The sequence below is a fragment of the Diadema setosum genome, chromosome 13, assembly GCF_964275005.1.
Source record: "Diadema setosum chromosome 13, eeDiaSeto1, whole genome shotgun sequence".
NCBI classification, from domain to species: domain Eukaryota; kingdom Metazoa; phylum Echinodermata; class Echinoidea; order Diadematoida; family Diadematidae; genus Diadema; species Diadema setosum.
The window spans coordinates 5396257-5468345 of record NC_092697.1 but is presented as its reverse complement, the minus strand read 5'-3'; the positions used below and the strand labels follow the sequence as shown (position 1 = coordinate 5468345).

Here is a 72089-nt window from a genome sequence, read left to right as displayed (position 1 = left end):
CAGTGAATATGAATATGCAAATGAGTGAGATAACCGTGTCATACCCTCACAATTTTCCATTGATCATGTAAAAAAAAAAACAACTGACGAAAATTCAATTTTCTGTCATTGAAATCTGAAACATGATATTATCCCTCGTTAAATAATTCCAGAATAATGATCAGTTAGATATACAAAGATTTGAGCCTCGGGCATAATTGCGTTTGAATGAAAAAGTGGAAATTTCAAATTTTATGTACAAACTATATGGTAAGTCGTGAGGATGACATGCTCACTTTGCCACTTGCATATTCATATATGGAAATAAAATCATTTGAATTGAATTAAATTGACTGTTCAAGATCTGTTTCCCCCAAAAAGCGAAACTTCAAAATGTCATAACTTCCTTATTTTTCATCGATTTCAGTCAATTTTTTACAGTTGAACTCGTAAGATTTTACTTTTTTTATCAGACTAACTCATATTTTGGATTGGATTTCCCCTTTAATTACTCGCGTGCGAGGCTAATCAACGGTATTCCATGATTGAACCATGATTGCACATCTCGATCAAGGAGGTTCACAATTAAGTTTACCACAAAATGTTGAAATCTGAGAAAAATACTCGACATAATATCTATGTTTTAAGTAAAGTATACCTACACATAATCTAAAAAGGGTTCATACAAAAATTATTTAGACAAATTGTGTCATTTGATTATAGGGCGGATAGAGTCCGGTAAAAGAATTGGCTTTCTACTAAGATTCAGTTAAATCATACCTTAATAGGCCTTCACGCGAGTGTCCTTGTGAGGGTAAGATGGCCTATTTCTAAGTGTCTATAACTGGCCATGGACCTTCTTACCCCACCTAGTACGCAAAGGCGCCGGAAGTGGAGGGGGCGGCTGCCCCCCCCCCCCCCATCCAAAAAAGTGGGGGGGGGGGGGTAAAAAGGCATTTTTGTCCCCCAAAAAAGCCCCCCCCCAAAAAGAAAAATGATAATAATAATGATAAATAAATAAATAAGTAAAATAATAAAACAAAATAAATAAATTTATGAAAAATACAAATAGGGAAATTCATTAGCTAAGACTAGTAATTCTAACTCTCATAAATTCATTTTTCGTTGCGTGTGAGCAGATTATCTCAACCGCATTCAACGGTAACCGTTGAATTGCAGTTTTTAGAAGCCTTTGGCTATGGAAACTCGTGTAAATATCAAAATGTTAGCTTGAAGCACTGGCGGATTTAGAGGCGGGCACAACTGGCCCATGTCAACCCTCCTTTTGAAGCAACTTTTTTTTTTATTATTCTTTGTTTTGTGATTTTTATACGTGTGCCCCCCCCCCCCCCCCCCCCCGCCAGGAAAAAAAAAATCTGCCATACGTCCCTCTTCTACCGTTAGTTGTTACTAACGTGACACCTGACGTAGGTAGCGCTCCCGGAAAATAGTTTCAACCCCCGCCCGCACCGCCCCCCCCCCCTTCTTCATTTCCAAAGCGAAAAAGTAGAGCTACGAACGGCAGTTTTGAGACTGTAAAATGTCAACATTTTCAAGCTCGCTCGCTCCGCTCGCTCGCATTCAATCGCTATGCCATTCTCCTGATGTTGCTGCCAGTAATTGCCAGCAGTTGCGCCCGGTGCGTCCCCCCCCCTTGATTTCCCAAAGAGAGAAAAAAATATATAGGTACAAACGGCAGTTTTTGAACTGTAGAATGTCAAATTTTTCAAGCTCGCTCTCTTCGCTCGCTCGCATTGAATCGTTATGCCATTCTCCTAATGTTGCTGCCAGTAATTGCCAGCAGTTGCGCCCGGTGCGCCCCCTTAATTTCCAAAGCGAAAGGTATAGCTACAAACGGCAGTTTTGGGACTGTAAAATGTCAGCATTTTCAAGCTCGCTCGCATTTTATTGTTATGCAATTCTCCTGATGTTGCTGACAGTAATTTGTCGTTTCACACCGTCATTCCATAATCGATGTAAGGAAAACTTACAATGTTGCTGAATAACTGCGTTGTCGAATACACGTATCACATTCCGTAATGTATTGTAGACTGTATAAAATGGGTTCAAGAATGTAGCCAATAGGAAGCGCTGAAATGAGACACACCTCCTTCCTTTACTTCAGTACAACTGTACTGCCTGTAATCCTATGGTAGATTGCCGATCGTCTGTGCGCGCGGCGGCTCCTTTGATGAATTCTCGCTATCGCCAATGACGTAAAAAGTACCCGGATGTTGATTTAAGCGTCATTTACGGTGCATTATGGGATAGTCCGGTAGCAAAGTCACTTCCGTTCGTACGCGCGTGATACGTGACTAATGCTATTTACACACACAACCGACTGTATTCTACGTGTACTGTCTTCTGGTTTTCTCGACTTGAATTACAGCTTTAATATGATTTGAAATTTCTCCATTCTTAAGAAATTGCTGTTAATACGACTGTTGGTTGTTGCTGCGAAGCTGCCATGTGTTGTTCGCAAAACAATAAATTAAAAAAATCTGCAGAAATAGGACCCTTACTGGCATGCGAGACGTGACGTGGCCGCGTGGGTGAAGTTTGCGGGTGACTCCACAGCGCAGTACGTGCACGCGCGACTTACTAGTAGTGGTATTATAGTAGCACTAGGTAGTAGGCCTACTACTGCCTACGTACATTGTACGTACTTACTTGGAAGAAATTGCTTCGGAGACAGGATAAGTTCGAGATCACTGTTCGTTCCCGATTGTGTTCGGGACATTTCGACAGAGAACAAATAAAAAAAAGACGGGCATTCCATGACGATATCCAGGTGGGTGAATATTTTCCAGCATATTTTCAGCGTATGCAGAAATGACTGATCTGTGTCTTGTGATGTGCACATCGATCGCATGATCACGCAGTACGCTGTACCGGTATGTGTTATGCGCTGCGTGCAGTGGTGTATGCTAATGCAAGGCCGGCCGCCGGGAAGGGACTACAGTGTACGAGCATGACAGGCCTGGCCAGTCGCTGGCTCGGGCGGTACAGCCGCCTACTGTACTATGTTGTAGTACCATCTAGAGATGTAGTGTGGTCGGCGCGGCGCTATCATAGGTAAGGTACACGTACGCGCACGCTAGCGTTGTGCAAATTATGCCCCGCGCCGGAAGTGCCCTTGCTACCAAGTGCACTAAATCTTGACGAAAAAGCCACATCCGGGTACTTTTTACGTCATTGGCGATAGCGAGAATTGACTATATGAATATAAGAACGACCCAAGTCCATGGAAGATCATTTCGAGTAAACTAAAAAAAACTTCATATCTTTTTTATTTGTCCAATAATATTCTATTTAACTGTGATGGGAAGGCAACATTGTCCATACAAATTAGAACATATATTATTATGACAATTAACATTTACATTAATTGTGGAGAGGCCATTTTGTGTGGTGGACTTGGGTCGTTCTTTGATTCATATGGACTTGGGTCGTTCTTTGATTCATATACATGATATTCTGCTATAGAAGGATGAGAAGGATGAGAGAGGGCGCTATTATATGAATGTAAGAATGACCCAAGTCCTTCATTCTTACATTAATATAAGATTTAACTCATTCATTTCAGGCACTTCCGGGGGTAATTAGGATTTATCATTTATACACAAGATGAGTCCATGCATAAGCTACAATTTCCCATGTCAAACTGAATTTGGCCAAAAATTGGACTTGGGTCGTTTTTATATTCATATACTCAATTGCATGCATACGCGTACGCGCTGTCAATCCTGTAGCTGTAAACAACTTCTAGTACGTAGTTCGGGCTGCCGGCCGGCCGGCCTGTCTTCCCTTGTGCATAACATATGTGGCGTACGTACGTATACTGTACTATACGTACACTTTGTACAGTACAGTAGACCAAGCGTTATGGGACCGGACGCGTACATGGAGTCACTTTGAAGAGGAAATCCAACGATTTAGCAGGTTAGTTCTCACGCCGTTTTCAGAGTATGTTGTCTAGTAGGCCTATATGAGGAGTCTATATCAAGTCTTTAAGGTAAAGGGTGCATATTCTATGTAAAATAAGTAAGTTTTCATGCGGGTGTCCGGAAACCCAACCCCCCATTATACTTATACTGTATGTGCGGGACTTCCGCGAGTGCGACGTGCGTAAAAGTTTGGGACGAACATCTTCGGACGTCTTGACCCACAAAGGTACGTGAAAAACGCTGAAAAATGATGTTACTGAGTAGTTTTCGAATTTTCGACCCATTTTATAAAACAAATGATGCACAGGATTATTTCGTGGCGTTAGTGTAGGCGTAGCTCACTCTCGGGTATTTACAATGTAGTGCAACATGCACGAAGCCTCGAGTGCACTACGCCTACACTAGCGCACTCTATCCTGTGCATCATTAGTATATTATAAAATGGGTTCAAGAATGTAGCCAATTGGAAGCGCTGAAATGAGTCACGTGTGCGTGCATTATTTTCTTCAGGTAAGCACTAAGAAGAGTCTCTCTTCCACCTCCCTGGCCTGACGTACGTCACAATGTTTTACACTAGCATTGCGCACTCAATCAGTTGTTACAAGTGCGTCACGCGCTACTATACGCGCTGTCAATCCTGTAAACAACTTCTAGTTCGGGCCGCGGGCTGCCACAACAGCCGGCGGCCTTTCTTGTGCATAACAGTACGTGGCGTACGTATACTCTTATACGTACGTACAGTACTAGGTGAGTGTGCGGGATTTCCGAGTGCGACGTGCGTAAATGTTTGGGACGAACATCTTCGGACATCTTGACTTTTGAGCGAGTGCTACATGTAGCTGACTGGTATTGACCCACAAAGGTACGTGAATAATGCTGTTAGTTTTCGACCCATTTTATAAAACTAATGATGCACAGGATTATTTCGTGGCGTTAGTGAAGGTGCGGCTCACTCTCGAGTATTGACAACGGTTGCAAACATGCACTCGGCTGCGCCTCGTGCATGTCGCACCATTGTCAATACTCTCGAGCGCGCCGCACCTTCACTAACACACTCTATCCTGTGCATCATTAGTATAACAGCGCACGCACACACGTACAAGCATACACACCCTCAAAATTACTTTTCCACAAGGTGCCCCCCCCCCCCCTTGTCTCGACCTTCGGTACGCCACTGTACATGTATATATATATATATATATATATATATATAATATATATATATCTAGCGAAAACTTTCTTGTTTCAATTTATATATATATATATATATATATATATATATATATATATGTGTGTGTGTGTGTGTGTGTGTGTGTGTGTGTGTATGTGTGTGTATGTGTATATTGTGTAACATATGTATGGTCTATCGTGTGCCCCCTCCAATATTTGCCCCCCCCCCCCCCCAATCCAAAACTGCTTCCGGCGCGCCTGCTAGTACGAGTGTGTATCTGGTTTGCAACTTGCATAAAGCATGATAAATTTTTATTATCTAATCATTTCCTAACATTTGAGGAAGTCGTATCCCTCTAGAAGATATAACGTAAGAAAATAGACGAGAAATTCATGGAGATCACAACATTATGCTTCAGGTCATAAAGGATTTTAAGCATCAAACAAAACTTGACCGGAGGGGGGAGGGGTGTCAAGGTCAAGCCTCCTCCCCCCCCTCTCCCCCCCCCCCCCGCTTACACGGTTACAATGCGATGGAGAGAAGCGATCGAGCCCGAGCGAGAGGAGCGAGCGAGAGGGGGAGGGTGTGAGAGGGGGTGTCCCCCCTCCCACATGAGAACTTTTAGCATTTTGATGTTGTAAATGGTGCATTTTGATGCATGTTTTGCGTGTTTTATCGACTTGAAACGGCCCACTCTTGTTTAAGGTAGCAGGATATCTTTGTGTGGATTATTATTGAACAATGATTTGCCTATAAAGTGATAGCATTTAAACAAACTTCTTTTATTAATTCTTACAATGAATTTCATGAACGCTGTCTGTTCAGGCATCTGATGTCAGGCATCATGTTTTGTCAGGCATCTGATGTATTGTCCTTTATCCATTCTGCTGACGATACCAGTGTATTTTTTGCCCACAATGATGTTAATTTTCTTGTTCAAATAGTCAATACTGAATTACAAAAAGTGAATAATTGGGTAAGAGCCAATAAATTATCCTTGAATGCCCCCCCAAAAAATGAAATATATGATTTTTAGTAATACTGTTGACACTTTGAGTACAGCTATAGTTTGGAATGATTTTCATTTAGAACGCGTTTCACTTTTTAAATTCCTTGGAATTATTGTTGACGACAAACTTTCCTGGAAGTTACATATTGATTATATATCCAACGCAATCTCACGTAATGTAGGTGTTATAAATAGAATGAAATTGTATATTCCACAAAAATCATTACATATGTTATATTCGTCATTGATATTGCCTTATCTTAATTATGGTGATTTAGTTTGGGGCAACACTCACCAGAACCTACTGGATAGAGTGTTCCTTCTTCAAAAGAAAGCTCTCCGTGTCATCAGTTATCCTTTCATACCCTCCCACTCAAATATGTTATTTGCCGCTAATAAACTGCTAAAAATGATAGATTTGTATTTATCTAATTTGGAGCAATTTTTGTATACGTACAGCAACAACTCACTCCCCTCCATTTTCGATTCTATGTTTCAAAGAAATCAATCATTCCATGACTATCCCACTCGACGTTCCAATGAATTTCACTTACCCCTATTACGAACAATTCTTGCTAAGAACACACTTATCTATACTGGCCCAACTTATTGGAATTTTCTGAATAATGACATAAAAATTGCACCCTCTATATTTTCATTTAAGAGGGGATTAAAGTCTTTCTTATTGCATGTTCCTACAGGATTCAAGCCTGTTGGCTCATTTTAATTTCTTTTCGAAGAATTTTTGATTACCAATAATAATACTGTCACATATTTTCTCGTCCCTGGTGTCCCGAGACACTTACAGAGTAGATTCGATTCTACTTGTATTACTTCCGCATCTATTTCTCTCTATTTTTCCATAATTCCGTATCCTTTCCACGCATCCCATTATTTTTTTTCGATATAATTCTGTCGAGGATCGCTGGATCTGTTTTGCCTTCCTGTCCGTTGTATCGCCTTCCTATTATGACAGTCTTGTCTCGTTCTGCCTTGTATTTAAGTCCCCCTTTATAAGTTTTGTCGTCCCAGTCTCGTTTAATGTTCATTCGCCTGTGTATGTGTGTCTGTCTGTTACTCTGTCTTCTTATTGGGCTTCCAGACTTTTTTTTTTTTAATCTGACTCTATTCCCAATTTTTCCCCTTTTTGCATCAGTTCATTTTCTATTGACATTCTGTACCTGAGGGGCCCACATTCTACAAGCATTGCCTTTTTAGTGGGTCCCTCCATTTTTCGATATTTTGTGTAATGTTATATCGTCTATATCACTTCAGTCAATTTTCGTTACTACATTATTTGTTACCCCAAGGTTCCACAATTATGTTTTCTCAATTTACTCTGTTTTGATTATATGTAACCTTATTCTCTGTACCAAAGAAAGTGAAATGTTTATGTTCTTTTCGAAAAATGAAATAAAGTTTGAATTGAATTGAATTGAATTGAATTGCTAAACCGCAGTCAAACAGAAAAGGTATGCACATGAGGGTGTACATAAGGGATATTTCTCCTATCACACGAAGGTGATTTTACATTTTCAGACCTGAAATTAAGCGATCTGGTGCAAATTTTTGGTGCAATACTTAGATTTTTTTCTAGCTACCCCCATCCCCCCCCCCCAAAAAAAAAAGATAATTGAAATAATTAGGGCTTTTTCATTCAGGGAAGTGTTAATAGCAAAATCACGGTATTTAGCTCTTATTTCGCATCTGTGTATGTACAAAATCTAGGGTGTGGGAGGGGGATGCCCCCTCCCGCTCGACGGAGCTTTTGCGTTTTTAGAATATTGAAATAAAGCGATCTGAAGCACACTTTTTGTGGAAAATTCTGAATTGTCATTCTCAATAGTGCACTCAGTTAATAATGGAGACCAATCAATAGGAGGGTGGCAAGATACGCCTTCCATATTCGAGGGAGTTTCTTTTTTTTTTTTCATTATTAGAACTGAAATTCAACAATCTGGCGCACATTTCGGTTGGAATAGGCTCCCTATCTGGAAATTTGTCAATCAGAGAAGTGCAAGTCTGTGGAAGGAGACACACCAGGTTGATGTGGGAGGGGATAAGAGATTCTGTATTGTCTAATTGTATAGTTTAACGTTTTAATGGTGCACACATTTTGTGGCATATTGGAAAATTCAAAGTGTAGCGACATATCAATTCAAATAGTCTACTTGTATGCACAGTGCAGGGGGGGGGGGGGGCGAACAGGGAGAAAGCTTGGGAGAGTGCTATTCCCACCCTTCCTGTACGAGGGAGGTTTGCCTTTTTAAAGTTTAAATTTAGATATCTCGTATACGCATATTTGATGGAATAAAAAAAAAAATGATCGGGGGAACTGAGAGAGGAAAGGGTTGATTTAAAGGGGATATTCCCTTGTACACGAGGGAACTTATTGATTTTTCGGAATGTAAGTGATAAGTCTTGTGCACTCAGCATTATTCAGAATCTTAAGGGCCCCCCTCCCTTTTTGCTTCGCCGGTGCTTAGACGGGAACTTTACAGGGAGGTCAAATTTCAAATTTCCCCGATTTTTCCTTTTTTTTTTCTTTCTTTTCTTTTCTTTTTTTTACACGAACAAAATGTGTGTGTGTGTGTGTGGGGGGGGGGGGGGCTGCACCCCCACCCCCCCCCCCCCGGTTCTGTGGCCCCTGTCTATATTATGAGTCGTATAGTTTACATACTAACAGGCAGTTGTTGAATCCTTGCGACTTACAGTATTTGAAAATAGGGACAAAATAAAAGTATACACCACATATTCCAATGAATATCGAATTTGACTACATAATTTGCATCAATACTCATTTCTTTAACATAGACACTAATCTGCTCAAGTTTGGAATATTTTGATGTGAAACAATTTGGTTTTGTCATGATGATTTCATTTGTAAAAATGGAGAAATAAAACAAACTCACATGAGTAAAATACAGGTTGTAAGGTTTCACCAGTAAAGCTCCTCCTACATTGAGATGTTATCAATCTCATAGTGGTATCACACGATAAAATTTCAATTTCAATTTCAATTTATTTTCATATTTCTCGATGAAAAAGTAAATCAAATATAACAAAATTAAATGAAATACATGACATACATAGAATATTGCAAATATGTAAAACAAAATAGCGGTCGATCTGTTAAGTTTGGAATCTGTGAATGAATGCTGAAGAAATATGAAGGAACCTACTTAAAAGCGAGCTTGTTGAGCGTAGGTCCCGGTTAAAAACGAGTTTATAGTCAAGGCGCTAATTCCTGTACGGGCCTTAATTAAGGAGTTCGTTCAACCTACCCCGCAGAAAAGGTTTGACCACACAGAGTGGTAGATGGGACCTCCAGGAACACCCCCAGGTAGTATGTGAGTCGAAATTGTGGTATCAATAAAATTTTACAGGCCATTTTAGTTGCGACAAGACCTTATTGTTCGAAAAAGAGTCTGCGCACGACAAGACTACTACACGCACCACTAGCACTGCTACAGGCGCCAGTGCCAGTGGTGCGTGTAGTAGTCTTAGCGCACGCAGACTTTTTCCTCGGCATACAAGGGTTTTTGCCAGCAAACTCACTAGCTGAGGTCAGTGTAGTTTAGTTTCTAGCCGTTTTTATTTCGTGTATATTTTTTCCGAGTTGCAGCAAGCCGAGTGAGGTTGCATACCCAGTGATTGTGACCCCAAACCGTTCGGGCGTCGCAATCACTTGGTATGCGCCTTCGCTCGGCTTGGCACAATAAAATGGGCTTCTACACATGCGCAAGCTGCAACTCGGAGAGATCAAAACGAAATAAAAACGACTAGAAACTAGACTGGGGTCGGTTGCGGCTGGCACTGAAAATTACAACATAATCACAGTTTTTTGCAGTTATTTCATGAATAATTCCTCAAAACACCGTAAAACCATATATATATATATATATTGCTAGAGATGTCAGCAAAACAATGGGATACATTGTAAGTTAAAATATTGTGCATGGTTACCATGGTAACCAGATGTATACAGGTGATTGATAATCCAAAAAATGCCTCCAACTGCTGCAAACTTTGGTATTTTTTGTTCATTTTTTTTTGTAGATAGGTGAATTAAAAACAAACATTTCTATTGATTAATTGTTCAAAAAAGTTTTTTCCTGTTGCCATGGCAACCAGTAATATCCAATCAGGATTCAGCTGTCAATACTTAAGAACTAATGCCCACAATTTCAAGAAGCTCAATAAGCATGTCATTCTGCATAATTGTACCATTTACCGTACTTTTAACACATATTTGACTTCAAATTACAGGCAAATGTTGTTTCCAGCAATGTATGGACACAAAATTCCCTTCAAAATCTATGTTAATACATAGAGCAAAGCCGACGATATTCTGATATTAGCTTTTTAGAGTACATATTTACAGAGAAATGGTTATTCGAAACAACCTTGGAAAAGAGCAGAAGAAAGCAATTGATTGTTCTTGTTCTTAAAGGAAATTTATTCAAGAATGCAGATAAATTCCTTTCTAAAGAAGGAATATACACGTACACTGCATTATACATCAATGGAATTAAAAGCGTACTTTTTCGTTGGTAAGCTAGGGTTAAAAATAAAAAATAAAATGAAAAGTCATGACATGTAAATTTGTATTAAAACGTGCAGTAATGAATTAATGCTATTAAGGAGAGAATGAGGGAAAATCTTAGGGGTCCTATCCGTTTTATCCAGGTTAACTTTGTAGTGTTGAGGTGGGTAGCTTAACCCTATAAAGCCCAGGGGGGGGGGGAACATTGTGCCCCCTACCATATCTTCATTTGCCGCTCCTAAACCCTTTACCCGATTTCAACCAAATTTGGTGGCTTTTCCTAAAATCTTATTACAAAAATTTTGATATACAATTTAGGTATGTCCGATATTCCTGTTTGCTATGGTAACCGTAAACTGACAACCATGTTAGTCAGATTTTGTATGATTTTCTGTTTCAATTTCAGTTAACAATATAATTATGGATGAAATTGGGATTTTCTTGGCTATAGTTTGCTGAAGGAAAGAAATGTGAAGTAATTATGGTTGAGAATTACCCTGAAATGGTCTTCTTATTATTTCCTTTATTTTCTATATAACATAGGCATCAAACAATAGATATAATAGAAATAATCGAAAATACAGCATTTTTCAAAGATTACCTTTTTATTTTGTGTTATCTTCACACAAGCTTTGCCTGGAATATCACGTCGCTTGCCCGGAAGAAGGGAACGAGCGCGCGAATACGCGTAAAAATAGATTTCGAGAAAATCGCAATTTAAAGTTTCAATTGACTATATCTTTGCTATTTGAATATCAATACTGCTGAAAATTCACAAGTGAACAGATAATATTCCAATTTGGTACTAGCTAAAGTGGCTATAATGAATAATCTACAAATTTTATGATATTGCTTATGATCTTACCTCATGCAGGTCTTTTCTCGAAATCTATTTTTACGCGTATTCGCGCGCTCGTTCCCTTCTTTCGGGCAAGCGACGATCATTTGTTTATCATAATATCAATCTGTAAACTTAAAATTTCAGTATTTTGAAAATGTGAAATGTGATACAAATATATGAACCCATTCCAAGCAATACGTAATAGGTTTCATATATTTCTTTATATTGTAATGAATTACGCCCCACATGTTGACCTTGAGAAATTTCAACCATAACAAATAGTGAACGTTGACTTGCTCTTCCATTGTAGTAAATATGAAATGATTAATATAAAATAACAACATATTTACTGGGGATAAAGAAATAGAAAGAAAAAACATGATTTTAGCTTATTCTCTATGTATTTTTTATATTTTGGGAAATAGTGCCCTCAGTGGGTAGCCTTGAGAAATGTTGGGTCATGTAGAGCATGAGTTGCTCTACCCATGTGCCAAATATGACGGTCATACATCATATAATAAAGAAGTTAGGTAGGGGGCACAATGTGCCGCCCCCCCCCCCCCTTGGGCTTGGAAGGGGTCAAAATAGCTTGGGCTTTATAGGGTTAAGACCCGACCTACAATGGGTGATCATGAGCACATAAGGCAAAATAAACAAACGTGTCTGGATTCCAGATATTTTTTTTTCACTTTATCCTACTTTGTTGTGGCAAACTTATAAATGACTGTGGAAAATAGAAAGTTATCTGAGCCCGAAATGTCCTTAAAATACCCTGATCCACAAATAAAATTGTTGAACAAAAAGTTACAAAACTTGTACTGTAATGTATAACAAAGTACTGAAAGTCAGTCACACTGAGAGCTCTAGTAACAGGCATAACAAGAAATTCATATCTAACAAAGAACTGACGATTCGAACTTGGTTATGAAATATCACCATATCGACAAGTTGTCCAAATAATGATACCCTATATCGACAGAATGAATCAAATTTCGTGCACTTACAGTCCACGAAAAGCACAAAAAAATGTATCTACACTTTAGATATAGCCTATAACAAACAGAATGATTCAAATTCCGTGCACTTACAGTCCACGAAAAGCACGAAAAAGTATTTACACTCGAGATTTTTTTTCACTTTAATCGCACGCTGGTGTGGTACAAACATATATTATGCTGATGGTATATTTGAGACAGAAAGTTGTCTGATTGTCTGACCCTGAGACGTCCTTAAAATACCCTGATTCACAAATACCTCGATCCACAAATAAACTTGTTGAAAATAAAGCTAAAATACTGGTATATATATATATATATATATATATATATATATATATATGTGTGTGTGTGTGTGTGTGTGTGTATAACAAAGCACTGAAAGTCAATCCATCACACTGTGAGCTCTAGTAACAGGCTTCACACTAGAAATGAAAAATTGAATTCATATTTAACAAAGAATTGGTAATTCGAACTTGCTTATGAAATATCACCACAAGTTGTCCAAATATATATAGCTTACCAACGAAAAGTACGCTTTTAATTCCATTGATGGATAATGCAGTGTACATGTATATTCCTTCTTTAGAAAGGAATTTATCTGCATTCTTGAATAAATTTCCTTTAAGAACAAGAACAATCAATTGCTTTCTTCTGCTCTTTTCCAAGGTTGTTTCGAATAACCATTTCTCTGTAAATATATACTCTAAAAAGCTAGTATCAGAATATCGTCGGCTTTGCTCTCTGTATTAATATAGATTTTGAAGGGAATTTTGTGTCCATACATTGCTGGAAACAACATTTGCTTGTAATTTGAAGTCAAATATGTGTTAAAAGTAAATGGTACAATTATGCAGAATGACATGCTTATTGAGCTTTTTGAAAATATGGGCATTAGTTCTTAAGTATTGACAGCTGAATCCTGATTGGATATTACTGGTTGCCATGGCAACAGGAAAAAACTTTTTTTGAACAATAATCAATAGAAATGTTTGTTTTTAATTCACCTATCTACAAAAAAAAAAACTGGACAAAAAATACCAAAGTTTGCAGCAGTTGGAGGCATTTTTTGGATTATCAATCACCTGTATACATCTGGTTACCATGGTAACCATGCACAATATTTTAACTTACAATGTATCCCATTGTTTTGCTGATATCTCTAGCAACATATATATATATGGTTTTACGGTGTTTTGAGGAATCATTCATGAAATGACTGCAAAAAACTGTGATTATGTCGTAATTTTCAGTGCCAGCCGCAACCGACCCCAGTCTAGTTTCTAGTCGTTTTTATTTCGTTTTCATCTCTCCGAGTTGCAGCTTGCGCATGTGTAGAAGCCCACTTTATTGTGCCAAGCCGAGCGAAGGCGCATACCAAGTGATTGCGACGCCCGAACGGTTTGGGGTCACAATCACTGGGTATGCAACCTCACTCGGCTTGCTGCAACTCGGAAAAAATATACACGAAATAAAAACGGCTAGAAACTAAACTACACTGACCTCAGCTAGTGAGTTTGCTGGCAAAAACCCTTGTTTGCCGAGGAAAAAGTCTGCGTGCGCTAAGACTACTACACGCACCACTGGCACTGGCGCCTGTAGCAGTGCTAGTGGTGCGTGTAGTAGTCTTGGCGTGCGCAGACTCTTTTTCGAACAATAAGGTCTTGTCGCAACTAAAATGGCCTGTAAAATTTTATTGATACCACAATTTCGAATCACATACTACCTAGGGGTGTTCCAGAGAGTCCAACCGACCACCCTATGCAGTCAAACCTTTTCTGCGGGGTGGGTTGAACGAAGTCATTTTTTCTGGGTCCCTGCGCCTGGACTATTAAGATTGAGAAGGGGAGCACGGGTACAACAATGACCGGAACAGAAGAGAAAAACAAAATAAAAAAGTACAAATATACAGTTATATAACAAATTCTTCTCTAGTGCAGGTTAGGGGTCGGAAAAGCCACATGCTGTATATAGGCGGATGAACCATTGTCGTTCTGGCAATACAATATGACTTAATATAGTTATAATAACAATGATACCGTTCAGACAGTATTAGAAATGTGTACATTGCGTGTATTAAGAAGGGAACACATGCACCTGCAAATCCATTAAAAAGGACATTCAACAACCAGTTGCAGTGCAGTGAAAATGTGAAATACCAGCTGTTTCCTCGTCCCAGCTATCTTTAAAGAAGGAAAATTATACATAAACACAGTGATAGAATTTAAGGGCGCAAACAGCTGGGCTCTTAAAGTCTGGTTTAACATGACAACAACCCTGGAGTACAGTATAACGGGATAGTCCTGAACAGCACAAAACAGAATTTCAATGAGCTGATGTAGCGTAATTATTCAATAAATACTGTCTTAATTTGCATTTGAAGGATGATAGTGATAAACAACCTTTGAGTTCAGGGGGGAGGTCGTTCCAGTATTTCGGTCCCGCATACATAATTGTTTTCATCGCGAAAATTGTGCGAGTACGTGGAAGGTGATAAGCGTCCCGTTGGCGGGTGGGATAATTGTGAACTGAGTAGTTTCTTTTGAACATGTGAAGAAAAACAGCAGGAAGATCATTCGTTGAGTATTTATACATGAAAATACCTAGATTGTAATCAAACAAATCAATCAATTTCAAAATTTTATTCTTGTGAAAAAATTCATTTGTATGAGATAAATATCCGGCGTTATTGATAATTCTGATGGCGCGTTTTTGAAGAAGGAATAGCGAATCAAGCAAAAATTTGGACGAATTACCCCATGCTAGAATTCCATAGTTGAAGTAAGGGGAAATCATTGTTGAATATATCATTTGTAATATATGTATGGGGAAATTATATTTCAGCTTGTTTAAAATTCCAATGTTTCTGGACAAAATTTTACTTAAATATACTTTTCCAGGATAGATCACTATCAATGTGAAGTCCCAGAAACTTGATACTACATACCTGGTTTAAATTGATACCATTGATCTTAACATAATCAAAAACAGAGTTCAGAGAATTGCTGAACAGCATAAAATGCGTCTTATCAATATTTAGTGACAAATTATTTGCCTGGATCCAGGACTGAACAAGTTTCAGTTCATTGTTTAATGAAATAAAATTTAATGAAATAAAGTTTTATGATAAAATTGAGATATCGAGATAGGTATAAAATTTCTGATTTGATTATAATTTCGAACAAGAGTAAAGATCTCAAAGAAATAGTAATTGTGAGCGAGTAAAACAATGGGCTCTTCATTATCTGTCTCTTCAACATTTTTTTTTTTTTTTCGAAAGACATACTTGGAAGTTTTGGAAAATCCGAGGCGACGTATAGTATAGGCAAGCATGCCAAGGAAATCATTTCGTTCAATGGCACTCTCTTCGGTTTGAAGTATAGTCGCTTCTTCATAGTGAGACAAGGTTTGTAATCGTAAGTGATAGTCATATTAATTTAAAAGCAAAGGAAAACATTAAAATATAATAATCTCACTGTTGAAATCAGATAACCGAAAGGACAGACAAAAAGTTTACTAAATCAAAATTGAATAGATAACACAATAGAAAAGAGGGTCCTATGATCTAGCATTAAGATACGAGTCAAAGGCAAAAACAAAACGGTAAGGCAGAATGAGATGTTGTGTTCACGTATTATTCTGAGTACTATACGACATATATATAATTTACACAATTGTAACTTTTCAATGATGAACTGCTTCATCCTGAACTGGACGAATGCAGACACGCGTGGTACATGTATAATGATTTTATCAAGAAGAACAACATCATCAAGTGCGACGAAAGTGTCATTTTAACGTCATATCGGAAACTCAACCATCACAATCTACCCGTCCGCGATGTCTGCTAACTTTGGCAAGCTTATATACCCATTCGTCTCTTGAATGTGTTTTAGTCATGGTTATTCAGTCAGTCCGCAGCGTCGTATGCTAATGAGCAAATCCACCGAATTCATTCCACGCGCAGGAATTCTGCGCATGTGTCTGGCGACGAGGCTTTTTGTCGACGCAAAATGTATATCCCCAACATCGCTCGTTGTTAAGTTGCCATGAACCTGTTTCCGGAGCCGTGACCGGGTAAGTCTTGCAGTCCAATAAAAGACGATTAATTCCATACTTTTTTTAGCTGAATTTGACACTTTTTGAGGGAGATACAATGGATATAAGAAGCTGCTTGCGATAGAATCTGATTTTGACATGCACTGATACATTGCTGGATCCTGACCCATCTACAACTCCTATGGTTATTTTAATCAGTTATTTGAATAGATGAGATTCTAGCGGAAATTTTGATACCAGCCTCATTTTGGCTCAAAAATAAACGAAGTGATCAAAATTGCACCCAAAGTCGAAGCAAATTTCCGAAAATATTGGCTTTGCGATGCCATCTGTATGCATGTAGGGTCACGTGACCTTCACGTTAACGAGAATTCCGGACTCGATTTTGTCTCTGCAGTGGCAAGTTTTGATCGCGCACGCACTGGCCGTAGTCCCGTATATACATTAGATGTCCTGTTCTGTAAAATAGTCGTCCACGGTATCGTATCACAGTTAGCGCTACTACTGGTTAGAACTAAAGTACAGAGATCGATATAGGTCTAGATCATGACAGAGTACGATCTACTAGTAAAATGTACATGACATCAGTCAATTTCCCTTGTTGTATTTGGCATAGACCCTGCACTATTTTATTATCATTATTATCATTATTTTTAATAGAACCAACAGTTGAGTTAAGTTCTACATCCTATAGTTTGATGAATTCAAAATACATTATGGTGGTATGGGAATACATTGTATGTACAATCATAATAATGTACCACCTCATACTAGTCATACTATCACAGTCGTAGCATTAGCATTTTGACAATTTGAATACAATGGGGTTATGTACCAATGTTTTTGTGACAAATGAAATATTATTTACTTCTAGTTCCACTGTGTTTTAATAGACTTGACAAATGCATGTTTCGTATAGATTGCGTTCATGCCAAATGTCATTTTATTTTCATCTCAATTGTTGCTATTTCACTTTTTTCTTTTGCCTCTTTGTAAAATTTCTATAATGATCTTTGAACAATAGAAAGACAATGCTCTCCTTTATAAATGCCATTGGAATTGAACTGTATAAATTCCAGTTGTATACATTTTTGCAATTAGTTTCATTCCTGACAAATATTTAGAATAATTATAATTGTTGTGTAATTGGATTGTACTGTAGTCCTTCTCAAAGTATATATATTTTTGAACTCTGAATTAACCTTTCAGCACCAATCCCTTGCGAGATGTGTGCCACAAAAGCAGCTTCTTGCCAAAGGTGTATGAAGACACCAACCAAACACCATCTCTTGCCCCAAGCCAACAATGCCCCACCAAGCCAGCCACTGCGGGGACACCAACCCAGTCAGCTCCTGCTCTACGCCAAGAATGCTCAAGAGACAGAACATCCAAGCGTGTGACCCTCCCGGAGGAACTGGTAAATTGGATACAGGATTGCATCTGTAAGTTATGATTCTTGCTCTTTTCAACTTGCACTCTAGTTCCTCAAACAGGGATTAATAAATTGAAATTTTAGTTGGTACAGTTGTATTGTAAATTTTTGTTAATGATTATTGAGCAATAGAAAAAGTGTAATGTTCTTATTTAAGATGCCTCTGAACGTTAAGTCATGAAATTTAATTGTACACATTTTAAGAGTAGTCAAATGAATTATGGGCAGTAGCTTGAATGACTGTAATCCTTCTCTGGCTGTCATGTAATTGTAGTTCTTCTTGAAGAATATTTTTTAAACTCTGATTTGCCTTTCAGCACCAACCCCTTACCAGATATGTGCCACAAAAGCAGCTTCTTGCCAAAGGTGTATGAAGACACCAACCAAACACCATCTCCCCTGCCCCAAGTCAACAATGCCCCACCAAGCCAGCCACTGCAGGGATACCAACCCAGTCAGCTCTTGCTCAACGCCAAGAGTGCTCAAGAGATGGAACATGCCGGAAATGCTCCATTACAGCTTGTTTGTATGACCCTCCCGCAGGAACTGGTAAATTGAATGCTGTACAGGATTGCATCTGTAAATTATTATTCTAGTTAAACCCATTTTGTTTGTTCAGTATAACACTCAAGGTGTATCCCCAAGTCAGTAGAATGCTCATGAAGATCAACTGCTGCCCCCTCATTCTGCTCTTAGGTTTCACAGGTTGTAATCATGCTGGGAGAGAACTGTCTAACTGTCTGGGCAAATGCCCCAGACATGTCCCACTATTCATGTATCCAGACATCACTCAATATGGCTGCTTTTCAGTTATTCAGGAAAAAGATTCTACTTTTGCTGACTTTTTTGGGATTTACAAGAGACATTGAACAAAGAAGAAATAATGTTGCATATTTAACAAGACAATGTTGATGTAAGAAAAATAAGTGTGTGAATAAGCAGTGCAAATGTAAAAAACAGGGGCAAAATTGTGGTCCTGGTTGTACATGCAGGAATTTTACAAATTTAGATAACCATGTAATTATGGAAAGTGAAGGTAGTGATAGTGACAATGTAAAATCTAGACACTGCAGATTTGTCTGAAAATGGTATAGCCTTGCTTGCATTGTGATCAAAGTTGCTCAAACCAAGCATATGTGCATTTATACCTGTTTACAGAAACTTCTTTTTATTTCTTTTGTTTCAACAAAAAATTAAGGGGGGGGGGGGGGTGTGCGCCGGTTGCGGTCCTCCCTGGATCCGCCACTGTGAAGATGTGTCAGTCAGTTTTGATAAGTTATTTTGTCTAATGCAGTGTGTGAAGAATGTGTGTGAATAATGAACATGTATTCATCTAAGAGCAATCCTACCTCTGCATACTACTAGTATACTGATTCTTTGTTTTAGCTTTCTCGTTTAAAGCCTGTATTGTAGTTTATACATTTATGAATTATGTTATTTGCCCTAGGTTTGTGTGGCAAACTAAAGTTTTGATGGGCAGAATGTTACCAAATACCTACCCTCATCAAATTTGAAGTTCCACATACTGTAAAAGTGGATATTTTCGCGCTTGGCCGGGTAAGAAGAGTTTCGCGTGATTTTAATTCCACGGAATCAAGACATCCCACACAGGAATATATGGCAAGCAGAAATATCCACATACTTTTATTTTCGCGCTAGTTTTTTGGTTGCGCGATATGCACGAAAATTTCAACAACGCGAAAATTTCCACTTTTACAGTAATCATTCTCTTACAAAGCTTTTATGTATGTGAAAAGGAAAGTACAAATACAGCTGTATCACTGAAAGTAGCTGTGTATGACAAAGGAGGTACTAAGCCTCCTTGGTATGGTATTATATTGTATGTATAATAGATACCAGGCATGTAGCCAACATTTTTAAAGACACGTATAAGATTGGGAGAGAACTGGAATAACGAAATGTTGAACATCAGATACCTCAGTCTATGAAAATGTGAGTTATATACAGCTGAGTTATTACACTGAGAAATACGCGTGTTGTCACAATCATTCCTATGACTACCACTTATGTATGATACACTTACATGCGTTGATGATCTGCTTGGTTAAGCATGTACAAATTCATGTGGTTGCTATCATTATTACATCATAATAATACAAATTGATCTTGACTGCAAGTCAGCACGCTCATAAGAAACGCACAATGCCTCTACTCAGATACTACACTCAGGCATTGCCATAAGCATTCCCCATGACTACCACTTTAAAGGAAATATTCCTTTTGTTTATTTTCATGATTGGTATTGTGAACCCTGAGGAAGACATTCGTGTATTCTTCGAAAATTCAGCCTGAATAAATAGCGCTGTTGGACTGAAATGCATTACTACTCTACTTCGCCATCTTTCATATACACTGTACTGTCGCTGGGGTGACAAGACCTTGTATCTGCAATTTTGGTGAAAATGACTTTTTTGGATTAATGGTCAAATAATGGGTTGAGTGATGTCCTGTCCAAATCCCAACTGTCTTACTCCAAAAATGAAGCCACCACGGCATGTCAAAGGAAAGGCTATCCCATTCGCTACAGTGCTTTGGCCGCCATGTTTTTTGGCTCTCCTGAACCTTTGACATTTTGTAGATACGTGGTCTTGTCACCCCAGCGACAATATATATATATATACATACATATATATATATATATATATATATATATATATATATATACATGTATATAGCATATATATATGCTGTTCTTGCCAAATACATGTAGTACTAGTGATACATGTGCCTTAAAAGATGTAAACAACCAACCTTGCCAACAGAAATGTTTTTGTTTGTTTGTTTTTTTTGCATCACATCCTGTTTAACAAAGAGCAATAATGTTTACAATATTTTGTTAGTTTGTTATGAACTTTAGGGTAATCCGTATGATAATGAAAAGTTTTTTCCTGTCATCCTATACTGCCAAGTAGTTGAAAAGATAATGCAGAATAACTGAAGAGCGTTGTGGAAACTGGGTAGAGGAGAGAGAAAGAAAGAGAGAGATGTCCAGTTTAAGGAGGCGAAAACAAGCAAGAGTGTGAAAGTCGTGTCTTGTGGAATTTGAATGTGGATTTCAAATCAGTGTAAATTAATGAATGCTACACTGATGATTACTTTTTTCTGTTTTGATAAAAAGGCTCGAGTACACATACAGTGTACATCAATCTGTACAATCCATAGTAGATTTTCAGCTTTTGTTCTCTTGTCTTGCTAGCAGCTTGCTTCCATCCACCAGAGACAAAAGATGAAATGTAAAAAAAAAAAAAATAATAATAAAAAAATATGAAAGATATATACATTGTATTTAAATATCTAAGAACGTAACAGATCCGCAAGGAAGCCAGCTTGCTTTGACTATCGTCATTCTCCGAGTCCCATCAGTGATTAGTTACCACAGCCTATGTACCGTCTTGTCATCTGGACACTACAATGACCAATGCACCCATTCACACAAGTGTCCAGAGAAATACAAGTACACCTATGCTGGACTACTACCACTGCCTGCTGCTGCTGCTGGCACTTCTAGCTACTGGTATGGTATTACAAGTGTACTAGTACTACTAATGTACTAGTACTAGTCCACTACTACTATAGCTACTACAGTGTACTAGTACTACTACTAGTGCTACTACTACTACTATAGCTACTACAGTGTACTACTACTAGTTCATAACAATCATAGGCACGTATAGATATACACGTGATACTTCTTACGGAAATACCTGCTTCTGCGGTTCACCGCAGCGAGTGTTCGGTGCAGTTACCGTTTTTGCTGCAATCGCAACACTGCAAAACGAATACTTGGGACTACACTGACGGGTTCGTGTTTGCACTCTGTATATATTCACATTCTTCTGTCGATTCCTTCATTTATTTTGATCGATTGGACTCATCAAAAGACGAGGTACATACTGAAATGTGATAATGAGTGTTCAAATCAACTTCAAAATGGTTTGATGTTAGTCTATAAACAGTTAGTTTTACGTCGGGCCTGGCAAAAGCAGAAGCCGTAAGTGGAGATTCACTATGACGTCATTCATGGCAGCCTCTGCAGACGGTAATCGACCAATCACAGCGCAAGAAAATCGGATTGTCTTCATTAGGGCTAGTTGACAGTGTAGTTGCTCTAGATTTTGCTGGATCCTGACCCATCTACACGAAATGGCCCATAAAGAGTTACATTTTTCGATTGATTGATACATTTCCCCCCATTTCGTGATTTTTTTTATCAACTCATTGTCTAGAGAAATGAAATTTACCGGATGATTTTGAATTGAATTATTTTTTTTTCAACACGATTTTTGATGTGAAATTATAAAATGTTATCGCAGTCTTTTCTACTTGATATTATGATTTCTGAAAAATTCAGAATTTCGCTGATCATCTGCAAAAAAACCTGGTTTGATATCATGCACATAAAATGAAATATCGCAGATTGAAAACCAGTCCTCGAACACGGCACGAGAGACCATTTCAAGGTCACACCGCTGCGCTGTAGAATGATTTAGACACATTTTCGCGACGCTGCCGGCTGGCTGTATTTCTTTGATGCGCCTGAAGAGAGCCATTTGATAATCCCTCACAATCTTCATTGTAAATAGTGGCGATATGAATGTGAATTACAAGGTAATGAAAACAAATTTGTATTCAGATTATGCCGTTCAGTGGAATATAAGTAATAAATGTCTTTCACAGTGTATTTGGCTAAAATTTCCAGCGCACATTTCAAGTCTCGTTATGAATATTCATTTCTCGAAATTAGATTTACGTTCGTATGTGTGTGAACATTATTGTGTGACGGTGAGCGCGCGCGCGCGCGTGCGTGTGTGTGTGTGTGTGTGTGTGTGTGTGCACACCAGGATATCCGGAATTCAAAAATGGGAAAACCCCAGTGAGCCCGAAGCAAAGAGAGTCGTTGATCGAGCAGCCATGCATGCTCACTAAATTAGCACTGGCATGGCCACGAGATAGGCCTATGCATTTATGGCGGTTTTGGTTTAACAAAAAAAGGTGCCCTGTTCGCTCTTTCTACCCGAAATTGCTGAATTTCTCCAGTTGATAACATCCGTGCGTCAGTGGGTCAGGAGTATTCACATACCGGTAAAAAAAGGTGACATTTTTCGTATGTTCAGTTTGTAGGAATCCCCATTAACTGATGAATTTATCGGAGTTGTCTGTTACGCCACAAACGTGTCTGCGGTGAAAACAGCTCGCCCAGTCCGACGTGTTACGTCTTGTATTACTGTGGAAGCCCGCAGTCATTTCCAGTCATAGAGCTGCATTTACATACAGCTCTATGTTTCCAGTATGGAGCTGCGTGACCGCCCCACCGGCGGCAATAGGGATAGTTATCTGAATGAAGCAAAGCAACAATATGTGAGCGTATGCAATGTAGCAGACGATTCTGACTTCGAAACGTATGTCAGACCAAGGAGGTACAATGTACTACCTCCTTGGTCAGACAAGCACTTACATCTATTTTAGACGGCCAGGAATCAAAGAAGCAGTGTATCCAGGAACTTCAAACCACACAAGTTGAGCTGAAAGACTCTATTTTTGAAGCAGCAAGAACCGAAAACGTTGAGAAAAGAACAGAGGATCTCACATAGAACATGTCTGCATGAAAAGAAAAAAAAATGACAATCTGTAGGTCGTCAATATACAACCTAGAGCGTCACTCTCGCAGATGTAACCTGCTTCTTTGTAACCATGGCCCTGAGAAAAAAGACGAGATCCCCGCTGCAATACTAGTCAACAGTGTCTTGGAAGATTCAAATGCAAATTCAAATTCAAACTTTATTTTCACTTTTTTTTTTCAACAGAATGTACAAGAAACAATTTTATGATTATTTGACATGCGAGTCGTTGAAAATATACATAATCAGACAGGATTATCAACATGTTCATGTCTACATAATCAGTACAAAAAAAAAAGATACATACACTCTATATACACTCTGCGAAAAAAAAAAAAGTGGAGATACCCACTCGAAAGACTAGGCTTGTATCATGTGGGTATCGTGTGATCTAAGCATTGATGTGTAAAGGTCGAAGTAGCCCCCAGAGTTGGAAAAAGTAGGAGAGATGGGGCTACCAGACCAAAACTCATCAAAGAAAGTCCTGCAATTCCAATTTGATGTATCAATTTCTCATCAAACTACATCGTTTCATTCAAATGTAACATCATAAGAAAGTGTGATTAATTTTCTTTACAATGACAACTCACTTGTTTACATTGTGTATTCCTGGAATGCACAGTATGACTGAGTATGAGGAAAGGTCAAAGTGAAATGTTGCAAAATAGAGCAAACGTGTAATGTCAAACATTTTTATTCCCACTTGCTTTGTCGTTTCAGGGAAGGAATGTGCTTGAAAAGAATGCATTGTGAGATTATCATTACGTTCCACGCTCCATCCATGAATTAAAAAACTGCAGTAGTATCTGCAGATTAAAATTAAACATAAAGGTTGACCAAACAGTCATCTAATGTTTAGTCAATGGGAGTTTTTGAAAGTTCTCTCATTTCAGCACTGCTTATTCCAGTGGCCTTTTTTTTTTCAAAACTGTACGTTATCAATAGCAGAATTGTTGCGACTGTTCACTTTTGATCTGTCCCCATACTCAGCTTTTTTTTTCACATTCCAAGAACACCCAATCATAGCAAGTGAGGTGTCAATTTAAAGATAATTAATTAGGCTTTCTTATGATGTCATATCTAATGAAGATAATGCGGGTATAAGAGAAATATGATCTATGAAACTTTAATTGCAGAAATTATTTTGAGGAGTTTATCATCTTCAAAGTCAGCTCAATCAATGTGAGATCCTACGGGCCAAAGGCAAACTTCGTCTAATGTCTAGGAAAGTTCTCTCATTTCAGCACTGCCGCTTATTCCAGTGGCCTTATTTCATCAAAACTGTACATTATCAATTTTGATATGTCCCCGTACTCAGCTTTTTTGCACATTCCAAGACACCCAATCATAACAAATGAGGTGTCCTTTTAAAGATAATTAATTAAGCTTTCTGTTGTAATAGTGGACCGGATTCAATGATGAATAGAGGAAACAGTTGTTTAACGATAAAATGAACAACTTTAATCCACTATCACAAACTAGCGTCATGTAATGACTGCTGCTCTGACCGTATCACTCAAATACAGAATCCATGGAATATGCGTACACTTGTGATGTACATCACATAGTGCGCTCATATAACACAACACTTTCTTATGATGTCATATTTAATGAAGATAATGCGGGAATATAAGAGAAATATTATCTATCAAATTTTATTACAGAACTTATTTTGAGGAGTTTATCATCTCCAAAGTCAGCTCAATCAATATGAGAGATATGATCCCACGGGCCAAAGGCAAACTTGGTGATGCAAAGTCTCAGTTATACATCAAACAGGACGAGACCTTGTCTGATCGCGAAACGAAGCAGCAACTGAAGCCTAGCATCAGAGGCCTTCAAAGCGGGAAAGAAAACGTTTTTGCAGGCATGGCAAGATTTTTATCGATGGAGTAGAACAGGGGCGGCGCAGCCGTGGGGGCCGTGGGGGCTCGGGCCCCCACAAATTTTTTGTGCACCATACAAAGGAATACATAAGGTGTCATCACTTTGGGCCCCCACACTTTTTTCAACCCGGAAGTACGTAAGTGGCACTAAAATGGGAGGGGAGAGAATGAGCTGAGGACGTTTTTTTATTTTTTTATTTTCTGCTTGTTAGCTGAAGAAACCCGGAAGTGGACGGGGAGAGATGAGCTGAGGACCTTTTTTTTTGTTTTGTTTTGTTTTTTTGCATGTTAGCTTATGAAACCCGGGAGTGGGCCCCCACACTTTTGAAAACACTGCGCCGGCCCTGTAGAATACAAGAATCCAAACGCTGGCCCCTAAGCGGAAGTGGAAGGAGCCACCAAGGAGATCTCGTAGGATAGCGACGACCCTTGTCAGTTAAACATCGGCTGCTGGAATGTTGGTGGTTGGTCTGATTCATGTTCATTGAGGAAAACCATTTTAGCGAAGTTTGATTTTGATATTATTTGATTGATGGAAACTCATCTTGTTAAAATCCAAACAATTCAAGTTAGCAACTACGTTTAGTTTGGGCATAACCGGTTACAACTGCACAAAAATGCAAGGAAAGGATCCAGGGGTGTCGGTTGTCTGATTCATCGTCATGAGCTTCAGTATTAGGCCTACATGTATTCTGTTAGGTGTGAAGAAAACATTCGATGGCGTATTAAGGCTGCAGATGAGAGACAAGCAAGAAAATGATTCATTTTGTATATGTGTCTGCTAATTATCTCCAGAAAAAAACTCTAGCAGAGGAGGTTTTGGTGAAGATTTTTTTTTTTTTTGACAAGCTACTTTCCGGAGTCTATAAATACAAAGACTGTGGTAAAGTTCAAATTTGTGGAGATTCTAATGTCAAAACTGGAGACTTATCAGACATTATCGAAGACATAGATTGCATTAGACAAAGAAAGACTATTGACTTTGAAACAAACTCTCGAGGAAGATCAATAATTGATTTTTGTATTTCTTCAAATTTATGCTGCCTGAATGGTAGATTTACAAATGATAACTTTACTTGTGTATCTTATAAAGGAAGTTGAGTTGTAGACTTTTGTATCGTACCGTATACCATGATTTAATCCTGTTCTCCAATTTTTATTTTATTAATTTTTATTGTTGCACAGTTAACTGACAAACATTTTATTCCAGTATTAGGTTCAATTCCTGATCATTCAATTCTATGCTGGTCACTTGACAGAAATCCTTCAGGTGATAGAGTCAAATGCACAGAGCCTGTTAATCCTAGTTTTTAAAAGATTTCCCTCACACTCCTAAAGCATGATGGGATGAAACTCTCCAATCTTTGTGGGCTAGAGTGATAATACAGATTGGTCGAAATGTAAAAATGTTCATGGTAATGAAAGATCAAGTTTGATGATTAAAAAGTGGTACATAGAAATTTTGATAAAGTTGGACGTCAAGCAAAAAGGGCATGTCAGTGTAAAAAAAAAAAATCAATGCATTAGATGTTATGCTACATGGTTAATAAAGATTCAAGTAGTTTCTGGAAGAGATAGGTAAGACTGGCTGAGATGATAATAACAGGTGTCATGATATTCCTATGGAGGTAATAGTGATCAATGGAGAAATAACTGAGCATTTTGATACTGTATATTGAGCAAATGGCAAAATCATTTATCCTTTTTTTTCCTGATAATGGTGTTGGTTTTGATGATAATTTTTTGTTTTGTATAAAAAAAATATCAGATCTGGAATTAAATATTCAAGAAATTGATTTCCGGTGAATGATCTGAATCATCCTATTGGTTTATCAGAGGTAACTACAGTAGTAACAGAGCAAAATTAAATAAAGCAGCAGGAATAGATGGTTTTATTGCTGTGAGGTCGTAAGAAAACGTTTGTATGAAGTTTTTTCATGCTCTGTACTCTTTTTGTTTTGGCCATGGTATTTCCCCTCAGACATGGCCAAAAGGTAGTATTCATCCAAATTTTAACTCTGGTATGAACGATCGTGAACCATATATGACATTAATACATTATTACATTGATACATTGTATCTGTGATGTGTAAGATTGATTGTGATATTATAAAAGAAAGATTGATTAATTTCCTTGAAAAACAATGTATTATGATTAAGGAGGAGCAGAACGGGTTCTGAAAAAAAGGAGTTGTCTTGAGCACTTTTATAGCCTCTATTCTATTATTGAAAGCAGAAAACTCTGCAAAAGAGATACTTTTGTTTGTTTTATTGATGCAAAAAAAAACAACATCATTTGACCACGCTAACAGGATGTTGTTATGGTATTAGCTGAGGTCAGTTGGTGTTTATGCAAGTTACATAATTCCGTAAAGGCCCTCTACCAAGATGTGCTGTAAATGTGAATGGTAATCTCACTGATTTTTTTTTTTCTTTTAATGTGGATCTAGGGGTAAAACAAGGCTGTTTTTGTGCCAAGTCCTGTGTAATATTCATTAATGATATAGTTGATAGTGTAACAGAGGTATGAAGGTGTTGGATGCAAACACTGATTTGTTATGCTTACGTATGTAGATGACATTGTGGTAATTGCTGACAATGAAAATGATCTTCAGTTGAAACTTGATAGTGTATGTTCGTGTGCCCAGAAGTGGAGGATCGAATTTAAGACTAATTTAATAAGGTCGTTCCTCAGTTAAAGTGAAGTCCGTGTTATTTTCTTCAAACTTTCCATACAGTAACTTTGACCCATCCGAAGCCCATATATGCAATCAAAGCCAAAGGTTTATGTGCTTGTTTGTTTTTTTTTTTTCTACGGGACTTTGAAAAACGTAACAATCTGCCCTCGAGTACCAAAATGATACACGATCAAGGCCACGATTGGCAACAAAATCTACATTGGCAAATGTAGATCCCCATAATTCTGTCAAAATCCCCTTTATTTTCTCCATATATGCAAGAATTGTAGAGAAAGGGAACCAAATTGAGGAACAGGTTTTTAAGTTTGGGTTTACACTCTCATTCTTGAGTAAACAGCGCCCTCAGGCGGTAGAAACCACCGAAATCTCTCTAATCCTTGTCAAGAACGTTTTCTGTTATAGGGATTGGATATAGGAGAAGGTTGATAAAATGTATGCTGTACATTCCAAGCCCATGGCATTTTTATGAAACTTGACCAAATTGTAGAAGAAGGGTTACTAAATGCAGAAAAAGCTGTAAAAATGGGTGGTTCATGTACTCGTTTCTGTGCTTAGCAGCGCCCCTGTGAGGCGGAAATCATTGTAAGACCTCAAAATTTGGTTATAACCCTATCCAGGGATGCCCTAAATGGGAGGGTGCAAGGATCTCGTGCTATGCATTCAAAACCCATGTCATTTTCACGAAACTCGTTTTTGTGCAGGCAGCATTCCCATACAACAGAAATCATTGTATGACCCCAAAATCTGGTTAATAACTTGTCCTGGGTGTCCTGATCAGGTTGGCCTTATGAATCTTATGATGTACATTCAAACCCATGTCATTTTACCGAAACTTTACAAAATTGAAGAAGAAGGGGTAACCAGCGCCCCCATGCTACAGAAATCATCGCAAGACCCCCAAAATCTGGTCAGGAACCTAATCAGGGATGCCTGACATATGCCTGATAGGATGGAGTCATAAATCTCATGCTGTGCACTCAACAAAGTAAAACCAAGCAATCGTAATAAAAGGTGGGTCCCATCTTTTATTAGGATTGCACTGTTATGGGTACTTCAGCCACATGTATTTCAATACCAATTTTCATCAAATAAAATGTTGATTTCCACTTGAAATTACATTGTATATGCGCTTTCATATTACATGAGAGGTTTCTCATTATCCCACCCAGAAATGTTAGAAACCTGCATGAAGTTAGGTCTTAGCCAAAACTATACAATCCCTCTCAGGCTCTCATGTTTCTATCAGAGACGGGTTAAGAAATGAGAAAGAAACTTACTTTGAGGAACTGAATGTCAAACTTCCAGGAGAATAGATATTGAGAAGAATTCAGCATAGCTTATGGCATTTTTTTTTTTCGAACGGGCATTATATCTCATTGAGTAAGGTGGTTTGTTTGTTTGTTTGTTTGTTTGTTAATTTTCTTAGGTTTTTTTTTTTTTTTGGTAATATCCTTCGCAACATCATAATGGTAATATCCTTCGTTGTGTTGTTGTTGTTGTTTGTTAGTTTGTTTTAGGGGCGTTCCTATATATTGGAGTATTGTTTTCTTGTTAAGAAACATCTGACACTCACTATAGAAATAAGTTTGCGGAAGAGGGGCTGGGTATATACTTATTTCCTGCTTATGATCAAAAGGGCGAGATGAAAAGGGCTGTAGTTGCTAAATCATCAACGAAAATATGACTGCTATGATAAAATCATTTTCCATACAAATAGTCGGTTTTGAGATGATGACATCATCTCTTTTTGCAACTAATATTGCTTTACTAGAAACATCAATCATGAAATATTCCATACAGAAATTCTCCTAGCGTAGATCGTAATCTGGTGAAATCATTTTTACATATTATTTACTATAGTAACTAGAGTTAATATCACAAGAAATTAATCTAGATTTCAAGGGCAGCAACGAAGGATCGAAGCTGTTCGGGAACATCTCAGTGGAAAAAAAAAAGTAATATGGAACCATCAAATTTGTCAAATTTCAAATGTGGTGGTATAAAAGAAAGTCAAGACGAGATCTGTGTTTAAAAAAAAAAGGAGGACGGTCGTGATGACCACGCTCTTAGGTCATTGGAGGTTGTTGATAGCGTTCGTGGCAGAAGTGTTGAGTGTATGATAAGTAAAGTAAAGTTTGCTGGATTGCAAGTATAGCACTAGAGCAGTCGCACTATCATTTCACGGTCCTCCTAACCGCCATCGCACATGCACTCGTGAACGTTTATATTCAGCTTTGTGACAGCATAATTTATATCCGTGTTTATATTTCCACATATCACGTTAATACTTTTCAAGCAATGCTTATAATGGCGGCCCTCTGCATAATCGTTTCTTAACTATAAATGTTATTCTTATCACTGCTGCATAGACATGCATACTGTATATTAAATTTCTTTCATATCGTTGTTTATGCAAGTCAAAAGACTGTGTTAAATTTACTTTACATTTATTATGTCCTACATGTTCATGATTATGTACTTAATACACTGTATGTATCGTGGTTTATGCAAGTCAAACGACTTTGCGTTGAATTTACTTTGTATATTTCCTGCATTTTCATGATTATGTAACTTATGTATATTGATTTGCAGAAAATAAAGTATCTATCAAACATATCACGTTAATTGCTTACAGGGGAGTGGTTATTATGAATCAGCCTGGTAAAAAAGCACATAGACTTATGTAGGCTTTAGGAGTATATTCTGAGAATGATTAAACCAAATGTGGCTATATAGCATGCATTCAGTGGGCAAGTCTCCTTGCAGTTCGGTTTGAATTTCCATCGTCAAAGTGAAAATGCGATGTGAATATTCATTCAGAGTTTGTCAAGTTCAAGTAAACACGATTAACAATCCGGGCACGCGATAACATGTTGACTTTGTATGCAAGGCATTCAACAATACGCAAACGTTGTGCATGGGATGGGGAATCCCCGATCAATACACAAAGTGAACAGTCGCAGTAGCTGGACTAGATCTATATCGTGAACGCGTCCGGACACAGCTTTCATCCATTGACCTGTGGATGTACAATGTAGTAGTGTATATGTGATGAAGTAGAGAAACCTCAAGGCCACATGGACACAGTTTTAACTTCAACACATATATTTTTGAAACAACAACAACAACAAACCCGCCTTTGCGATTTTCATCATTAAGTTAAGCCTAGTTTGAAGGAATGTCATGTGATGACATCAAAATTTTGTATCCATAGTTATCACTACATATTACATTAATTGTCTGATTCTTCTTATCATCCGTAAAATAGTGAGGCTAGGTAATTGTTAGTAGGCCTACACATGTGTTACAGTCTTATATTATTCCAAGCTGGTTTGTATGTTTGTTTGCTTGGTTGTTTAGCATTGTAAAACGCTTCGAAACATGTTGTATTTAGCGCTAGATAAATATTTCATGTCATTATTATTATCATTATAATTCATAAATTGAAAATGCTTCTGAGGTGTGGTGCCACAGTGTAATGTGGGCCTACTATTCCTAGTTTAGAGTCACGTATGTATCAAAGGGGTTTGGAAACATTCTCCAATGTGAGGAGGGGTGTTCAAAGGTTAATGATCCCCTCCCCCCACATGCAAGTATGCCTATTTTATGATAATTTATTTCATGTTAATTGTATAACGTTTACCATGCAGAGGCCATCTTCCTAATGAAGCTTTGCTTATTAAGGTGGTCTCTGCATTTCAAAAATTGTCTTTAAAATTTGCCTCATGTGTTTTCTCCTAGTGTGCATTTACTATGAAATACCTTTATCTGTTAGCTCTACTACAGTATTTAGGACCTACTTCACTTTGTGTATACTAATTTATCATTATGAGTAGGAAGTTGTATAACATTGCATTGATGATGAAATGCAGAAAATCAAACCGAATTAAGCTGAACTGAAGTGACGACTAAAGAAGTAAAATCGGATGAGATAAATGAGTGACTCTGGTCGGATAATAGAAAATTTTGTAATTAGACGAAGGCACAGTAATAACCCACTTTCGTTTAAAGTGGGGGACGGTCGTGATGACTATGCTCCAATTCTTAGAGTCATCGGAGGTGCTTAGAGAGTATTAGAGTCTGAGATTCGTATTCGAGTAGAGCAGTTTTTGCCAGCATTTCACAGTCCTTCTAACCGCCGTCCTCAGTGAATTGGTGAAAGTTTTTAAACAACATGGGGGACAACATACTTTGTATCCACGGTTATCACGGCTATCTTTACCCCTCACACTAATCTTTGAATGAAATCTTCTTAGCTATAGTACTATAAGCTTAGCAGTCCAGTTTCGAATTATATGCCCAATCAAATAAAAAACATAATTTGGTCGTAGAGTCTGTCATAAAGGAAGTAGATGCATAATATCAGTGCCAGTTGTTTTACGATTCGCTGAAATTTTGCATAGTTGTTCCGGGCGCTATGAATATTCATCCCAAATACAATCCGGAACCTTGCCAAAGAAAATGATTCACGCGAGTTGCCATTGACTATTTGTGACGTCCTGCGGGGAAAACTCGCAGTGCATGATAGCATACAGCGTTTAACGAAACCGAAGCACAAAAGATGGACGGCGGTTCAGCCATTAGTTAAACCAGGGAGGTGGAAGAAACCTGGTTAAACACAGATAACGTTAGCCTAAGCTGCATAGGCTTGCGCGTAAAAAAAAAAAAACAAAAACAAAAAAACAAAAAAAAACATAATACATATAAGAAAACCCTGCCATTTTGGATATTTTTCTTTCAACCGAAATGTATACAACTTCTCCATGTTTGGGTAGCATGTGTGGACTGCCATTGAACATTGAGCAATGTGTCGCAATGTAGCTCTGAATTTACGAGTGTAAAAAATGTCACGTGTGAGGCTTCTTCCACTGTTCTATATCACTGATTTCAGTTTCTATCATGAAGAGGTCTTAAGGATCTCGTGTTTCTATCAGAGACGGGTTGTATTGTAGACTTAAACGTTTAAAATTGGTTGAGAACATACATAACTAAAATTTTTAGAATGGTGCGTCTAAAATGATTTGTATGTCTAAATAGAAACAACTGGCAAATCTGGCAGAGACTTTGAGGGTGATCCCTGAGGGTATAGTGGCCCTGAGCAATTTTATGCACATGCATGTAATATTCTCAGTCTTTGTCTCTTTTCAATGTTACAATTGCCTAATTGATTAGGCCTATTATAAAAAATTGTGTTGCATACCTCCAACTGACGTTTAGACTATAACAAGAGTGGAATGCCCGATTTTATATGTTATTTTTATCTTCAATTTAATGTTTCGCAACAATTTGCACATACTTTACTAAATCACAGTAATCCAGTAATGCATGCCGTATAATAGCTGTCTCTTGTTGTACAGGCAAACAGGGTCGTATCTACAAATTGCTTCCCTTGATTTTTTTTTTTTCCAGTATGCTGATCCCAAGCAATGCCAACTGGATATTCATCAACAGTAACTCCTATAGATATGTAATACATGTTTATTAGTCGTTTGATCTGACATGATTCCATAATAACATGTACATTAAAGGGAAGGTAAACCCAAAGAGCAATGTGGATTGAGTGAAAGCAGCAACATTAGTAGAACACATCAGTGAAAGTTTGAGGAAAATCGGACAATCGATGCAAAAGTTATGACTTTTTAAAGTTTTGGTGATGGAACCGCTGGATGAGGAAACTACTAGAGGAAATGACGTATGAGTGGACAACGATACAAAGAAAATATAACGGAAATTCAACAAAAATTCACTTTTCTAGAATTATGAAAGAGCAGTGGACCAACCGCTTTCAGAAAGCAGGGGGAATAATTGCTACCCTTAACATATATATATATATATATATATATATATATATATATGTCGATATCAAGTTGATGGAATTTGTAATTTTCATGAAAAATTGATGTTTGTAGTATTTTCTTTATATTTTCTTGGGATTGTTGTCCACTCATACGTCATAACCTCTAGTAGTCTCCTCATCCAGCGGTTCCAACACCAAAACTTTAAAAATTCATAACTTTTGCATCGACTGTCCGATTTTCTTCAAACTTTCACTGATGTGCTCTACTAATGTTGCAGCTTTCACTCAATCCACATTGTTCTTGGGGTTTATCTTCCCTTTAAGATGCTTTATAAACGTTGAAGTCATTTTGGGGGGTACGGAGTGATAAAAACTTACACTTGTTATATCAAGTACAAGTTTCAGTGATGTACATGCAGGCCTACTCCTTTCGAATCACTGTTGAGAGTCGACCACAGATTCGGTTTCTTATGAGCAGTGTTATTAACATGTGTCGTCAGCATACAGAGACACGTTGCATTCATTAAAGCGGGGTTCCCACTATCGTGCGATCCATTGCGAACGTCACGATTGGAAAATTTGTTGAACTCGTCTGAAATTTCACGTTTGGATACGAGGTTATGCGAGTCAATAAGTAGGCCTATTGGTACGCCTGGATGCGATATGGTCACGATTGGTCTATTTCAAGCGATACGATCAGTCACGATCTGGTCTGCCGTTCAAATACGATCCGACAGGATTGTCCTGATTGAGTTCACGATTGGTACCGATCTAACATACCGTTACGATCAGGATCCCCGATCTGGTACGTGCAGCAACGTACTGATACGTTCCCATACGAATACCGCGAACCAGTACGGGCTGCTGGGATATCTTTTACGATCGGGATCAGAAGCGACCCCCATTTAAGGCGCGATTGGACCCGAATGGGAATATCATAGTCCGGCTGACGATGGATTTCATTGTTTCCCTTAAATTATGCAGAGTGATTATATCAATTGAGTATATGAATATAAGATCGACCCAAGTCCAATTTTTGGCCAAATTTAGTTTGACATGGGAAATTGTAGCTTATGCATGGACTCATCTTGTGTGTAAATGATAAATCCTAATTACCCCCGGAAGTGCCTGAAATGAATGGGCTAAATCTTATATTAATGTAAGAATGAAGGACTTGGGTCGTTCTTACATTCATATGATAGCGCCCTCTCTCATCCTTCTCCCATCTCTATAGCAGAATATCATGTATATGAATCAAAGAACGACCCAAGTCCATATGAATCAAAGAACGACCCAAGTCCACCACACAAAACGGCCTCTCCACAATTAATGTAAATGTTAATTGTCATAATAATATATGTTCTAATTTGTATATACAATGTTGCCTTCCCATCACAGTTAAATAGAATATTATTGGACAAATAAAAAAGATATGAAGTTTTTTTTTTTTTAATTTGCTCGAAATGATCTTCCATGGACTTGGGTCGTTCTTATATTCATATACTCAATTTTATCCACAACCATTGATATGGCATGGCTTGACAGGTTGACGATGATGACAACGTAACCTTTGCAGTATTGCTAATGACGATTATGTTATCAGAGAGAAAGCAGCACCCAGGCCAGCCATAACCTCAGATATTCCTTCGTCTAATATTAAACGTAAAGAAATTAATGGATTATTAAAACGATATGCTCACCCTCCCCCCTCACCAAAAAAAAAAAAAAAATGAAATAACGAACCCAAATACATAAGATCAGATGATTGCCCCTCTTCCCCCCCCCCCCAAAAAAAAAAAAAAAAAAAACCCACAAAACAGCAAGACAAAATGACCTTTCTCACCAACACATGAAAAAAATAATTATATGATGAAATGGAAGCTAAGAAAGAGGATGGGATCATTTTGAATGTTATGTAACAGAGTTTATGTGTTACAGTGTATATACGCTCGATATAAGAAAGTTGGCCGAATGGATAGTATTGCTTATGTGTTCGATTTCATATTCGCAAAATGTATGTATCATATGCCTTTTTATTTCAAAATTTCGTTATCTCATGGATTATTTTAAAAATTTGGTTTATTCGGCTTGATTTAGTGTTTCACTTAACTATGTTTAACATAACTGATACACACACATAACAGAAAAATGACTACCTAATCAAAATGATGTCACTTTTTAACAAAAAAGGAGGTTTTACGCAAAATTATTTCGCAGGGGTATATTGCTACACTTATTGAAGAACTATATATGATAACTGTGAAAAAAATTAAGAGTGATCTTCATTGTCATAATCATACGAGTGATCTCACATCCACGACAATGGTCACTTTTACATTTGCAGTGATAATGAGAGTTGAAAATAACCATTTTCCTCTAAAATTGTGCTCTACCAAACATACAAAAAAAGACATTGAAAAGTGTCAAAATAGATGTAAAGGGGTCAAACGATGGCTGATGAAACAACAACTCTTAATTACTATGTACAATACACAAACAGCAGAATACTGAACCCCCCCCCAAAAAAAAAAAATACTCTGTAATATACTTTAAAAATTAACCATTTGCCTTTGATATGTACTCATTCAAGCACGATTCACTAAATTATTCTCATCTCTGTACTGACGTTAGTCAATACGTGCAGACATACAATTGCCATTTTATTTTTGCTCATTTTTTGTTTTCGTTACAAAAGTTATCCCATACCCTGTTTTGTGTGTCTGTATAATGGTAATAGCAACTCATTAATGAGAACATCATTAACATAATGTATGAAAACATCTAAAAATCTGTAATATAACTTTCATTTTATGAAATCATTAAAATAATGATTTTGATAATGTACCTTAAAAATTACAATTAAACCCCACACCGTCATACAATTTACCGTTTGGAAATAATAATCTAAGGATGCAGGCTACCACCTATCAGAATACAAAATAAATCAATTTATGAGTAAAATAAGGGCAAATGGGCAAAAGATAATAATTATTGTAAGCGGAAGTGAAGTGAAAAAGTCGATCCCGATCAACACGATTAAGAAGCACGATTAGAAGAGATTTGCTGCGTTTGGATACGATCCTAGACGATCTGATGCGATGATCACGATCGAAAACTAATCGCGTTAATCGTTTGAACCGTCCAAAATTTTCCTACGATTAACGCGATTGCCACGATTGACCTTAAGATCTGATACAATCTGATAAGACCATCACGCTTGCTGCACGATTAAGACCACGATTTCAATCGTGGCGCCAATCGTGATAGTGGGAACCCCGCTTTAAGAAGAAATCCACTCCAAGATTGTATCAGTTTTCATAAAATTTTCCGGATTTCATTCTCGTGACACCAATGGACTCGAACGATAGAGACAGGTAGATTATAGGGTTTTAATTAAACAAACTTAAATGATACGGATGGTATTACAACATTAGTCAGAAAAATTGAAAGGACGGTCATTGTTGGACTACGTCAATGCACAGCTGTCATTAAAGTCATTCAATAATCCCTTTCATTCCTTCGGGAACTTTGATACTTGTAATGAAGCTCGGTACATTGGGGGTTAGGAATAGGGAGGTGGAGAGATCACTCGGAGCCACGCAACCTTTCCTATAACTAGCCGCCAAACTTCGTAGTCGACTTAACCGCCATAAGCACGCTGGTGTTTGGAGTTTATGTACCATTTCATGACATTATCATTTATATCCATGGTTATCTTTACATCCATATTGATTGCTGAAATGAGTCATTTAATCACTTAATCATCACTTAAAACTATAACTACCAACAGTGCCTGTATAAATGTAATTTTCAAAAGAAGGGAAACGCATTTGTTTCGCGTTCAGTCATCGTGCAGAATATAGAAAACGGCTTTTATTTGGTTTGAATTTCCCGCGCAGAATTCAAGGCTCGTGATGTATGAATATTCATTAGGTGTCTGGATAACTCGTCCTGGACTCGGTGACAACTCGGCCTCGCTGCGAATACGAGGCCGAGTTGTCCCACGGGATTGAATCGATCATGAAGTAATAATGTGTCGGGTTTTTGTGCTCATAATTTAGAACAGAATTATGTTGGATTATGATATTGAAGATCACTTACAGCTTTTCTTTTTTATGGTGGAAATGAAATAAAATTTACTTTCAGATATAATTCACTCGCAGTTCACGATTAATTGGCATAGATCGATGCACGTTCGCTTTAGTGCAGTACGACTCGGCCTCGCTGGAACCTTTGGCTTTATCAGTAAATCTATATAAGCAATAATCGTTTTCATCTTGTACGAAGGTCTTTTTAATTTATTCCTGAAACTGTCTTCATCTTTTTAATGTCGGATGTAGCAGGGCCTACACATTAAATGTGATAAACGATATCAAGTGTTCACTTACATGGTCGGAAATGACCGGACTCCTATATAGTCCAGCCACTTGGAGCAGTTCGCTCGCTCGCTCGCTCGATCGATCGTGCCTGTGTGGCAGTGTAGCGAACTCCGTGGCTATCCGCCGCAGCGCCCGTTCTTGCGGGCGGGGAATTGAAGAAAGGGCCCTATTTTTGTGACACGGACTTGTTGCACTGTCAAGTGTACTTTAGCTACATCATTATCATTATAGTCATTCGTTGCTAGGGACCTTCCTGCATAGTTGTTTAGATAATTCCCTTTTATCTCTGTATTCTCTCACGATGATTTCTTCACCTCTTGTGCAAAGTTGCCCATAGTCTAAGGATTATGATGAATCAAAATGCATATGTTTCCTTTGAAGATATTTGCCATACAATAACAATAAATGAAATGATTACCTGTTAATTTTTTTTCTAGGTTTACATCATACATCTCCATATATATATATATATATATATATATATATATATAATATATACACTCAGCAAAAAAAGTAAGTTCCCCCCTAAAAAAAAAAAAAGTATTTTACGGATGTTCATAATTCGAAGGGGAATGGATAGGGAATTTCATTACCGATAACATGAATGGCATATCATTGCCACCAGATATCATTATTGGTTTAAAAAATCGCATTTTATGTCAAAATGCATGGGAAAAAAAGTTGCACTTTAGGCCATAGGAAGCATATTGTATACATTTCCTATGTAAGTTATCAAATGATCTTTTTAAATTGTGTAGTTCTCAGGAATTTCTTCAGGTACAATGTGCTTCCCTATCAAACAGATGTTATGCATATTTTTTGAACAATAGGCCTTCTCAATATGAAAATATTGGTAGAAGCCATGTGATTTGTAATTCCAATTTAGGTTGATCACATTAATGTGCCTGTGGGCATTTTGCATCATGCCCTCAAGTTGTAGATCAGTTTGCTGAGGGAAATGGCATCGAACGTGTGGAGTGGCCTGCAAGATCCCCTGACTGTAATCCAGTAGAGAATCTTTGGGATATCATTAAGTGGAAAGCGAGCAAGAAGTTGAAAGATGACACTTCACTGCAAGAATTTCAGCGCATCTTGCAGAGAGCATGGGCCAACATTGAGCAGCGCCAAGAACAAACTTTAGTTAACAGTATGAGGTCCGGAGGAGATGACGGCTGGTCATTGCGGGTGCACTCTAAGAAAAAAAGGTTCTCAAATGGTTCTCGTCGGCTCCAAAATGGTTCTCATCAGATGGTTCTCGCAAAATGGTTCCGATGAGCACCTATAAACCCTAACAAAAAAGTCCTGTGGTACTCCCTGTGGTACTTGTCGGTACCACACAATGTACCACACACTTGTAATGTTACCACAGGAACTGTGTGGTACTGTACCACAGGCTTGTAGGGTACTCCCTGTAGTACTAGTCAGTACCACACAATGTACCACATAAATGAATGTTACCACAGGAACTGTGTGGTACTGTTTTACAGGCTCATGTGGTACTCCCTGTGGTACTGGTTGGTACCACACAATGTACCACACAAATATATGTTAACACAGGAACTGTGTGGTACTGTGTCACAGGATCGTGTGGTACTCTGGGATGTACCACAGGGCAGTACCACAGGACATTACCACAGGAAAGTACCACAGGACATTACCACAAGACAGTATACACACAAATTGTCCTGTGGTATTTTGGGATGTATACCACACAACAGTACCACAGGACAGTACCCCATGAATTGTCCTGTGGTATTTTGGGACGTACCACAAGAGAGTACAACAGGAAAGTACCACAGGATATAGTACCACAGGACAGTACCACACGACTTGTTCTGTGGTATTTTAGGACATACCACAGGACAGTACCACAGGGCAGTTCCACAGGACAGTACCACAGGAAAGTACCACAGGATAGTACCACAGGACAGTACCACAGGAGTTGTCCTGTGGTATTTTGGGACGTACCACAGGACAGTACCACAGGATATTACCACAGGACAGTACCTCACGACTTGTCCTGTGGTATTTTGGGACGTACCACAGGGCAGTACCACAGGACAATACCACAGGGCAGTACCACAGGACAGTACCACAGGAAAGTAAAACAGGATAGTACCACAGGACAGTACCACACAACTTGTCCTGTGGTATTTTGGGACGTACCACAGGGCAGTACCACAGGAAAGTACCACAGGATAGTACCACAGGACAGTACCACACGACTCGTCCTGTGGTATTTTGGGACGTACCACAGGACAGTACCACAGGGGAGTACCACAGGAAAGTACCACAGGGCAGTACCACATGAAAGTACCACAGGACAGTACCACACGACTTGTCCTGTGGTATTTTGGGACATACCACAGGGCAGTACCACAGGAAAGTACCACAGGATAGTACCACAGGACAGTACCACACGACTCGTCCTGTGGTATTTTGGGACGTACCACAGGACAGTACCACAGGGGAGTACCACAGGAAAGTACCACAGGGCAGTACCACATGAAAGTACCACAGGACAGTACCACACGACTTGTCCTGTGGTATTTTGGGACATACCACAGGACAGTACCACAGGATATTACCACAGGACAGTACCTCACGACTTGTCCTGTGGTATTTTGGGACGTACCACAGGACAGTACCACAGGGCAGTACCACAGGACAATACCACAGGGCAGTACCACAGGACAGTACCACAGGAAAGTACCACAGGATAGTACCACAGGACAGTACCACACGACTTGTCCTGTGGTATTTTGGGACGTACCACAGGGCAGTACCACAGGACAGTACCACAGGATAGTACCACAGTGCAGTACCACACGACTTGTCCTGTGGTATTTTGGGACATACCACAGGACAGTACTACAGGATAGTACCACAGGACACTATAACGCCACATGACTTGTCCTGTGGTATTTTGGGACGTACCACAGGACAGTACCACACGAATTGTCCTGTGGAATTTTGGGACGTACCACAGGACAGTGCGACAGGAATTCCTGTGGTAATTTTCGATGTATCCAGGAGAGTACCACAGGAACTGTCCAAAATCCCACAGGAAAATCATAATATGGTGCTATTCCACACAGAAGTACAACACAGCAAATTAAATTCGTAAGTACCACAGAAAAATGCTACAGGATATTCTTTTTTTTCTTAACATTTTATACCAGAGGACTATCACATCAGGAGAATATCAAACAGCACTACCACACAGGAGTACCACACAGGAAAATTGTAAGGCAGAATCAACTGAAATTTATAACAAAAATACAAACAAAAAAGCACATATTAATATTCCTCAATTAATTGATAGATGAGTTATGCTGTGAATTATAACAATTGATTTGCCATTACTTATCCTGTCCTATTAGTACTCCTACAGTATTACCTATTTAGTAAAAGTGCTGATGTAAAGCATGAGAAATTTCATAAGGACTTCTGTGGTACTCCTGTGGTACTCCTGTGGTACTCCTGTGGTACAAATTTTTACATAGCTCATGAATATTCATAAAAAGCACTCTAGATTTTAGAAAATACATATATGACTTAAAAAGTCAAAGTATTAATGATGGAACTTACTTTGAACTTTATGAAAGATTGTCTAATTATTTTATGTTATTCCCAATATCATAGATATTGCTATGAAAGTGTAATTTCATATCTTGATAATAAAGTATAATCGAGTTAGTAACCATGCCTTAATGCTTTACGGATAGACGGCCATATATATATGTACTGAGAGGGTCGATGGCTACCTAGGAATAGAATATGACTATATAGATCTATTATAGGACTAGATTGGCACTTGGCCATTAGACTCTCGTTTGAGGTTATATGTTAGGAGTAGGACAGGTTATTCAGTTGGGCCATGTTTGTCGTAAAATCCATCACTCACCTATCAGAAACATTCCTTGATATGTGGCTAAAAGTCTCCCAGATTTTTTTTTTTCGATCTATCCTGTGTGGTACTCTCCTGTGGTACCATGGAAATGCTGTGTGGTACTGCCCTGTGGTAATGCTGTGTGGTAATGATCGACCTGTGGTACTGTCCTGTGGTACTGTCCCAAAATACCACAGGACAGTTCCTGTGGTACTGTTCTGTGGTACTAGTCCTGTGGTACTGCCCTGTGGTACGTCCCAAAATACCACAGGAATTCCTGTGGTACTGCTCTGTGGTACGTCCCAAAATACCACAGGAATTCCTGTGGTACTGTCCTGTGGTACTTTCCTGTGGTACTGCCCTGTGGTACGTCCCAAAATACCACAGGAATTCCTGTGGTACTGTCCTGTGGTATGTCCCAAAATACCACAGGACAATTCCTGTGGTACTGTCCTGTGGTACTGTCCTGTGGTACTTTCCTGTGGTACTGTCCTGTGGTACCGTCCTGTGGTAATTACCACAGGAGTACCACAGGACTTTTTCGTAAGGGAATGGTTCCCAATCGAAATGGTTCCATTCGTCACCATTTGCTAGTATGCGACCCAGTCCCCGAGTGTTATTTGTGGTACTCCTGCAGGTCAAACAATATCTTTAGGTCCACTTTCATTTTTCCCCTTGCTGTATATTCGAATGTCAGATGTAAGAATCACCAAAACTGTGGTATTGGTACAAAAATATTGTATGTGTTTCTACTGCTGTGATAATAAAAAGTACATATTGTTTTTATCGTAGACTAATGACTTCTCTTGGCTGCGTGCCAACTGACAGCTGCCACCATCCACTTTTAGCGCTCGATCAGATATGCGTACGCGTAAACGTACACATACTAGTACTGCACTGTAGGACTACTAGTATGTAACCGCGGCGGCACGCGCCGCGGCTATGTAGCCCTGTGCTGCCTGCCTGCGCCTATCGCAAACCTACCACCACATAGCGGCAGAGTGCCAATGCAATACCATACATGCAGCGGCAGCCGGCTATAGTGTAGACACTTACACAAACACATCACACCCATATTAAACGAACGGCACCCGGTAACGATTACTTTTGACAAAGTGGACTGGAAACGTGTCACTGTCAATTTCATTTTCGCCATGGCAGTCATCACAATTTAGGAGAAGAGGTAAGATTTTTAGTTTTAATGTGGTTTTATCTCATTTTTAGATGACATTCGTTCGACGTTGGTACAAAATCAAGTTAGAATGTTACGTGTTAGATTCATCACTCAGTTTTTGTTTTCAGTCAGTGATTAACCTTTAACAGTTAACGGTTAGCTAGATCCTAATGTTAGATCTAATTTGATCGAAGCTGCTATCTTGTGTAATGTTTACCAGGTACAGTAGATCCAGATCTATCAATAACATGTTAGGCTGAGCTGACACTTTACAATTAGAAATTTGGCATAGCAATACGGCTCATGGGCTAGCCCGAACAGACGCCGTGCGGGGCCGGAGCATGGCTGTCACGTTTTTACAGCGACCGGGCCGGGCTAAGTTACTTAGCTACATGCATGTAACGTTTAGACATTTCTTTGCCTATCAAAAATAGAGTCTACTAACTGCGAAACATAGCCCAAACGCCGAACGCAAAGATAACTGTGTACAAGGAGTGCCCCGGGGTAAGGTTTATACCGTCTACATGCAATAAGGAAATTTGTTATCTAATGTTAGAAGCTTATAAGTTACAATGTATAACTGTGCTAACGTTAGAGCCAATTAGAGGTCTGTCTACAGCCCAGTAGGCCTAACTGTTAGGTCAAAATCTCTTCAGTATGTTTTCAGGCTTGTTCTTAGTGAGGAGTCACGCCGTGTAATGCCGTGTTCTAGATCTGTTTATCGAATTTATAGCAATGACATTGTTTTATTAACGCGGTGTAGGTCTATTGTATCTTTCAATTCATATATCAGGGAAGTGGACACACCAACATGCACAGAAACCAAGGAACAAGTAACTCTGGCCGGGACGATGAAGCAGTACGTACGTGTTTGGGTCGCTGGTGCGGTTAGGGAAAAAGGTAGACTCTACATTGATCAGAGAGACAGCCCGTGACAGACCGTTGACAACATCGGCCAGAACCGTAGGCTTACCACTAGCCAAGAATGAGCTGGGCGGCCACAAGAATTCATCGATCAGAATAAGAGCCCGGGATAGCCCATTTGCAGCATCAGCCAGAACCCTGGGCTAGTCGAGAATGAGCTGTGTGGCTAAGACGATACATCGACCAGAATGACAGCCTGTGATAGCCCGTTGACAGCATCAAACAGAACCGATGGGCTAGTCAAGAATGAGCTGGGTGACCAAAAGAATACATCGATCAGAATGACAGTTTTAGCCCGATAGCCCGTTGACAGCATCGACCAGAAACCTACGCTAGCCAAGAATGAGCTGAGTCAAAGAAAACACACTGATGCTGCCAGAGAAAACCTTTGAGAAATATGTAGATAGGATAGGTAAGTTCGTTTGCATTGACTTATAGTGTATTTTATAGCTGCTCTTTCAGAATCTGCCGTCAACCAAATATTCATGTCAGGCGACTTTTTGTTGGTTTGTGTGATGGAGGGTCACATGTTTTGTTATGATCCCAATACAGTATTTGCAGCTTACAATGTACCAGTAATAATGTTTCACTATAATTTGCATTTAACAGCTTTGAATCAACTGTATTGGGGGGGGGGGGGTAGACGTAATGAGATCAGACCAGATGCCAATCTGAGAAGTGGAGTCATTCATAGGTCTAAACTTTAAAAGCACAAAAGGAAAATGCTCTTAATGATTCTCCAGTCATTGTGTGGTCGATTTCTGCACACTTTTAAAGTTTGCACCTAGACTGGTAAAACTTTGAATTGCATTTATACCCACGCAGGAATTACGTATTGTGTAGAGAATTGAAGATTATGTAATTTATTTCAAAGCACTGATGCACCTCTCGTCACCAGTTTATATTGCTTTTGCAGAAATACAAAATGTACATGTGTGGTGTTTAAAAGACTGTTGGCAAATTTGGTGAACAAAATGACAAACGCTAACAACATATTATTGTCATAGGCAGGTTATAGGACAGCAAATTCAAACCTCAGCTTTAGGCCTGCATATAGTTTACTCTAATGAATTTGTTGCTCTGCTTTTTAAAAAAAGTGTAAATGAAGAGTTTGTTCGCAAAAACCGATAAGTCCATATTTGCCAAATGGAGATATTTGCGATTAAAGGTCAAGAAAAATAAAGATAACAATAAGAAAATTTTTGCTTCTTTTGACCATAACTTCAAAAATGTACTTTATATGTAGTAACCAATATATAATTTAAAAGGTATTATTTTGTACTTTATGACAGAGACCGTACTTCAAAATCTTCAAAAAATGGACTTATCGGTTTTTGCTATCAAACTCTTCAAATTTTTATCGATTCCCAATGTTATATATTTTAGATCATGGTTGAGGAATTTTGTTCATTCATGCTTGTGAAACTGTGTGGGTGTGGTATCCTAGCTCTTTTCCCCTTGGGATTCTTATTATCCGTCTCATTATAAAACAATGTGTTCTTTTCTTTTCTTTTCTTTTCTTTTTTGTGTGTGTTTTCGTAGGACATGCTGTAAATTGTCAGAAGTCATGATTTCGTTAACCTGAATTGATACTCTTCTTGTATTTGCAGTTGTATAGATGTGTCTATGGTGCTTTCAAATTGCAGAACAACAACAACAACAAAAAAGGTCACTCGTATACATGTACAAAGATAAGTTAATTCAAGTACTCGACGTTATGAATGTGAAGTGAAGTGAAGTGAAGAAGTGTAAAGCTTAACCTATCCGAAGTATCATACAGTACCAGCAATATAATGTATGTTTTCTGTGACAATACCAAAGGTCCTGTTTAATGGAATTGATTTCCTGCCCTTTGTAGTTGCTTTTAGGACAAATATGCGTTAAAAGGAAAAAAAAACAACAACACCGAACAAACTAGCAAATATGTGGAAAAAGTTCCTCATACTACTTAAGCAGGTAATGTACTTGCCTTCTGCCTATCTTATGACTTACACGATTACTGTATCTCATCCATGCAGGAATTATTTCACAGAGAATTAGAAATTTTGTTATGTATTTCAAAAGCCTGATGCACCTCTTGCTATTTCATGATCTGTACAGAGATGTGTGATGGTGTTTCAAGAACTGCTCGGTACACAAATGACAAATATTGTGGAAAAAAATCAGTGAACAAATGAAAATATTTTGTCAAGAATATTTGACAGATTATAACATGACAAATACAAACCTCACCTTTAGATTGTAAAAGTGAAGGTGAATAAATACATTTCTGCGAATTTGTGAAAGAACACATTTCTATGGTTTTCAGTTATTGAGTAATGTTTCATGAAAAAAAATATTGGTGAATGTCATGTACATGTATTCATGCTTGTGAAACTGTGTGTGCATGGGTGTGTTATCCTTGTTCTTTTTTTCTTCCAGTGTCAATGATAATGTATGATATGCTGATGTATTGCTAATACATATGTATACATGTTTTGAAGGTATGTTTGACTGATGAGATGAAATTCAGATGAATTCATTTCATTTCAAATGAGTTTGTGATGCACATTTTCAATGCAGATAGGTAATGTACCTTTAAGAATGGTGCCAGTGAAGCACCTTACCAGCACTGCATGTGAAACACACAAAAAAATACACAGACATCAATTCACATACTACATTCTAAGAAAAAAAAGAAGGTTCTTTTGAGCACCATTAAATGGTTCTCGGCACTGTCACAATAGCGACACCTTTTTTGGAGCCTGTGAGAACCTTTTTTAAATGGTGCCTGTCAGCACCTTTTAACAATGGTGCCCATTAGAACCTTTTCCAATGAAATGGTTCTCATGAGCACCTTTTGAAAAAGAGTCAAAAAGGTGCCCATCTTTAGTCAAAAAGGTGCCCATGGGCACCTTTTAAATGGTACTCACGAGCACCATTTCATCGGGAAAAGGGTTCTAATGGGCACCTTTTGCAAAAGGTGCCGACAAGCACCATTTAGAAAAGGTTCTCACGAGCACCTAAAAGGGTGTCGCTATTGTGACAGTGCTGAGAACCATTTAATGGTGCTCAAAAGAACCTTTTTTTCTTAGAGTGTGGTGGACATATCAATTATCAAATACTTGGTATATGCTCATGAAAAGAAAGAGATAGAGAAATATGCAATAACCCATGCTTAAATGATCAGAATCATGAGTGATTGTCTAATTATTTGTGTAAAAGTCATTACAAATCACTAAAGTGCAACTCTTGTTTCCATGCATTTTGACATAAAATTTGTGTAAAAGTCATTACAAATCACTAAAGTGCAACTCTTGTTTCCATGCATTTTGACATAAAATTTTCACACCAATAATGATATCTGGTGGCAATTTTTTTGCCACTTATGTTATGAGTAATAGAATTCTTTATCCATTTCCGTTTGAATGATGAAAATCGGTAAAATACTTTTTGAGATATATCCACAAATGGTTGGGGGAACTTACTTTTTTGCTGAGTGTATATATATATAAAACTATATATATATATATATATATATATATATATATATATATATATATATATACATATAATAATAATTATATATATATATATATATATATATATATATATATATATATATATTGTCTAATAATCTCCTTTATTTGTCTCAACTTTGTAGCTATAAAGTGCGGGATGGAGACAAAGGCACATAATCTATCTAACCTGGGATATTGTTTTACCCGATCCTGTATTAAGTATAAAGTCAAGTGAACTTCGGAGTTTTGCATAATGCCAAGGTGCACATTCAAATTCAAGTGAAGCTCATCTAAAGTTTAAGTTTTTCTTGTTTTTTGTTTTAGGTTTTACCTATAAACCTCGGGTTAGGTTTTGGATTATTGCTCTATAAATTAAAAAAATTAAGGGAAAGTGGGAAAAAGAAAAGCACAACAGGTAAAAGACAGATTACCCTCTCTAACTGCTTAAAGAGGAAATCTAGTCCAAACATAAGTTAGTCTGATAAAAATAGAGTAAAATCTTACGAGTTCAAAGGTAAAGACTCGACTAAAGTCGGATAAGAAATGAGGAAGTTATGACATTTTGAAGTTTTGCTAATTTCTGCAAATAGTTCTTGTACAGTGAATATGAATATGCAAATGTGTGAACTAACCATGTCATACCCTCACAATTTTCCATTGATCATGTAAAAAAAAAAAAACTGACGAAAATTCAATTTTTCTGTCATTGAAGTTTGAAACATGATATTATTCCTCGTTAGATAATTCCAGAATAGTGATCAGTTAAATATACAAAGATTTGAGCCTCGGGCATAATTGCGTTTGAGTAAAAAAAGTGAAAATTTCAACATTTTTTGTACAAGCTATATGGTAAGTCGTGAGGGAATGACATGCTCACTTTGCCACTTGCATATTCATATATGGAAATAAAATCATTTGAATTGAATCGAATTGACTGTTCAAGATCTGTTTCCCTTAAAAATAGCGAAACTTTAAAATGTCATAACTTCCTTATTTTTCATCCGATTTCAGTCAAATTTTTACAGTTGAACTCGTAAGATTTTACTTTTTTTTTAATTATCAGACTAACTTACATTTGGATTGGATTTCCCCTTTAATTACTCGCGTGCGAGGCTAATCAACGGTATTCCATGATTGAACCATGATTGCACATCTCGATCAAGGAAGTTCACAATTAAGTTTATACCACAAAATGTTGAAATCGTGAGAAAAATACTCGACATATCATCTATGTTTTAAGTAAAGTATATACCTACACATCATCTAAAAAGGTTCATACAAATATTATTTAGACAAATTGTGTCATTTGATTATAGGACTGATAGAGTCCGGTAAAAGAATTGGCTTTCTTCTAAGATTCAGTTATATCATACCTTAATAGGCCTACACGTGAGTGTCCTTGTGAGGGTAAGATGGCCTATTTCTAAGTGTCAATAATTGGCCATGGACCCTCTTATCCCAACTAGTACGAGTGTGTATCTGGTTTGCAACTTGCATAAAGCATGATAAATAGTTATTATTTAATCATTTCCTCACATCTGAGGAAGTCGTATCCCTCTAGCAGATATAACGTAAGAAAATAGACGAGAAATTCATGGAGATCACAACATTATGTTTCAGGCCATAAAGGATTTTAAGCATCAAACAAAACATTGAAAATTCTTATCGTTCTTAGAGGTACTCTATATATGAGTCGTATAGTTTACATACTAACAGGCAGTTGTTGAATCCTTGCGACTTGCAGTATTTGAAGATAGGGACAAAATATTCCATTAAATATCAAATTTGACTACATAATTTGCATCAATACTCATTTGTTTAACATAGACAATAATCTGCTTAAGTTTGGAATAATTTGATGTGAATCGCTTTAGTTTTGTCATGATGATTTCATTTGTGAAAATGGAGAAATAAAACAAACGCACGTGAGTAAAATACAGGTTGTACGGTTTCACCAGTAAAGCTCCTCCTACACTGAGATGTTATCAATCTCATGGTGGTATCACACGATAAAATTGAGATATCGAGATAGGTATGAAATTTGATTATAATTTCGAACAAGAGTATAGATCTCAAAGAAATAGTAATTGTGAACGAGTAAAGCAATGGGCTCTTCATTATCTGTCTCTTCAACATTTTTTTTTTCGAAAGACATACTTGGAAATTTTGGAAAATCCGAGGCGATGTAGGTGGGATAGGCAAGCATGCCAAGGAAATCATATTTTCGTTCAATAGCACACTCCTCGGTTTGAAGTATAGTCACTTTTTCATATAATGAGGCAAGCTAGTTTGTAATCGTAGTGATAGTCCTATATTAAAAGCAAAGAAAACAGTGAAATATAATAATCTCACTACTGAAATCAGTTGACCGAAAGGACAGACAGCAAGTTTACTATTAAATCAAAATTGAATAGATAACATCTACATAAAGTCAAAAACAAAAACAAAAGACGGTTATGATAACTACGACACTGTCTGTAGACGAAGAACAGGCCGTTACTTAGGCCGACAAGATAAATCCATATACATCCCATCAATTCGGGATAAGTCAATATTCGTACGCGCGCCCCATCATGTAGGGGTAAGAACAACAACAACCACCCACTCACCCACACACCGCCGCAACACACGCAGTCTACCTAACCGCCACGTTTTCAGTGCTCCTCAAAGTTTAAGTACCCTGTGGTGACATTATGATTTTTTACCCATGGTTATTTTCCACCTCACTTTGATGCTGAAGAGAGCCATTTGATAATCCCTCACAATCATAACTCAAAATAGCGGCGATATGAATGTAAATTGCAAGGTAGTAAAAACAAAATTGTGTGTAAATTATGGCGTTGAGTGGAATATAAGTAATAAATGCCTTTTATTTGGCTTGAATTTCCAGCGCACATTTCAATTCTCCTTATAAATATTTATTTCTCGATATTATATTTGATATCGAGTGTGTGTGTGTGTGACAGCGAACGTGAGAGTGTGTGTGTGTGTTTAAAGCAGACGGCAAACAGGGAATTCAATAATGGGAAAACCCCAACGAGCCCAAAGCAAAGAGAATCGAGTCATGCATGGTCGCTGGCCACGCCTGAGTGAATAACAACAAAACTGTTTACATTCTTGTCGAGATCCTTCCCTTCAGTGGAATGCTGGACTGTGCACAGTACGAGTGTGCAATTATACTTATGAGAAATAGATATTCACGTTTTCATGAGAAGAAATTAATTCTAAACTATTGTTTGAAAAAATTATTTCTTTGATTTGTAGTTTTCCTATTATGCATTTTAATTGTAAAATGTATGAGCTGCATTGATTTCGATGTCGTATTGTACTTTATACTTTTGCTGGAAATGCCATAAATTTCTAGCTTTCCCATTTCAGCTATTCTTTGCTTTTATTTCTTCAGTTTTCAGATATTTTATGATAGCACCTGGTATCACAGTACCTAGATAAACGTGATTATGTTTTTGATTATGTTCAGTTATCATACCTGGGAAATATACATGTATAGTGAATGTAATCAATGAATACTTTGATTATGTATAAGTTATTACTTATGTCACTATATATACACTGTACTTCACATTTTACTTTTTTGTTTATATATTATTGAAATGTGCATGTACATGCATATATCTATGTATCTGGTGCGTCAAACCATGTGAAAACTGAATTCCCTTTTTTGACAATAAATCAAATCAATATAATCATAGGAGATACGCAATGTTTTATAGGCCTATGATTATATAGGTCCTATATAGCTATGAATAGTGCAGGGTTAGCACTCAAACTCTGCTGATATTTCAATTTGAATTAAGAAAAAAAGAAAAGGACAAGCGTAAGAAATGGACTAAAAAAGGTACAGATTAAGGATAGCAGTGGCAGATCCAGGTGGGGTGTACAGGGCGCCCCCCTTTATTTTCATGTTAAAACAAAAGAAATGAAAACAAATTTGGGGGTGCCTCCCCCCCCCCCCCCCCACCCCATTTAATTTTGAAAAGGCGCCCCCTCTTTACTATATTCATGGATCCGCCCTTGGATAGTATAAAGGATTGGAACAAACAAATAAACAAAGAAACAAAGAAGAAGAAAGCACTTTTAATCATCACGATCGTGTGAATGGCAGAACTATAGAACACTAACCTGTTAGTCATAATGATATAGACCCACCTTCAGTAAAATGGTAATGGTAATGGTTTATCCCCCCCCCCCCCCCCAAAAAAAAAAAATCATTTGCAGCCGTGGAATTGGCTGAATTGAAGAATTTTGTACATTAATTTTTCATTTTATAACAACATACATAATCATACAATCATTCTCCGATTAAAATGTACATAATACTGCAATAATTATCATAGCCTTCTTGACTATTGTACAGCAGTATACACCTGTTGCACGAGTGTGGCTCGCTTATTAACTGCATACAATAATATTTCATACTAGGTTTCAATCACGTATTACGGCCACTAACTGGACAGGAAGGGCGCCCCATGAAAACTGACCTATATTTCAGTATTTTGAACTTTATCCCAAGACACTCCAAAAAAGAAAAATAATTCATCATCATAACAAACCGTATCAAACAAACATGTTACTTGGTAAACTCCTTCGATAAAAAGGTATGAATATTGCAAGTAAATCACCAATAAACTTTGAACACCCCTGGGAACCATATTTGGATGGATGGTGATTTCAAAGCGTTGCACTATTTCGCAGAAAAGTGCAGTTGAAGAGATCGAGAGGGAGAGAGAGATAGGAAAAAAGAAGAACGAGGGAGATGGGGATAGAGAGAGGAGATATATAAATAAAGGCCTATAGAGATAATGCCTTATAGAGAGTGCAACCGAACAATAAAATGTAAATTATGTAACAATACAACCAGTCTCCGACTTAATTTTTTTGCATGCACAATAACATACAAAATGTATAATTAATACCCTGATTAAAGTGAATTCAACAAATCCATGAGAAACGGTACTGAACTGTTGCGAAATCGCTCAGTTTTGCATCTGAATTGTTCTCTGACATTTGATATTGAATATATTAGTTTCTGTCGATTTATGTATGGCTATTATGGCTCATTGGGGGATGTGATCCAGGGTTTCTATAGTTTGTATTAAAGGGATCGTATAGTTTTGGTTGAGACCTAATTTCAGGTTTTTTTTTGGTGAGACAATGAGAAACATCTTATGAAATATGAAAGAGCATGTAATTCTATGAGGAATTCAACTTTTATCTGATGGAAATTGGTTTTGAAATGGCTGAGATATCAAAAAAAAAAAATAGCGATTCTAATAAAGTGTGGGACCCACACTTTATTACGATTGCTAATTTGTTATACTTTGTTTTTGGATGTTTCAGTCATTCAAAACCCAACTTTCATCAAATAAACTTTGAATTCCTCTTAAAATGGTATGCTCTGTACTATATCATAAGTGTTTTCTTGGTATCTCGCAAAAAGTTGAAAGACCAATTTTTATCTCCACCAATACTGTACCATCCCTTTAAAATGGCGTGCCCAAACACAGTAGAAAAAAAAAAAAACTTTGTAGCTGCCCAAAGGCTGTAACATTCTGGGAGTCATTGTATAGTAAAGAAAATAGAGGAAAAATGGATTGCAACTGCACTCATTAACACTGCTCCTATCTAAAGGATTGGTATTACACATAATTTTCTTTTGCCTTGGTCGAGGTAGGGCAACCGTGGTGTCGCACCTGTAATATGGCTATGCAGGAAGGTGCAGTGTAAAAAAAAAAAAAAAAATGTGATTGTGCTTGATGCGGCCTAAAATTATGCTAAATTGCCACGAAATAATGTTACATCATGCAACCACTATACTATTGTGGTGCCTAATCACCTGACACCCCTCCCCCCCCCCCCCCAAAAAAAGAAGAAAATAATGCTCTGATTTTTTTTTTTTTTTTTTTGCAAAAAAAAAAAAAGATTGTTGTCCCTAGTCGACCGACAAGCAAGAAATAAATTATGGTGCCCAATCGTCCTCACATATTTCGCTTGTGGTGCCCATCAGCTGATAAGCAAATTAAATAAATAAATAAATAAACAGATGAAGAAATAAATGACGAAATTAAGAAATGATTTAAGAAATGAATCAATGAATGAGTGAGTGGATGAATGAATAAATAAATAAATGAATAAATCGATTAATTAATTAACAAAGGTCCTCAAATGTTATGCTCCCAACTGCGGTGCTCAATCGGCAAAACAAAACAAATATAACAGGTCTTCACAACTTTTTATTGCCAATTTCGTCGACAATTAATTAGTTGACAAACTAACAAAGAAAAAGTGATGCCGCAGTACAGAAAACGCCTTGAGATTTCTTTTTTGCAGCAATTATGCTAGAATTATGCTAAAAAACAGACAAGCTATGCCTAGCATGATGCCAGATGCTGAAGCGTCTAAAATTATGCCAGAAAGCACAATTATGCTAATTCTGACAAAGTTGGGGAGGTGACTAATTATGCAATCCACAGAACTCTTTTGCAAACCTGCAGCATAGGACCATTCGCAGCGCTCCATTACAGATTGCATGTGTGGGGAAACCCCACTGATGCATACGAAGACGTCAGATTCGCTGCTGATGTTATTAGCTTGTTTTCCAGACGTCTGTTGCTGTAACTTAGAAGACAGGGGACAGAGAGAAAAAAAACAAGTCTTATTCTCTGAATATGTGGGTCATTTCTTGAAGTCAGAGTACAAAAATAGGGCATCAATGACCATTTTGGAGGAAAAAAAGGAGAAAATAAGCCACCAAGTTCAGTCTTTTTTAGCCAGTGAAGAAGGAAAATGCAACAAACACCTATATCAAAGCTAAGACAAGGACCTGTTTACAATACAATACAAGCGCAATCGCTGAAGATCGACAGGGTTGGGTCGTGTACGGGTAGCTCCTGCTGAGAAGCGTAATATTAACGTGAGTTGCAACGTAAAATAAATGTTTTGTACGTAAATTAGTGATAAGCACCCTACATGCCCAATTCCCATCTGGCATTATGCTCTATTTGGTGAATTGCCATCCTTTTTACTTTAATACTGAGCAAATATCAGATTGAGATACCCATGTTTCTGTTTAGTGCCGTAGCTGTAAGTAGTAGTCTAGTGGGGATATACAATGTCAATGTACGACCATCCCCAATTTACAATTTACTGCTCCCACAGTAGCCCCGGAGACCCGCCGCTCTGCAACACTGTAAGTTGTACGTTGGGGCTGCTGGTCGCAGTTACTCCCACAGTAACTGTGTATGGTTGAGGGTTCTAGATATCGCGCACGAAAATTTGAAATGCTCTTATAATAGAAGTTATTCCATAATCGTACCTGAATTTCTCAATGAATATCACGAAAATGCAGAAAAATCACCTCCCAGAATCTCCTGATGATACGATGACGGAGTAGTGCGCTGTCGCCGTTTGTATGTCGGACTTTTTTTTATGCGTTCAATTTCTTGGGGTATGTAAAGGTCGCGCAGCTGCCCTATGTAGTTTCATGCGTGAAACTGCCCCTCTCTGCGGCTGTAACGTGCTTCGGCTTTCGTAGAATATTATAAACGATCGATGGAACAAATTACGAATTCTATCGGCTACGATCATACGAACGAGACAAGCGAGACGACACGTCTAGGCTACAACATCCTTAAAAAAAAAGATTTGAAGCTAAGGTAGGTAAATTATAAGGTAAAAAATTGGAAATTTAGTGAAAAATTTGTTCCAAAAAATTGGAAATTTAGTGAAAAATTTGTTTGAAATCAACATTTCTTACCTGCTTCCTTCTCATGTTTAGCGGTTGTCAGGTATGTTTATTCCATGGGCGTATCGGCAAATTTTGCGCTTAGTCCTACGCGTAATATCGCTTGCTATACGCAGTTACGCTATGCGCGATCATTAGATCCCTGCGCGAGACCTAGTACCCTTGTTATACAAGGAGCGCCCCGGACCCGGGCTTAGTGGGGATAGTGATCTAAAGTATAGGACTTGGGTAAATTCATCAACTGTTCATGGAGCTACAATCGTTTGTAATTGTAGCTCTGTGGTAAATTAAATTAAATTTACAGACACTGAGACAGTGTCAGTGTCACAGTGACAGTGTATCAGTGGCAGTGATACTAACTATACACAGCCCTGTAACTGTGTATAGTAATACAGTGATACAGAACCTGGTAACTGTTCCTCCTTTTTCTTCCAGGTGAAGTACATGTCGGTTCTACTGACCTCTGGGAAGAGTATTTTCAATTTTTATGTTGTGCAGAGTCAGTGGCAGTGCTAAAACTAGTGATCCCCTGGGAGTGTGCCATGCAGCATTGTTTAATACTGTTAGTTTAACAAGTAAATTTAGTCTGTCTGCTGTGCATTAAAAGGTAAAAAGTACTCCTTGTTGTTCAATAAGTACTAAAAATAGCTCCTCTTCTAACTAGGTTTGACTAGGTGTCATCCAAGACCAAACCAGCTGCCTCCTAATAAAGCAATTGATGTAAACTGTATAGAGTCTAGGGAAGAAGCGATCGTCACACTGGTGGGTAACCCCGGGGCGCTCCTTGTACACAGTTAAACGCTTGTGTTTGGGCTGGTTGCAGTTAACTTCATACTGCTGTACATGTACGCGACACTAAGGGAAAAGGAATTTTGAAACCCAGAGGTCCTACAGAATTGCTAGATTGAGCATGTTGTCGTCCACATGATTGTGTTACTGGGTAGATTTAAGGTGGTTCAGGTGGGATAGCAATCAATCTATAATAGATGCAAGATGCTCTATGGCATGCATCATGACTTTCAGCTGGGCCCTTCTTTCTGCAAGAGACTGCCATTTTTAGTGAGTGGAGCATTTCGATAGCCCTGTGTTGAGAGTGATCAGTCACCAAGAATGAACCGAGCAACATGCCTCTGATCCATTTCGAGCTTCCAGATTTGGTCTGGGCAATGAGGATCTCAGGCTGATGAAGCATATTCAAGGATCAGGGGGATGTATGTCACATATGCTTGTTCTTTGATTTTCTTGAAGCAGCCAGTAAGGGTTTCTGTGGAGGAAATGTATGTCACATATGCTTGTTCTTTGATTTTCTTGAAGCAGCCAGTAAGGGTTTCTGTGGAGGAATCTGTGTGAAGTATTTGCCTTCTTTTATATGTGTTGTCTATATTCAGGGCCGGCGGAGCGTTTTCAAAAGTTGGGGGGCCCACTTCCGGATTTCATGAGCTAACAAGCTAAAAAAAATAAGAAAAAAAAAAAAGGTCTTCAGCTCATCTCTCCCCTTCCACTTCCAGGTTTCTTCAGCTAACAAGCAGAAAAAAAGGGTCTTCAGCACAAAAACATAACCTTACCACACTCACACTTCAAGATCTCTATCCATTTCTTTTTAGTGCCACTTACGTACTTCCAGGTTAAAAAAAGTGGGGGGCCCAAAGTAATGACGCCTTATGTATTCCTTTATATGGTGCACAAAAAGTGCGGCCATGACATGTGTCTTCCAGCTTAGCTTGGAGTTGATTTGTCCTCGGAGGTACTTGGCATTATCCACAACTGGAAGCTCGACTCCATAGAGAGAATAAGGTGAGTGGATGACATTTTTCATTGGTTGATCTGCTAACTGAATTTCATGTTTATCAAAGTTTACTACTTCTGTTGTGGAATGATATTATAGATCAGCAACAATGCGGGGAATTCCAGTGTTCATGGTTGGGGTCTTCTTGATGCTGCTATGTCATGGGAGCCAGCAGCTGGAGGTCACTGACTTTGACGAGATCATGCTCGACGACGACTGCAAGGTTGACATCACCGACATGACCGACTACGACCCCGTGACGCAGACGAGTGCTCGCTGTGAGAAACGTAGGAGAGAGAGACAACAGGCAAGAGCCCAGTGTGATGTATGTATGCAGTATCGTTGGTCCTACTACTCATCGACCGCCTAATTTTTATCTGCGTGATAAGAATATTTAAGACTGAAAGTCACATAAAAACTTGACCTACGTGATTGAGAAAGTCCAGCGCTATCAAATGCTGTTGTCCCCTTTTCATTTTCAATTCGAAGTTTCAGTGCAAAAATATCGCCGCCGAACTTAAGTGCCCTCTTTTCAGCTCCCCACGGTGTTGCTCCTTTGAATAGATCGACCGCTTTTTTTGTATTGACAAAGCACACAAACCGAGTTGTATTGAATACTGTGTTGTACGAAGCTTTTTAGAAAATGCATTGACATTACATTATGATTCGGTTAAAATATGTGACCCGCCACAACAAAATGGTCCTAAAGTCGCGCACGGTCGAAGCCGTGAAAATCGAGTTTGAAGTTAGAGCATCAAAATTGGTCAAAACTTACGATTTTCTGAATTTGACATTATTAGAGTCTGACATGTCTTCTATCATCTGTCGAAATTTTGAAGCAAAATGATGAAAGGAAAGACCAAAAAATAGCGTTTTTCTGGGCCATATTTTTTTGGCGTTTCAACGAAGCAGAAACTGGTTCGAACATTTGGATTGAGCGCCACACATAGGCTCCGCCCCTAACAACGACCAGAGTGATCTCATTGGTCAGTTTGCTGCTTGCCGCTAACCGAAGCGTGAAGCTCGCACACTGCCCAGTCGACTGGTGCGTGCGAGCGGGTTGCGCTATGCCTAGTTGCTTCTCCCGACATCCTGGTCACTGATTGGTCGGTGAGGAGACCGCCGACGCTGTGTTTGAATGAGCATTTCGGGGGTTGCTAGGGCTTAACTTCTATTGTCCGGAGGTGAATACTGACTTGCGTGTCTCTTGATTGTGATTGCGTCGCAAGGAGAACTTTTAGGGCGCTTTTCTCGAAACAGTGATTTCCCAGACGTCTTGACATGCTCTCTTTTAAACATCGATATCTCCGCAGCCGATTATTTTTATGAGACGTGTTATATATCAATTTAAAGCAGAAAGATTAGGGAATTGTGTCATGCAATTTTCAAATAATCGACCTCGCCCGACTTTAGGATCATTTTGTTGTAGCGGGTCACATATGTATTCGAAATTTTGTCCTCGATTTAAACCATTAATGAACAGTGAATTTTTGTTTTTCCACACAAACTCATCGACAGTCAAAGCCAATACATTTTTATGCACTCTGCGCGCAGTGCAGTGCGTACTAAGTGTTCTGTGCGCCAAAAACCAGGTGGTCGGTTTCAAAAAGGGTGGTCGATGTGTAGTAGAGTTACCATACGTCTTAATTTTTTTTTTTGGCGGGGATGGGGTTGATGGGGGGGGGGGTTTGCATTAAGCAACATATTGTTTATTTTTTTTTGTGTGTGTCTATTTCATGATTTATGAGCGATTTTTACCAAACTTGCAGATTTATCACTGATTGCTTACTGTAATTGTACTGGTTAAAATTCTTTAAAAGCAAGACTTCACCAGCAGTGCACAAATAAATCGTCTGCTAAATTTTGATGCTACAAGAAATCGCTTTCCTTGATAAGAGTGAGAAGACAACCCAAACTTCATCACAATCACATGTCAGATCACGTGTCAAATATGTGTCTGTAAGTGATGCTCTCATCTACAGACCTGATAACGGTAGTTATGTAATAACAAAGTGTTTGTGAATTTTCTGTGTAGGCCTAATGCATTTCATGTCGACAAAACGTAAGGACACATTTTGCAAGGAGACAGTATGCCTGTCTTTTGAATGCTTTCAGTGACACATTTGTTGATTTCATCTTCACTACCATGACAGCAAAACCTGAAGGAGCAGTTGGCCTGGACACAGCATCTCCTCAACGAGTGCCAAAATCTGAACGGTCCCGTGACCGTCCCGCCGCCGTCAGAGCAGCAGCCAGAGTGCGAGTGTGACCCCACACCCTGCCCAGACTCGGCCAAGGCCGAGAATATGTTCTTCCGGCTGCTCACAGGTCATCTGGTCAATTTGCTGCAGGCAAAGGTGAGGACACCTTCTGAGTCTTGTTCTTTCTTTCTTGTTTTACACAGCATAGCATGCTTAAAGGGATGGTATAATTTTGGTTGAGATTGGGGAATTTGGACTTAAGCTGTTTGCAAGATAATTAGAAACCACTTATCTAAAAGAGCATACAATCCTAAGTGGGATTCAAAGTTTATTTGATGAAAATTTGTTTTGTAATGGCTGAGATATATATATCCACAAACAAAGTATAACAAAATGGTCTTGATAAAAGTTGGGTCTCAATGTGTATTAGAACCTCATGGTTTCTGGATATCTCGGCCATTTCAAACTCAATTTTCATTGAAAATAAACTGTGAACTATGAACATCTAAAATAAACTGTGAATTCCTCTTGGAATTGTGTGCTTTTTCTGAGTTCGTAAGAGGTTTCTCATTGTCTCACAAAAAGAAAAAAAGTTGGAAACCTGAAGCGCCATCTCAACCAAAGCAATACCATCCCTCTAAGTACAAAATCAATGGCCTGTTGTGATGATGGGCTTGGAAAGGTTATGCACTTGTGTTTCTATATGTACTGTAAACACAGAAATAATTAGGGTGCATTAATATTCTCCGCGTTCACATTGGTCCCCGCGATGCGGGGAAAGTCCCGAGCTGTGGAACTTTCTCCTCAAAAACCATAATGTGAACACTCGCTGGGACTTGTCCCCTCGTCCCCGCGAAGCAAGTCGAGTACGGGGACAAGATTTGGAGGGGAGAGTGACCTTGGGGCGCAATTGATGGCGTCCAGCTGTGGTCATCAAATGTGTGCATGCGCTATGCCTGGATTTAAGTGGCAGAGCTCGCTCCAAGCCCCAAAATGCCCCCACAGCTCGGGGACAGATGAGATACCAATGTGAACGGTCAGTCGTAAAAAAAGATTAGATCTCTTGTGGCTGTCCCTGCGTCGCGGGGACCAATGTGAACGCGGGGATTATTGCTACTTTTGACTAGTGAGAATCCTGAAAAATGCTAAAATGTGTTCTTATGCTGATAACCGAGGAGGGCATTCACAGATATAAATTGCTGCAAGTCTTGCCAACTTCCAAGACTAAGAATGAGAGATGAATATAGACTTAGATAGATGGATGGATTGACAGATGAAAAGAAGAGAGAGAGATGGAGAGATGCTATGCAACTATTTGTTTTGTGTGAACAATTTGCATACAGCTATAAGCCCACGGTAGGAAAAAAAGTGTGTAAACTCTGTAGACATACTGAAGACAGCAACTGTGGTCCGTTGTGCTATGTTTATTAACTCTGTCCAAATTAAGCCGTTGAGGATGAGTCCCGAGTGTGCTCGGGCAAAAGTGTATGGAAAATGCATGTTGTACCAAAATCAAACCGCCCTCAATGGGGTTAAGAAAGCAGTAAGAGAAGTAAAAAGTAAAGAAATAACTGTCCTGATAAATAGGCTAAGACACATGAATTGAGTACTGATTCCTTATCTTTCTCTGACTTAAGGTAGGGACTGTACATTCATCAACTCAACCTGTTAATGACTAGTCAGAAATATGTACTTGGGTACATGTCTGTGGGAAATATGTGTCATAGCAAAATCAGATAGTCTTCATAGGGTTAATTTTTCTTTCCTTTCAATGACATCTATCCCATTCAGGGCGCAGAGTCTGGTCCAGTTGATGCACAAATTACAGTTAGCCTTTCTGCGAAGAAGTGGAAGAAACTCCAGAACTTTGTGAATGACCGGGAGAACTACCGCAAGGCCGAAATCTACGACATCCTCATCGGCATGACGATTGAGACCTTCCACGTCAACCAGACGAGCGTGCTGGAGTGGGTTTGGGAGCAGGCCAGCATGACGTCTCCAGGCATTATTTTGGTGAGTTGGGTCCACAACAGCTACGTGTAAATCCACTAGTCTCGGGAATCGCATAGACAAACACAATCAAAGCAAAAAAGATACACCTGTCATTATTCGGTATAGGATGGATACCCATGTTAATGGCAGATCCAGGGGGGCACCAGGGGCACGCCCCTATATTTTTTAGTGGAAAAATGAGCAAAGAATATGGGATTCCATCAGAATTCGAACCCGAGACCTCCGGATAGCTAGCCTTAGTTCGGTGTTTGTCCCAGAAACCCTAAATTCTTGATGCTCGAATGGTCAGAAGCTATAGCAGTGTGTTTGTGTGTGCAGCACATGCACACACTTAAACCTGGCATATACCCGAAAGTTGATTCAGCTTGGGGATAAATGCGAGGGATCGCCGAAGTGATGCAGCTTTTTGAGTATGTAACAACTGCAAACAAAAGAAAACTGACCAGAAATGAATATAATCTATTAGTGGAAAAATGAGCAAAGAAAAAGGGATTCCAATGGGATTCGAACCAAGACCTCCGGATAGCTAGCCCGGTGCTCTACCGACTGAGCTCTAGAAAGCCCTAGTTCAGTGTTTGTCCCAGAAACCCTAAATTCTCAATGCTCGGATGGTCAGAAGCTGTAGCAGTGTGTTTGTGTATGCCACAAACACACACACACACACACACACACACACACACACTTATACCTGGCATATACCTGAAGGATAATTCAACTTGGGGATAAATGCAAGGGATCACTGAAGTGATGCAGCTTTTTGAATATGTATCAACCGCAAACAGAAGAAAACTCACCAGAAATGAATGTAATCTATTAGTGGAAAAATGAGCAAAGAAAATGGGATTCCAATGGGATTCCAATGGGATTTGAACCCGAGACCTCCGGATTGCTAGCCCGGTGCTCTACCGACTGAGCTATAGAAAGCCCTAGTTCAGTGTTTGTCCCAGAAACCCTAAATTCTCAATGCTCGGATGGTCAGAAGCTGTAGCAGTGTGTTTGTGTGTGACACACACGCACACACTTAAACCTTGCATATACCCGAAGGATGATTCAACTTGCATGGTGCGAGGGATCACCAAAATAAATAAAAGAGGTAGAAAAAAAAAATGGCCCCCCCCCCGTTATTTTTTGTTTAAAAATTTTGCGCCCCCTCTTTCCTGAATTCTTAGATTCGCCCCTGCATATCGCGCAATTCCTCAGTCATAACATCTGATACTGTACCAGCAATCCCAGAATTTTGATGAAATACGATGCAATTCCAGTCACAGGTGCAGTAAAACTGAGTACATGGCTGTTTTAATTGTGAAATAGCAATTAGCTGATTTCTCAGACTGTATTAAGAGCGAGAAGTGTGTAGGTATGGGGGCTAAAGGTGTGCGTCTGATTTGCAAATTTTATAATTTACAATCAAAGAATCTAGAAAGACCTGTCAGATGCAGAATACCAAATGTTTGCATCATATCAGATTTTTAATACCATTTCTTAACCCTTTAGCACCTGAAGATTCTGTAGATAATTGCCTATTGTTCCCTGGAAAGTATACAATATTACCCTTATTTCAACAACTTTCTGAATTAAACAAAATAGATCACTGCATGTCAAAATCTTTGTCTATTATAAGTTATATTTACTTGAAAGCTTATTAACACTTTACAAAGAGATTTATGTGTCATGGAAGTAATTCTAACATACTTTCGTTGACGTTTGACCTCTTAAAAATTACATGATTTTACATTCTATATGAAACAACAAAAATATTAAAGCATAAAACTATAAAAATGTATACAGGCGGTTTAGGGGGTGGTTCAGCTACTAATGGGTTAAGAGATTTATGTCACAGTGTCTTACGTAAAGGTCATTACTATAAAAATACCCCCCCCCCAAAAAAAAAAGAAACCTACATATATAATATATAATATACAGTATATATATATACATATATATATATATATATATATATATATATATATATATATATATATATATATATATATATATATATATATCTATATATATATATATATATATATCTATATATATATATATATATATATATATATATATATATGTATGTATATATATATATATATCAGGATATATTCACAAACAGTGGAATGTCTTGTTCACAGATCCTTCGGTTAGCGAATCTATGTCTAATGTTGCAACATTCCAATTTATTGTGTGCCATTGCTAATTTCATCGTTAGGCATTTTTTTGTGTGTGTGTGATAAAATTCAGTTTTCCCAAAGTTTTGCCATTTCACTGGAGTGATGTGATCATTTTATCCCCTTGTGTGCAGTTTCTCTTGTCGGCAATAGTGATTAGTTTTGTGTTTGGTGTCGGCATGTACTCGGACATCCTGTGGAACCGAAGATTCCTCGGCTGCCTTTTCACCGCCATCTTCGTCATCAGTCTCATATCAAACTGGATCTACCTCTACCAGGTAAAGAGTGCTTGCTCAAATTCATTTGCTTCAATGTGTCAAAGGGGCAAAGACATTTGTGGCCTGTCTGTGGAACTGTATAATTTTATATCATATGGATTGCTATAAACCCACTGGAGACTAGTTCCAAGTATACTCGGGCAGGTGTCTGTGGGAAATGCATGTTAGTTTTAACAAAATCAGCCCACTCCCCCTTAATGGGTTAGAATGGTAACATAAGTCTTATTTTATATAATATATTGGAAAAATGAGCAAAGACAATGGTATTCGATCGGGATTTGAACCCAAGACCTTCGGATCGCTGGCCCAGTGCTCTACCAACTGAGCTATAGAAAGCCCTAGTTCAATGTTCATCCCAGAAACCCTAAATTCTCAATGTTTGGATGGTTGACTGAAGCTATAGCAATGTGTTTGTGTGTGACACACATGCACACACTTAAACCTGGCTTAAACCCGAAGGATAATTCAACTTGGGGATAAGTGCGAGGGATCTCCGAAGTGATGCAGCTTTTTGAGTATGTAATAACGGCAAACAAAAGAAAACTGACCAGAATGAATATAATCTATTAGTGGAAAAATGAGCAAAGAAAATGGGATTCCAATGGGATTCGAACCCGAGACCTCCGGATGCAAGCCCGGTGCTCTACCGACTGAGCTATAGAAAGCCCTAGTTCAGTGTTCGTCCCAGAAACCCTAAATTCTCAATGCTAATGATACTGTACATGCATTGTCTGTTACTGCTGGAGATAACTTAATGTCATCAAAAACTTTAATCCACAAGAGAAATTGAAAGCTCGATCGGTCAACTGTGTGACCACATTGTTGTGAGTGTTGAATGTCTTCAAGTGGGCAGTGTGAACCTGTGATTAGGACCACTGTGTATACTCTGGACCACTCAGTGAGCAATGACAGAAATGAAAGAAACTTGTCTGTTTGTTTACCCACCCCTTCCCACCACATGTTCATTGTTGACTGTCTGGTCCTCACCATTGAATGCTGAACCGACTGACTGACTGGTGCCTTGCAGGAGGAGACCATCAAGCGTTACACCAACGCCCAAACACAAGCTGGCGTGCCGCCAAGCTGCAAGCCGAAAGAGATGACGTGGTTGCAGGCGCTGCTGCAGTGGTTTCAGACGATGACGAGTGTCAAGACGGACGAGTGCTTGAAGTACCACATGCAGTACCTTGTCGACCCCGTCTTCGACGTTCCACCAACAAGGGTGAGAGTGAGAAAGTTACGGGTGGTGATTGGGGTGCAGCTTTGAAGTGAGGAGTTTGGCAGGTCACTGTATGTGCCCCGCTGTTTATTAGTAGAGACCTTGAACAGAAGAAACTACAGCCATCCCAGTAGCCAAGGCAGCTCTTATAAATTTTGTTGTTTTGTTGTCCTTGGCTGGCTGTGAAGGGTTTCATTATTGTATGCTCTTATGGGGGACTGGTACATGATGATGTAATTTGAACAAAGTTTGGCTACGCCCTCTTCTCCAGTTCAACTAGTACAGTAGTCTCGGCATAATAGGGTACTGCTTTAATAATCAAGTCCTCTACTTCAATGACATGGAAACTGAACAAATAGTTTCGATACCTGTCATATTGACAGGATAATTGGATACTTAGGCATATCTGTTAAAGATAATATAAAGTTTTGGTACCTCAAAAGTTTCCCTGAATTTCCTTGTCTTAGTTTGTGTTTTAGGTTAAAGTACCTTTCATATAACTAACACTGTGAGACTTACTCGCCCCAAAGTGCTCTCATGTCTTAGTAATCATGCAATTAACTGCGACCAGCAGCCCCATACGCATAGCGTAATGGGGCTTCGCATTGTAGTATTCAGGATCATGAAAGATTTAGTATCGCGGGTAAATATCAACTTAAAATCCAAAAATTTCTTCAATTTGAAGACTTACCAATTAAGTTGAAGTATTGAAAACAGGCTTCGGGCAATGTTTGGTTCTGCCAATAGTCCCTTTCTGTTCGAATTGATGACTGAATTTGACTCGGTCGAGAGGACCTTGGGAGAGCTACATACACTGAATACTACGGCCAGCGCATTGGCACACATCACATGCGCACCAATTTCAAATCCATGAACGGATAAGATGTTTGTGTGCGCATGCGCTGGCCGTCAAAATCACGTTTTTGAGCCATTTTTGATCTGACAAGCTACATGCTTGTCAAACGGTCGTGCAGGGTCGTAACGGTATGTCCAATTTTCGCGAAAATGGTGTCATAAAATGTGCAAGACTTGAAAGTAAAAAGTCAGCAAGCGGCGCGGTCAAAAAAAATTCGCTCGGCAGAATGGTCACGGAAAATGTCGAGGAGGGGTTGATTCAACCCCCCCCCCCCCCATGTCCCTCTCGACCGAGGTGTATAAATGGTTACCTGGTAACACTAATGTAATAGAAATGACAGGACCCTGTGGTAGAACAGTGGCAACACTGAAGACGCAACCCTGGGTAAATAAGACCTTATCATTAATAAAGGGGGGGGGGGGGTTGTATGTGCTCTTTTTGTGAGATGATTGGTAATGGGCACTACAGAGAGTAGACACTGCTGATAATTTGGTTTGCCATTTCTCCCCTACAGGCCCTGTCCTTCACAATTTCCTCCATGTTCGTGGAACCCATGAAGCAACTCGGCAGGGCAGTCAGCGAATTCCACCGAGAGATCTACAGCGAGCTGCCCCTGTGGGCCGCTATCTCCACCCTCGTCTCCACCTACGTCTTCCTGTTCATTGGCCTCTACGCCTTCATCTCAGCTCCCAGGAGGATCATACGGGAGCCTCGCGGACAATACCTCCGGAGGCGCCTGGTGCAGCATCCCCAGCATGGCAGGGATCCAGCTCTGGAGGCGGAGGGACCCGATTACCTTCTAGCTCCAGTAAGTTGCCACGAATGTTTCTCATTCAGGCTGTCCTTACTTTTGCACAAAGGATCTTCATCTTTTATTAATGCTGTCCATCAACCCAGTCATCTAAGCCCACCATGCAGGTAAATCAATATAATACTATCAACATGATTATTTGGAAGAAGGAGAAGAAAACATGTTTCCTATGAGAAGGTGTGACTGTGCTGGATAGATTTGGGCAAAATATCCTGAAATCGAGGTTACTTTAAACTGTGGTTGAAAATGTCATTTTCCAGCAACATCTTCCAAATAGAAATCCATGAAAATATCATTTCGTAAGAAGTAGGGTGGACATAGACAAGTATCCACATGAAATGGCAGAGGTGAAAGGTTAAAGTCATGGTGTTAAGGTCACTGCTCTCAGCAAAATAGGTTATTTTTAAGCTGTAATTTCATGGAACAATGACCACTGGTAATGTCATTTTAGTAAGAAAGGAAAGGATGCAGATGAAAGCCCAGTGATTCATATGAAATTACTTGCAGTGAAAGTTTAAGGACAAATGTTACAGGATATCATCCAAATTTTTGATTTTCCACCAGAACTGCATCAATTAAAATCCATTGGAAATTGAATATGTTAGGATGGATGTAGATACAAGTTGTTTAATAATGTTCTTTCTACAAGGAGAGTTTAGGGTCAGTCCCCAAGGTCACTGGTCAAGGTCACTGAACTGCATGTAAATGTTAAAGGGACTGTACAGTACTGGTTGAGGTGGGGGTTCATGTTTTGAACATTCCTAAGTGAGATAATGAAAAGCCTCTTATGAAATATGAAAGAGCATGTAATTTTAAGAAGGATTCAACATTTATTTGATGAAAATTGGTTTTCAAATGGCTGAGATATCAAAAAAAGTGCTAATAATAAAAGGCGACATGCCACAACTTTATTAGGATCTCTTTGTTTCACCTTGTTTTTGGATATCTCAGCCATTTCAAAACCGATTTTCATCGAATAAACTTTTGATACCCCTTAGAACTGCATTCTCTTTGACATCTCATAGAGTGGTTTCTGAATATCTCGCAAAACGTTCAAAGCTAAATCCTTACCTCGACCAGAACTGTACACAACCTTTAAATGAAGGGTCATACATTGTACCTATGGCATTTGTATAGGTATTGCATGAGAAGTTTTAGGCATTCTTGCGCTTTGTGCTCTGAGATCAAATTACATAAGTTCACATCTATCAACAAGCCAAGGTACATTTTTGTAAAATTGGAAACAATTTATTGTGGAATTCCTTGACAATCATTCCTATCTATAAAGTGATGTGTCAAACTGCAATGTACTGTGAAGCACGATATTTTCTCAGCATGAAATTTTTGAGAATGGGAGCCGACAGCCTTATTTACTGCATGAAATTTTTGTGAGTTGCCTCTAACATTCAATGCATCTAGTGTAGACAAGATCTTTGGCGTGCATTTTAATCTCGCAAAACTCGACTCTCGCAAAACTCACGAAATTAGAATGCATGTGGACATTCCTAGTTTTACAGTATATCTTCATGTTTACACTTTCATTTGTACTTTGCAGGATGATGAACAAGAGCCCCACAGGTACGCTGCTTACCAAGAAAGAAGGGCAGTGCAACCCCCCACCCTGCCCCCCGCTGGATTGAGAATGAGGGGAACAAATGCGGACAGGAACGTGTGGAATGAAGCAGGAGAGGGTGCGCAGGGGGCACCTCGTCAGGGAGCAGTGGTCCAACCCCAGACTCTTAGAGGACTGGAAGAGGAACAGCGGGATGAGGATGTCTCCGTGTTGGCTGAGGGACGTAGCCCACTCAGAGGCGAGCACCAGCAAGCTGTGGAGGGGTGTCGCCTGAGAACTGGTAGACTGGTTTCCAACAATTTTCAGGATCCAGCTGAGGCACATGGTGGAGATCAGGTTATGGCACCAGTGGAAAGAAGAGGAGAGGGTGACTCGGATCACCAGCCGCAAGGACAGTTGAGGCCGAGGCCGACCAACCTTCGAGATGCCAAAGCCTTGAACACCCCTGCCTCGGAGACAGAGCCCTCATGGCAACGAGGAAAAGCGGGAGAGACGCAATCCGGCAGTCCCCTCAGCCATCCTTCCTCTGAGCCATCAGAGTTTAGCTCCATCCCAGGATCCGTAGCCATGTCGCAGTCTGAATCAGAGGCACCTGCCTCCTACTTCGCTGCGCCGCCTCCGGAAGATTGTGCCACGCCCTGTTCGGCTGACAGCCCCAGCGACATCTCCGTCATCAGCCCCTCGCCAGAGGATATTACAAACAGTGCCAGCTATGATGTCATCTCTGCCAGTGCTCTGAGTCTTGGGGAAACCACGGTAACCACGCCCTCCGAGGATGGAAGCAAAAGCAATGAGGCCTGTGAGGATTCAGATGATGACTTCGTTGTTTTGAAGACTGAGCGCTGATCAGCTCCAATTGTGTGACTGCCGTATGATTGCCATGCAAAAAAAAAAAAAACGAAAAAACAGAAAGAGGATGATTTTGTGTGTTTGTGTGTGTGTCTGCAATAAAGCAAAAAGAAAACCTTAGCAAATTGGTTGTCACTGACCAGCAAACAAAAATGTTATGAATATAACAAATATAACAAATATTAATGAATTTCAAGACTTAGACTCAGTGCGGTAATTCGTCCTCTAACTTCTGCCTCTATTCTACTACTACTGCTACTACTACTACCACTACTCCTGCTACTACAACTTTCATCAAAGCTACCACTGATGCTTCTACTACATTGTACTACTACTACCACTACTATTACTGCTTACTACTACTACTACTACTTCTGCTACTTCAATACTACAATTCTACTTCTACTACTGATAGTACTCCTACTTCTACCACTTATATTACAACTACAGGGCCCCGTTTTATCAAAAGATAAAATCGATTTTAAATTTCCTTACTACACAGGCTGCCACAGACTTACAATTGAAATCAACTGTATAATCAATTCTAACTGTTCATAAAACAGGCCCTGCTATTATCACAACTCCTAACTCACAACTACTACTACTACTACTACTACTACTACTACCATCATTACACATTTTAACATTGCCATTATCAGCATCATTGCTGGAATGGAATAGACTACCATTAGACATTCGGAAATGTCAGACTTTAGACAGTTTTAATCAAAAGTGAAAACTTTTTTGTTTTAGCATGGGCCTATTTCTTTTTTTACTTCCCATGCAGCATTGTGCAACATAGGAATTTAAGAGCTCTTGAAGCGCAGTAGAATATATAGACATAGTTTCTGCGCTTAATAAATGATTTATTATTATTATTATTATTATTACATTGACATAATCATCATCATCATTTGTACTGTTATGATTGCGATTACTGTTACTGCTATGTTTGTCATTGCTACAAGTATATAAGCCAGTCACAGATGCTGTGTTTGAACATCTTCCAGGCCCTAGAAGCTCCAATTGTTCTCCCTCTCAGTTCTCTCTTTCCGCTTGAATCTCTGTTGCCTCTGATGCCTTAGGAATAAAAGCCACTGTGTTCAGATTAAAAAAAAAAAAAAGGTCTAAATTGCTTTATCACGGTCCTATAATGTGCTTACAAATCATCATAAGATCAAGAGTCAGAATTTCACTGTGTGATTAGCTTTCACCAAGTAGGCCTACAGTTGTACAACTGTGGGACGTTGTGTGTGTGCTAGACTGTTTTGAATCTTCATCAAGAACACCCTGGGAGATAGGTAAAAGTACAACATGAAAGCTAGGTTTTATGTAGCACATTTCAGACTTGTGCATTTCTGCAATGCACTTTCCTGACCTTTATTACCGCAGTCACTGGATACATTTATTTTCAGCCAGCACTGACAGTGCTCACTCTGTAATCCCTGGGGAGCATTTTTAGGAAGTCACCATTTTACAGGCATGCACATGCTGGTCGACCAACGTAAACTTTCTCATCCGACTGGGTACCCATTTATACCCCTGGGTGAAGAGCAGTAGTGTGGATAAAGTGCCTGGCTGAAGGGCAAATGTGTCGGGTTTGTGTTCATGTGATTCAGAGACAGACTGGTGCTCTAATCCACTCGGCCATGACACCTCTACAGAAGTCCCCTGCCTCAGCTGCAAAATGAGACGACACCAATAACAGTGGTTAGACTTATTTACCCTTATTTTTTTTTTTTTTTTTAACGCAAGAATAAAAGCGTACAAGGAGAAAATATTTGTCTCTGTGGACAGATTTTTACAATACTGTATTATAAGTATCTGTGTATGTACAAGGACTCGCAGAATGTGCTTGCTAAATTTTTATATGGTAAATTCATGTGTACCGAGATACGTACTGTGATGATGCTTGTAGACAGTTGTAGGTGATGAAATGCTCCATGCTCTTTGATGTGTCTTGCTTTATGTATTCTTATTTTAGTTTGGTTTAGTTTTCTGGCATTGCATTATGATGAATAATATTGCATTTCTATGAATGTACGATGATACGATAATGTGTTTATATGATACTGATATTCCAGATGCACTGCGTTGTGTTGTGCTAAATCGCAAAGTGATAATGCCTTAATTTCATGTTTTCTAAGCTCTCTGTGTGTATGGAAGTATCAGACATCATGCTTGATAAATGCCGCGCTTTGATTTATTCTGTATATCAAATATGTGGCATTGAAGAGGCTCTGAAGCAAGAAAGCAGTAAGTGCTGATGAGCATTTAATGCCATTGTAGCGATGTAAATGGAGATCAAAAAGCTAAAAAAATGTGACATGGCAAATATAGCACAACTAGCAGGTCCAGTGATATGTATCTTTTGCAGAGTAGCATGTGTTGTTTTAAGTGTGCGTTGCTGCCTCAAGTGTGAATACTGCGATGTGATTTCTACTGAAAGCACTGAACATCAGAGGTCCTCGTTGGTAACAAACTTGACTTGCGATTAAATGCAAAGTTTCGGGCCTCTACTGATCTAGGATTCCCGCTACTCCTTAGGTGCATAGACCAAACATAACATTAAGAGCTAGTAACAGGGTTAAGTCTGGTGCATACATTGTATACTCAGTAGCAGACAGCAATAACACACTCTCTTTCGCGAAATAGGAGAGTAATAGCGCCCTCTTCGGACCCAATATTTGAGTATCGTAATACATGT

At 38.7% G+C, this 72089-nt stretch overlaps 2 protein-coding genes across 2 annotated transcripts; both read left to right on the top strand.

Moving 5' to 3' along the window:
* The first annotated feature begins 17852 nt into the window (after window positions 1-17852).
* On the top strand, window positions 17853-19183 carry LOC140237127 (uncharacterized). Its single transcript, XM_072317070.1, has 2 exons — window positions 17853-17989; window positions 18297-19183. The coding sequence occupies exons 1-2, from the start codon at window positions 17853-17855 to the stop codon at window positions 18535-18537; spliced, it is 378 nt and encodes a 125-aa protein (XP_072173171.1). The 3' UTR covers window positions 18538-19183.
* Window positions 19184-57522: 38339 nt separating this feature from the next.
* LOC140237243 (uncharacterized) lies at window positions 57523-69379 on the top strand. Its single transcript, XM_072317188.1, has 7 exons — window positions 57523-57742; window positions 59571-59774; window positions 61410-61631; window positions 63931-64074; window positions 65102-65296; window positions 66664-66957; window positions 68516-69379. The coding sequence occupies exons 1-7, from the start codon at window positions 57527-57529 to the stop codon at window positions 69377-69379; spliced, it is 2139 nt and encodes a 712-aa protein (XP_072173289.1). The 5' UTR covers window positions 57523-57526.
* Window positions 69380-72089: the final 2710 nt, after the last annotated feature.

Excerpts from the sequence above, each read along its gene's own strand:
- LOC140237127 (XM_072317070.1), top strand. The coding sequence starts at position 17,853 with ATGCCCCACCAAGCCAGCCACTGCGGGGACACCAACCCAGTCAGCTCC. Across the intron at positions 17,990-18,296 it reads TTGGATACAGGATTGCATCT|CACCAACCCCTTACCAGATA; the intron begins GTAAGTTATGAT and ends TTTGCCTTTCAG.
- LOC140237243 (XM_072317188.1), top strand. The coding sequence starts at position 57,527 with ATGCGGGGAATTCCAGTGTTCATGGTTGGGGTCTTCTTGATGCTGCTA. Across the intron at positions 61,632-63,930 it reads CGTCTCCAGGCATTATTTTG|TTTCTCTTGTCGGCAATAGT; the intron begins GTGAGTTGGGTC and ends CCTTGTGTGCAG. Across the intron at positions 65,297-66,663 it reads TCGACGTTCCACCAACAAGG|GCCCTGTCCTTCACAATTTC; the intron begins GTGAGAGTGAGA and ends TCTCCCCTACAG.